The sequence below is a fragment of the Aegilops tauschii genome, chromosome 4, assembly GCF_002575655.3.
Source record: "Aegilops tauschii subsp. strangulata cultivar AL8/78 chromosome 4, Aet v6.0, whole genome shotgun sequence".
Taxonomy (NCBI): Eukaryota; Viridiplantae; Streptophyta; class Magnoliopsida; order Poales; family Poaceae; genus Aegilops; species Aegilops tauschii.
Genome location: NC_053038.3, coordinates 266,376,612 through 266,448,700, shown reverse-complemented (window position 1 = coordinate 266,448,700; position 72,089 = coordinate 266,376,612).

The window sequence follows — 72,089 nt, the reverse complement described above, 5'->3', positions numbered from 1 at the left end:
CATGCGTGCTGACTCTATAATAGTCTAATCATCATTCTCCTGTGACTGCACCCTAAATCCGGAGCATGGGAGACACGGATTGATGGGCGCCCATGCCATGCGTGATCCATCCGAATAGTCGGACGGAGAATCAAACTTTGGAAAGCAATCTGGCCACCACCTAGGACTCATGTTTTGGACAGCCATGCGCCTAGTTATTTTTTCATTAGGTAAAAAAGGTGGAAATGAAGCATATGCAGTTGAACATGTTTTGAGCAAGCAGAAAGAATTTAATCATGCAAAGATACAGGGATTGATGAAAGCATGTATAGAGACAGTACATTGATTAGAAAAATAAAGGACTTGGGTGGGGGCTACAAGCAGAATCATGGTGTTTGTTAACAATGGAATGGGATATGTATGAAACACACACATGCGGAATACAGAGAACTAGCCATTTGAAGCAATTTGAAGCACACACAAAGAAGAAGTTTGACCTATTTATAGAGCTCACGGTCAATCAGTTCAACCCAAAGAAGCAGTTTGAAGCACACATATTGGGCATACAGAGAACCAGAAACATCATTGTCGGTCTGCAGCATGGCCTAGCACAACAGGTTGATTCCCCAACCAAATATCGAACGACCGGCCCCTAAATATCCAGGTTCAGTGCGGATTTTGTACTTACGAAAAAGACTTGGGTTCATACTGAACTGATACTAATTTGGGCTTTCCACTAGCATCGGTCCATAAATCCAACATGCATAATGTCATTCCTGTTGAGCACCTACTGATTCGATTCATCAACTTTTACTGATTTCTATAATCCTACTATAGCAGTTCAGACTATGTCCAAGTCATAGATCCTAATTGAAACAGATTATCAAAAGTTTCAGACGACACCCGTTTCAGTAAACTGTTTTTCAAACTAGTGCAAATATCCAGAAAAGTTCCAGACGAGTGCAAGTATGAGTTTCTTGCCAAAGGAAAAGAGTAGGAAATTGAGGGCCTCTCACCAGGCGACCCGGCCATGACGACGATGACGATGGGGGCCTGCTAGTTGTAGGGCAGGTCTACGACGAGTGGAACGTGGCTGGCTGGATGTCGTGGATCGTGGGACTTGGAGGGGCGGGGCTGGCTCTCGTGGATCATGGGACTTGGAGCTCGCTGGAGGTCAATGGGGGGCAGCACATGTCCCGTCGCCCGAAGCAGAGGACGAGCGGGCGCCGTGGCAGAGGCGCAGGGGTGGTCTGCGGGGCGGCGACGCGGACGAACTACAGCGGCGGCAGGAGCTCCCGAAGGGGCCATGCATGGCGGGGCTGTTGTAGATGTACCTGAGAGAGAGGGAAGATGCGTGAGGGAGAGAGAGAAAGAGGAAAAGAGAAGGACGGGACGATAACACAAGAAAGGGCTGATGTCTGCTACACAACCTTCTTCTTGTAGACGTTTTTGGGCCTCCAAGTGCAGAGGTTTGTAGGACAGTAGCAAATTTCCCTCAAGTGGATGACCTAAGGATTATCAATCGGTTGGAGGCGTAGGATGAAGATGGCCTGTCTCAAACAACCCAGCAACCAAATAACAAACAGTCTCTTGTGTCCCCAACACACCCAATACAATGGTAAATTGTATAGGTGCACTAGTTCGGCGAAGAGATGGTGATACAAGTGCAATCTGGATAGTAGATATAGGTTTTTGTAATCTGAAAATATAAAAACATCAAGGTAACTAATGATAAAAGTGAGCGTAAACGGCATTGCAATGCTAGGAAACAGGGCCTAGGGTTCATACTTTCACCAGTGCAAATTCTCTTAATAACATAATTGGATCATATAACTATCCCTCAACATGCAACAAAGAGTCACTCCAAAGTCACTAATAGCAAAGAACAAACGAAGAGATTATGGTAGGGTACGAAACCACCTCAAAGTTATTCTTTCTGATCGATCTATTCAAGAGTCCTTAATAAAATAACATGAAGCTATTCTTTCCGTTCGATCTATCATAGAGTTCGTACTAGAATAACACCTTAAGATACAAATCAACCAAAACCCTAATGTCACCTAGATACTCCAATGTCGCCTCAAGTATCCGTGGGTATGATTATACCATATGCATCACACAATCTCAGATTCATCTATTCAACGAACACATAGAATCTCAAAGAGTGACCCAAAGTTTCTAGCGGAGAGTCAAGACAAAACGTGTGCCAACCCCTATGCATAAGTTCACAAGGTCACTGAACCCGCAAGTTGATCACCAAAACATACATCAAGTGGATCACGTGATATCCCATTGTCACCACAGATAAGCACATGCAAGACATACATCAAGCGTTCTCAAATCCTTAAAGACTTAGTCCGATAAGATAACTTCAAAGGGAAAACTCAATCCATTACAAGAGAGTAGAGGGGGAGAAACATCATAAGATCCAACTATAATAGCAAAGCTCGCGATACATGAAGATCGTGCCGAATCAAGAACACGAGAGAGAGAGAGATCAAACACATAGCTACTGGTACATACCCTCAGCCCCGAGGGTGAACTACTCCCTCCTCGTCATGGAGAGCGCTGGGATGATGAAGATGGGCACCGGTGACGGAGCCCCCCTCCGGCAGGGTGCCAGAACAGGGCCCCGATTGGTTTTTGGTGGCTACAGAGGCTTGCTGCGGCGGAACTCCCGATCCAGGTTATGTTCTGGAGGTTTGGGTATTTATAGGGATTTTTGGCGTCAGGAACAAGTCAGGGGGGTCTCCGAGTCATCCACGAGATAGGGCGGCGCGCCCAGGGGGTAGGGCGCGCTCCCTACCCTCGTGGACGGCCCGGAACTCTTCTGGCCCAACTCTTTCACTCTGGTGGCTTCTTTTGGTCCATAAAAAATCATCAAAAATTGGCACGTCAATTGGACTCCATTTGGTATTCCTTTTCTGTCAAACTCAAAAACAAGGAAAAAACAAAAACTGGCACTGGGCTCTAGGTTAATAGGTTAGTCCCCAAAATCATATAAAATAGCATATAAATGCATATAAAACATCCTAGATGGATAATATAATTGCATGGAACAATCAAAAATTATAGATACGTTGGAGACGTATCAAGCATCCCCAAGCTTAATTCCTGCTCGTCCTCGAGTAGGTAAATGATAAAAACAGAATTTTTGATGTGGAATGCTACCTAACATATTTATCAATGTAATCTTCTTTATTATGGCAATAATATTTAGATCCATAAGATTCAAAACAAAAGTTTAATATTGACATGAAAACAATAATACTTCAAGCATACTAACAGAGCAATCATGTCTTCTCAAAATAACATGGACAAAGCAAGCTATCCCTACAAAATCATATAGTCTGGCTATGCTCTATCTTCATCACACAAAATATTTAAATCATGCACAACCCCGATGACAAGCCAACCAATTGTTTCATACTTTAGTATTCTCAAACTTTTTCAACTTTCACGCAATACATGAGCGTGAGCCATGGACATAGCACTATAGGTGGAATAGAATGGTGGTTGTGGAGAAGACAAAAAGGAGAAGATAGTCTCACATCAACTAGGTGTATCAACGGGCTATGGAGATGCCCATCAATAGATATCAATGTGAGTGAGTATGGATTGCCATGCAACGGATGCACTACAGCTATAAGTGTATGAAAGCTCAAAAAAAGAAACTAAGTGGGTGTGCATCCAACTTGCTTGCTCACGAAGACCTAGGGCAGTTTGAGGAAGCCCATCATTGGAATATGCAAGCCAAGTTCTATAATGAAAGATTCCCACTAGTATATGAAAGTGACAACATAGGAGACTCTCTACCATGAAGATCATGGTGCTACTTTGAAGCACAAGTGTGGTAAAAGGATAGTAGCATTGCCCCTTCTCTCTTTTTCTCTCATCATTTTTTTGTTTTTTTGTGCCTTCTCTTTTTTTATGGCCTCTTTTTTTCTTTTCTTTTTTAATTTGGGCTTCTTTGGCCTCTTTTATTTATTTTTTTCGTTCGGAGTCTCATTCCGACTTGTGGGGTAATCATAGTCTCCATCATCCTTTCCTCACTTGGGACAATGCTCTAATAATGATGATAATCACACTTTTCTTTACTTACAACTCAAGAATTACAACACAATACTTAGAACAAAAGTATGAGTCTATGTGAATGCCTCCGGCCGCGTACCGGGATGTGCAATGAATCAAGAGTGACACATATGAAAATCATGAACGGTGGACTTGCCACAAATACGTTGTCAACTACATGATCATGCAAAGCAATATGACAATGATGGAGTGTGTCATAATAAACGGAACGGTGGAAAGTTGCATGGCAATATATCTCGGAATGCCCATGGAAATGCCATGATAGGTAGGTATGGTGGCTGTTTTGAGGAAGGTATATGGTGGGTATATGATACCGGCGAAATGTGCGCGGTATTAGAGAGGCTAGCAATGGTGGAAGGGTGAGAGTGTGTATAATCCATGGACTCAACATTAGTCATAAAGAACTCACATACTTATTGCAAAAATCTATTAGTTATCGAAACGAAGTACTACGCGCATGCTCCTAGGGGGATAGATTGGTAGAAAAAGACCATCGCTCATCCCCGACCGCCACTCATAAGGAAGACAATCAATAAATAAATCATGCTCCGACTTCATCACATAACGGTTCACCATACGTGCATGCTACGGGAATCAGAAACTTCAACACAAGTATCTCTCAAATTCACAACTACTCAACTAGCATGACTCTAATATCACCATCTTCATATCTCAAAACAATCATAAGGAATCAGACTTCTCATAGTATTCAATGCACTTTATATGAAAGTTTTTATTATATCCTTCTTGGATGCCCATCATATTAGGACTAAATTCATAACCAAAGCAAATTACCATGCTGTTTAAGACTCTCAAAATAATATAAGTGAAGCATGAGAGTTCATCTATTTCTTCAAAATAAAACCACCGTCTGCTCTAAAAAGATATAAGTGAAGCACTAGAGCAAATGACAAACTACTCCAAAAGATATAAGTGAAGATCAATGAGTAGTCGAATAATTATGTAACTATGTGAAGACTCCCTAACATTTAAGAATTTCAGATCTTGGGATATTATTCAAACAGCAAGCAAAATTAAATAAAATAAAATGACGCTCCAAGCAAAACACATATCATGTGGTGAATAAAAATATAGCCTCAAGTAAAGTTACCGATGAACGAAGACGAAAGAGGGGATACCTTCTGGAGCATCCCCAAGCTTAGGCTCTTGGTTGTCCTTGAATATTACCTTGGGGTGCCTTGGGCATGCCCAAGCTTAGGCTCCTGCCACTCCTTATTCCATAGTCCATCGACTCTTTACCCAAAACTTGAAAACTTCACAACACAAAACTCAATAGAAAACTCGTAAGCTCCGTTAGTATAAGAAAATAAAACCACCACTTAGGTACTGTTGTGAACTCATTCTAAATTCATATTGGTGTAATGTCTACTATATTCCAGCTTCTCTATGGTTCACACCCTCCGATACTACTCATAGATTCATCAAAATAAGCAAACAACACAATGAAAATAGAATCTGTCAAAAATAGAACAGTCTCTAGTAATCTGTATCATTCGAATACTTCTGTAACTCCAAAAATTCTGAAATAAATTTTGGAACTGAGGAATTTGTCTATTAGTCATCTGCCAAAATAATCAACCTAATAGAACTCTCCAGAAAAAAATGGCAGCTAATCTCGTGAGTGCAAAAGTTTCTGTTTTTTACAGCAAGATCGCAAAGACTTCACCCAAGTCTTCCCAAAGGTTCTACTTGGCACAAACACTAATTAAAACATAAAACCACATCTAAATAGAGGCTAGATGAATTACTTATTACAAAACAGGAGCAAAAGGCAAAGAACAAAAATAAAATTGGGTTGCCTCCCAACAAGGGCTATTGTTTAACGCCCCTAGCTAGGCATGATGATTTCAATGATGCTCACATAAAAGATAAGAATTGAAACATAAAGAGAGCATCATGAAGAATATGACTAGCACATTTAAGTCCAACCCACTTCCTATGCATAGGGATTTTGTGAGCAAACAACTTATGGGAACAATAATCAACTAGCATAGGAAGGCCAAACAAGCATAACTTCAAAACTTTAAGCACATAGAGAGGAAACTTGATATTATTGCAATTCTTACAAGCATATGTTCCTCCCTCATAATAATTTTAGTACCATCATGAATGAATTCAAGAATATAACCATCACATAAAGCATTCTTTTCATGATCTACAAGCATAGAAAATTTACTACTCTCCACATAAGCAAAATTCTTCTCATTAATAGTAGTGGGAGCAAACTCAACAAAATAACTATCATGTGAAGCATAATCCAATTGAAAAATCATGATGACAAGTTTCATGGTTATCTTTATTCTTTATAGCATACGTGTCATCACAATAATCATCATAAATAGGAGGCATGCTTTCATCATAATAAATTTGCTCATCAAAACATGGGGGACAAAAAATATCATCTTCATCAAACATAGCTTCCCCAAGCTTGTGGCTTTGCATATCATTAGCATCATGGATATTCAAGGAATTCATACTCACAACATTGCAATCATGCTCATCATTCAAAAATTTAGTGCCAAACATTTTAATGCATTCTTCTTCTAGCAATTGAGCACAATTATCGGAATCCTTATTTTCACGGAAGACATTAAAAAGATGAAGCATATGAGGCACCCTTAATTCCATTTTTTGTAGTTTTCTTTTATAAACTAAACTAGTGATAAAACAAGAAACTAAATGATTTGATTGCAAGATCTAAAGATATACCTTCAAGCACTCACCTCCGAAGCAACAGCGCCAGAAAATGCTTGATGTCTACTACACTACCTTCTTCTTGTAGACGTTGTGGGGCCTCCAAGTGCAGAGGTTTGTAGGACGGTAGCAAATTTCTCTCAAGTGGATGACCTAAGGTTTATCAACCCGTGGGAGGCGTAGGATGAAGATGGTCTCTCTCAAACAACCCTGCAACCAAATAACAAAGAGTCTCTTGTGTCCCCAACACACCCAATACAATGGTAAATTGTATAGGTGCACTAGTTCGGCGAAGAGATGGTGATACAAGTGCAATATGGATAGTAGATATAGGTTTTTGTAATCTGAAAATATAAAAACATCAAGGTAACTAATGATAAAAGTAAGTGTAAATGGTATTGCAATGCTAGGAAACAAGGCCTAGGGTTCATACTTTGACTAGTGCAAGTTCTCTCAACAATAATAACATAATTGGATCATATAAATATCCCTCAACATGCAACAACGAGTCACTCCAAAGTCACTAATAGCGGAGAACAAACGAAGAGATTATGGTAGGGTACGAAACCACCTCAAAGTTATTCTTTCTGATCGATCTATTCAAGAGTCCGTAGTAAAATAACATGAAGCTATTCTTTCTGTTCGATCTATCATAGAGTTCGTACTAGAATAACACCTTAAGATACAAATCAACCAAAACCCTAATGTCACCTAGATACTCCAATGTCACCTCAAGTATCCGTTGGTATGATTATTCGATATGCATCACACAATCTCAGATTCATCTATTCAACCAACACATAGAACCTCAAAGAGTGCCCCAAAGTTTCTACCGGAGAGTCAAGATGAAAACGTGTGCCAACCTCTATGCATAAGTTCACAAGGTCACTGAACCCGCAAGTTGATCACCAAAACATACATCAAGTGGATCACGTGATATCCCATTGTCACCACAGATAAGCACATGCAAAACATACATCAAGTGTTCTCAAATCCTTAAAGACTCAATCCTATAAGATAACTTCAAAGGGAAAACTCAACCCATTACAAGAGAGTAGAGGGGGAGAAACATCATAAGATCCAACTATACAGCAAAGCTCGCCATACATTAAGATCATGCCGAATCAAGAACACGAGAGAGAGAGAGAGAGATCAAACACATAGCTACTGGTACATACCCTCAGCCCCGAGGGTGAACTACTCCCTCCTCGTCATGGAGAGCACCGGGATGATGAAGATGGCCACCGGTGAGGGATCCCCCCTCTGGCAGGGTGCTGGAACAGGGCCCCAATTGGTTTTTGGTGGCTACAGAGGCTTGCAGCGCCGGAACTCCTGATCTAGGTTATGTTCTGGAGGTTTGGGTATTTATAGGAATTTTTGGCGTCGGGAACAAGTCAGGGGGGTCTCCGAGTCATCCACGAGATAGGGCGGCGCGCCCCCACCCTCGTGGACGGCCCGGGATTCTTCTGGCCCAACTCTTTCACTTTGAGGGCTTCTTTTGGTCCATGACAAATCATCAAAAATTGGCACGTCATTTGGACTCCGTTTGGTATTCCTTTTCTGTAGAACTCAAAAACAAGGAAAAAACAGAAACTGGCACTGGGCTCTAGGTTAATATGTTAGTCCCAAAAATCATATAAAATAGCATATAAATGCATATATAAAATCCTAGATGGATAATATAATAGCATGGAACAATAAAAAATTATAGTTACGTTGGAGACGTATCAAGGGCCTACTCCGCGGGGTGCCGCGTCGCCTTGTCAACGCTGAGCTAGCGAATTGGCGAGGACCGCGTTCATGGTCGGCACGTCGCCGGCGGAGAGGGCCACCGCCTCCATGGCCGGTGATGGGTGTAGGTGTGCTGGGCGCCGTAGAATCCTGCCTTAGGTCGCCGGGATTGGGCGCTGGAGGTGGCGGTGGGAAGTTGGATCCGGGAGTGGGGAGAGGGGAGAGGATCTGAGGTGGGGAGGGGAGGTGTGGCGGAGGTGGGTGGCGACGAGGGGACGGGTGGGTGGCGGCGGGGGACCGGTGGGTGGGGGTGGCGGCGAGGGGAGGAGAGGGGAGAGTTCCAGAGGGGTGGGCGGGTTGGTGGGAGAGGGACGCTGGATCGAGGGACTGAAGGAGAGTCTGGACGGCTCAGATCGACTACAGTGGGGGGTGATCCATGGGCTGCTTCCTGATTAGTTCAAACATGAGGTATTTATTAAAATTATCTCTTAGTGCTAAGAATAGGGGGTTTCGTGAAGTAGCTATCAAAATTATTTTGCAAAATGGCATCACTAAAATTTTCAATTAATTTAAACCACATTTTGTGGATGATCACCAATTTGTATGCATTTCCAATCCTACTAGCTACTTTTGGTCATTTAAACAAAATTGCGCCGATTTAGTTGGAACCGGGTCAAATTTGAACTGCAGCTGCGTCATAATTTTCTCTTTATTTTTTGCAAAAATCATTTTAGGTACATAAGTATCTATTTAATCAGAGAAACACCAAACAAATTGTAAGATTCAATCACTAGCTAGGAACGGTCATGCCCGCCGTTTTGACCGCATTTTGAAACGGGCATAAACAATTCAATAAAAAATCAAAAAAATTGAAAACCTTTGCATTGTGCCATTATATGTGACCAAGTTATCGGGAAATATAATAAACTTGTAATATGAAAATTATTTTAGAAAAGTGTTCTCATAAATGAGCTATCATGTGTGAAGATTCATGGCTTTCAACCCAAATGCTCAATCTTATGGCCACATTCATGTCATAGTTTGTTGAAATGATCTAATATTGTGCACAAGGGTGCGTATTGGAATGTCAAACAAGGAAGTTTTCATTTTCTTTGGACGAAAAAATCATTTTCCATTTTTCGAGTGCCCAAAGTTTTTTTATGAAGGACCTACCATATATTTGTTGCAAAATTGTACCAATTCAATTTTATAAAATAATAGGTCATATTTAATGTACAATTGACCAAATGGTTTGGTGTCAAAAGTTTTGATCAAACTCTCATGAAAAAGACAAATTTCTGCCGATTCAGTTGGAACCGGGTCAAATTTGAACTGCAGCTGCCTCATAGTTTGCTCTTTATTTTTTGCAAAAATCATTTTTAGGTACTTAAGTATCTATTTAATCAGAGAAACACCACAAAATTTCCAAGATTTAACCACTAGGTAGGAACGGTCAATCCCGCCGTTTTGACCGCAGCTTGAAACGTGCATAAAAAATTCAAAAAAAAAGAAAACCTTCGCATTGTGTCATTATATTTGACAAAGTTACCGGTAAAAATAATAAACTTGTAATATGACAATTATTTTAGAAAAGTGTAATCATAAATGAGCTATCATGTGTGAAGATTCATGGCTCTCAACCCAAATGCTCAATCTTATGGCCACATTCAAGGAATAGTTTGTTTAAATTATCTAATATTGTGCACAAGGGTGCGTATTGGAATTGCAAACAATGTTGCCTAAGGAAGTTTTCATTTTCTTCGGACGGAAAATTCATTTTCCATTTTTCGAGTGCCCAAAATGAGTTTTTTTTGTGAAGGACCTACCATATATTTGTTGCAAAATTGTACCATATCAATTTTATAAAATACTAGGACATATTTAATGCACAATATACCAAATAGTTGGGTGTCAAATGTTTTGATCCACCTCTTGTGAAAAAGACAAATTTCTGCCGATTCAGTTCGAACCGGGTCAAATTTGAACAGCAGCTGCCTCATAGTTTGCTCTTTATTTTTTGCAAAAATCATTTCTAGGTACTTAAGTATCTATTTAATCAGAGAAACACCAAAAAATTCCAATATTTAACCACTAGCTAGGAATGGTCATGCCCGCCGTTTTGACCGCATTTTCAAACAGGAATAAAAAATTCAAAAAAATCAAGAAATTGGCAAACCTTCGCATTGTGGCATTAGATGTGACCAAGTTACCAGGAAAAATAATAAACTTTAATACGACAATTCTTTTGAAAAAGTGTTCTTAGAAATGAGCTATCATGTGTGAAGATTCATGGCTATCAAGCCAAATGATCAATCTTATGGCCATATTCATGGCATAGTTTGTTCAAATGATCTCATATTGTTCACAAGGGTGCATCTTGGAATGGTAACCAATGTTGCCTAAGGGAGTTTTCATTTTCTTTTGACGAAAAATCAATTTTCCATTTTTCGAGTGGCCAAAATGAGTTTTTTTTGTGAAGGACCTACCATATATTTGTTGCAACATTGGACCAAATCATTTTTAAAATACTAGGCCATATTTAATGCACAATTGACAAAATGGTTGGGTGTCAAAAGTTTTGATCCACCTCTTGTGAAAAAGACAAATTTTCGCCGATTCAGCAGGAAGCGTTTGAACTGCAGTTACCTTATAGTTTGCTCTTTATTTTTTCCAAAAATAATTTGTAGATACATAAGTATATATTTGATCATAAATACATGGTTTGGTGGCGATACCTCGAGGTTTGGATGGTGGCAGAGGGCCCAAACTCCAGAGCGTGTAAACTCGCATGACCGCCGCGTGGTCACCGCGTGACCGTGGCATTGCCCTACATTCTGGACGACATAGGCATGTCTAGTGGGTTGGGAACTCCCCGGGTAGGTGCTAGGAAGAAAATGACAACAGAAGAATCTAACGAGGAGATCGAACTATGCTCAAACATGAATTGGCAGCCAAGTGTTTGATTAGCGGTACGGGAAATGCACATGGCCAATGGGTGTGAGTTTTGGCTGAGGATGATCATCTACTAAGAAAATTGTCTTCACAAATTTTCAGCTCAAATGGAGGAGCCTAGGTGTCACTTGCTTTGGAACGTACCACACTGGGCAAAAATATGAATGTTGAAGCTAGGATCAAATGAATTAATGGATTGATCTGAAATTTGGTGGAGGATGATAATTTGGGCATATGAAGGCACTTTAAAAATTTCATACCATTTGGATAAATAAAAATGGTACTTCCTTCATAGTGCTCTCCACTGAACAGAAAATTGGAAAAAATGCTGACGGAAATTGGCTAGAATAAATTAGCTAAAATTCGGTGGAGGGAGGTTCTATGCGCAGGGTCATGTCGTGGTAAATTTTTAGCAATTATAAATTAACATACAATATAGTTGCTTCACAAACTGAAAATATCACCAGAAACAAAGATTGGATGCTGAGCTCACATGTATTGTTAGATGGGGCTAAAATTTTGTGGAGAGCTATGATTTGGGAATATAGAAGGTGTGGCAAAAATTCACCTCATTAGGATATGCCTAACTAGTACTTCCTTCACAATAGTTCGAGCTGAACAAAAACTTTGGATATTTACCGAGGTAGATTTACCAGGCAAATGGAGTTGAATATTGTCATGAGGCAATGATTTGGATAGTAAGGAACGCCCAATTTTTTTTTTGGGAATTTTGGGAATGACAGAAATATAGGTTGCTTCACAACCTAGGGCAAAAATTGACACATGGACATGACACATAGGCAAAACTGAAGAGGTGGCACCTAGTCATAGCAATACACCACAATTTACAAGGTTATGACCATCTATAACGTGATCATCTAGATATAAGGCAGCGGACCAGTGCTGTCTGCTTTATGACCATTTCGTGTAAGGAAATTACGACCTTTCTCACCAAAATGATCGTTATAGTTTAGGGTTTGGAGCCCCCCGAACAGCTTTTGACCAATTGGTCTCAAATGGTCGTAGATTAATGACCAATTCTTTCAGGGTCACTGACAGAAGGTCACAGGTTGACATATTTCTGGTAGTGCTACATTATATTTATGAACTAGAGATAGTGTTGTATTGCCCTAGGTTATGACTGTCACATGATGAATATTATCCAACAAATTACCAATCCAATGCCTATGAATTTATCTTATATTGTTTCTACCAAGTTATTACTGCTATCGTTACTGTTGCACTTGCTACAAAATCACTGTTATCACTGTTACTGTTACTATTGTTGCTGTTACTATTATCAAAACTATCATACTACTTTGCCACTGATCACTTTGCTGCAGATAATTAATCTTCGGGTGTGGTTGAATTGACAACTCACCTGCTAATACTTGCAAATATTCTTTGGATCCCCTTGCATCGAATCTATAAATTTGGTTGAATACTCTACCCTCGAAAACGGTAGCGATCCCGTATACTTGTGGGTTATGAGCCAGCGTGAGTTCCGGGTCGAGAGATTACTACCAGGGAGAGATGAGCATGCAAGCGCAAGCACGAGAGATGTACCACCTCACCGCGAAAGCAGCCGACATGTCCCACCGTGTGGCCGTAGCAGCACAGAGGTCCCGCTGCACCGTCGAAGCAGCACAGAGGCCCCGCCACGCCGTCGATGCAGTAGACTGGTCCGGCCGCGCCGTGGGAAGCAGCAGAGATGTCCCTCCGGACTGCGAATGCAGCAGAGATGTCCTCCCGCATCGCGGCGGTCTGGGAAAATGTCTCGCTGGCAGGCGAGGACTCTCACAGGCGCATGCGCGCTATGCTCGATGACCTAATGGGTCGGATCTCCGACTGGATGAAGCAGCAGGACGAGATGAATGCTTCATTTAAAATTCCTACTAGTGTCCCGGGGACTAGGGGAGGATAAGGCGAAGCTCCGAACCTAGTGCGACCTGCTGATGGTGAAGATTGCCGGAACGCTGAAGCAGCACAAGGAGACCACTGCCTTGTTGCAGAGGACCGGCGTCATCGTTAAGAAACTTATGGACGAGATTGCCATGCTCCGCATCGAGCGCCAAAGGCTGGTGGAGGCATGTGTGGATGCTCTCAAGCAGCGTCTTGAGGACACAAAAGAGCTCATTGCTGTTCACCGCGAAAACTAGTCTCCGCGGCCTGCAGCAACGCATCAAGAAAGTAGAGATCAGCGAGCCAGATCGTTGTCTTCTTCTTTTGCCCTTGTGTATTTCGGGCGTTGCCGCATGTGGCTTTTTTAATTATCTTCCTAAATATGTAAGAAAATTAGTATCCACTGTCATCGTGCTTATATTCATCTGTCCTTCTATAAGCCGCAGCCGATGCTATATAGGTCCGTCGGATCTTACATCACGATCCGTGCAAAACTTTCTTTCCAAATTTTCTTTTTTCTGTCTTAAATCTCAGTCGAGTGAGACATAGCCACGCCATGAAACAGGGGCTCGGGCGCCATTAATGGAGATGTTGGGAGGGAGGTGGGCAGCGGATAGAGGTCAAAGGGCTCTCCCCCCGATGAGCACGCACACGGGTCTGATTGCATGCCTCCCGTACTCAAATAGCTTCCCCGCATGACACCTCATAGCCAATAAAAAGGGGACGTGTGGCGCCACGTAAATGGTAAGTAGAACGCCCACTGTTTCAATAATACTTGTGTTTTCGATTTGTAACGTGACATCACTTGTTCCAAAATGGCTTCGTTGATTGTTAATGTGTGCACCTTCGCAAATCGGACAAATTTTTTACCACAACATGTTGGTGCCATGTCATGACATCATGCCAAGTTTCATTATTTTCAGGCGAGTTTTGGATTTGCAGGAATTTTAAAACCAAGTTTCTCGATGTTTCCGGCCGAGCCAAGATGCCTAGATGTTTGAATTTCATCCCACTTCTGGCATGGGACCTAGAAATTCGTCCAAGTACACATGAATGATTTTTCAACTAATTTTGGCACACTAGAGCATGCGCTTGTAGTTCAAATTTGAATTATGTGCATTAAATGCCTATAAATTCAATTAATGTATAAAAAATGCCAGATGAACCCGGAGTAATTCCAAAGTTTAGCACAAAACTCCTATTCGCTCTAAGCTGCCAATGTAAAAAAATCAAGGCGGGAGAAGGCAATGTATGTTGTTTCGCACACGGAGGTGACACGTTCCCTCTCGGAACCATGAGCCTTCTTGAGAGAAGCACCGGTTTGCAAGAAGCTTATACAAAAGCTTGTCCCAATTCGGCCAAAAAATTTACCATAGCATGTTGGTGCCATGTTATGACACCATGCCAAGTTTCATGATTTTCAAGCGTGTTTTGGATTTACAGGAATTAAAAAACCAAGTTTCTCAATATTTCCGGCCGAGCCACGATGCCCAGATGTTTGCATTTCATTCCCATTTCTTGCATGGGACCTAGAAATTCACCCAAGGACACACAAGTGATTTTCAACCAACTTTGGTGCACTGGAGCATTTTCTTGTAGTTCAAATTTGAATTATGCACATTAAATGCCCAAAAACTCAATTAATGTATAAAAAAGGCCAAACGAACCCGGAGTAATTCCAAATTTTAACAAGGCACTCATACGGTTCTATGTTGCCTCTGTAAAAAATCAAGGGGGGGAGGCAGCGTATATTGTTTCGCACACAAAGGTGACACGTTCCCCCTCGGGGACCATGCGTCTTCTTGAGAGAAGCTCCAATTTGCAAGAAGCTTGTACCAAAACTTGTCCAAATTCGGCCAATATTTTTACCACAGCATGTTGGTGCCATGAAATGACACCATGCCAAGTTTCATGATTTTTAGGCGAGTTTTCAATTTACACGAATTAAAAAACCACGTTTCTCAATGTTATCGGCCGAGCCACGGTGCCTAGATATTTGAATTTCATTCCCATTTCTTGCATGGGACCTAGAAATTTACCCAAGGACACACATGTGATTTTTCAACCAACCTTGGTGCGCTGGAGCATGTGCTTGTAGTTCAAATTTGAATTATTCACATTAAATGCCCAGAAACTCAATTAATGCATAAAAAGGGCCAAACGAACCTGGAATAATTCCAAATTTAAACACGACACTCATATACTTCTATGTTTTCTTTGTAAAAAAATCAAGAGGGGGGGCAGCGTATGTCGTTTCACACACAAAGGTGACACGTTCCCTCTCGAAACCACAAGCCTTCTTCAGAGAAGCTACAATTTGCAAGAAAAAGCTTATGCCAAAACTTGTCCCAATTCGGCCAATTTTTTTACCACAGCATGCTGGTGCCATGAATTGACAACATGCCAAGTTTCATGATTTTCAGGCAAGTTTGGGATTTTTAGGAATTTGAAAACCAAGTTTCTCAATGTTTCCGGCCGAGCCACGATGCCCAGATGTTTGAATTTCATTTCCATTCTTGTATGGGACCTATAAATTCACCCAAAGAAACACATGTGATTTTTCAACAAACTTTGGTGCACTAGAGCATGTGCTTGTAGTTCAAATTTGAATTATGCGCATTAAATGCCTAGAAACTGAATTAATGCATAAAAATGCCAAACGAACCTGGAATAATTCCAAATTTTAACACGACACTCATGTAGTTGCATGTTCACTGTAGATAAATGTTCTAGCAATTCAAACACCACCCATTCCCTCAGTATCACCATTTTATCTTTCAAAACATAATGAAAAAATCAGGTATACCACAAATAGTTTACTAGCAAGAATCGTGTGGGATGCGATATAAAATATCTTGGCGCATCGTCTTGTCTAGCTTACGCAGGAAGCTTTGTCATCCACAGTCTGACGCCGCGCTTGAACCACACTTGTGCGCCAGTTTCTCGCGACAACGAGCAAAATTCTTCTGCCACCGCGAAATATCTATCTCCCCGCCCCTCCCTCCCACCAAAAGCCACATTTCGACTATTGTCCATACTTTCCAAGTTCAAACCTTCGTTGCTGCTTACTGGAAGCTTAGCCTCCTCGCCGGCGACCCTTCTTCTTGCAGCGCCGCCTTCTCGCCGGCGACCTTTCTTCTTACAGCGCCGCCTCCTCGCTGGTGACCCTTCTTCTTGAAGCGCCGCCTCCTTGCCGCCGACCCTTCTTCTTGCTACGCGGCCTCCTCACCTGCGACCACTGTTGCGCGTCGGTTCTAAACAAATGGTTTTTTACCCCTTTCCACGACGGCATTTGGCACCGTCGCCAAGTGAGTGTGGGCGACAGGGGGGTCCTTCCCACACGACCCAGAAACCATCAGGGATAGGGAGCCTTGATGCATACAGTTGTCCCTATATAACCGTTTTCGATATCTTGAATATCCCAAACGCTTCATCCTTGCTACTCGTTTGTGCTTGCATTGCCATCGCAGTTGGAGTTTTGTGGTTCTGCCTAAAACCGGGCAGATTCTAGGCACGGGAGCTTTCCAGGCAGATTCCAGGCACGGGAGATTTATGATGCCTGGCACATCACAAACAGTTCATGATTATAAACTGTGCACGATAGGTAGACAATCACACACATTTAGTTTTCCCACACCGTATTTGATAGTGTCTGACATCACACACGCTTTGCGAACAACAACTGTGTGCATGCTTGCACATGTTTCCTCTCTGTGAACCGTCTCGGATAATGGTGTATATCGCAAACGTTTGTCTTTTACCAACCGTGTGTGCCGTAATGACCTGCACAACGTAATTTCGCCCTAATTTAATTGCTGCTATTTAAAATTGTACCTAATTTAAACTTGAAAGTAGGCTATAGCTTTATTCATATCCATCAGGTTCAAACAACCAATGCATTATTTGATTCACATGTACATATGTTTAAGAATTACAGAAGCACCAAATAAAGAAGGATGTACTAGGGTTCTATACTTGTACTATTACAGATGGTAAAGAAAGAGGCGACAGACATTCCAGTTGCTGAACAAGGTGAAGCGGAATGGCCCTATTGTGCTCTCCTGGATGCAGAAGGCATGCAGGACTCTAGTCCAACCCCTTGTGATGGTCGGCCGCCAATCATGTAGTTTGAGACGTAATCTTGAGTAAACTGCTTCAGGATCCACTGCAAAAGAAAAAAGATTCAGATATTGTCATCCAACACAACTCATTACGGGCAGTAAAAAGAAGGCTACAGGGTTCTTACCTACCATCCTGCAGTTCACTATTGTGTTGCATAAAGTGTAAACAAATAGTTCGATTGACATCTTTTGACCCATTTTAGTAACGATCTTTATCAGTTTCCTCACATGATGCTGGTTCATGAATATCTCATTGCCCCATGCGCAGAAAGGGTTGGAGTGTGGATCTTCGGCAATGATATATGTACCTAAAAGCACCAAGTTAATATTAGAAGCTAAAAAACAATTGAAAAATGATTTAGTACAACATTCCTTCCATCCCATTATATAAGATTTTATTACATGTATATCTAGACATCATCAGAACATTAAGGTAACACTCTTGCTTGTTGCAATGTAGCCTGGGATTGCATATTTAGTCATTCAGTACACTGCATGTTGCTAAACAACAATTGAAAAACGAAAAGGCAAGTTAACTGCAATATCCTTAACATCAACCAAATATCGTAATTCATAGTGGTATTGTTGAAACTGTTATTGATGAAATTGAACTACACAACAAATAGTTGCACATATGGAGCATCACATTGTGAAGAACTGAAATAAACAAGTCATAAGGACATCTCTAGGTGATCCTTAAAAAGTAAAAGGACTAAAACCCTTAGTGGATATATATATACTCCAGCAATTTTTGGCCTTTTCTAGTCGATCCCCTAAACTTAAGGTTGTAAACTTCAATTTGATCAAGTTCAAAGCAGGTTCAACCGAAAGTAGTATGCATTCAAACATAAACATAGATAGTTTTGTATAACTGAACATAAAACATAAATTTAAACTAAGCTAAACTACTTTCGGTCGAAGTAAAGGTCGAGCCAATCCTTCCTCGTCATGTACGGTGTGCCGCGAGCCGGGTCCGGGCCAGTACCGTTGTCGGGGCCGTTGGGGAAGGCACTCCTCCACTTGTTAACATCGATCTCCTCGTCTTGGGGGACCACCTCGATGCCCTCCGCGCCGCCGCCGCCGCCTTCGACCTCGTCATCAGATGAGAGCGCGATAACCTCACTGCCCTCCGCGGCGCCGTCCTTGCCGCCTTCGACCTCCTCATCGGAGGAGAGCGCGATAACCTCACCTCCCTCCACACCGGCAAAGATCGCCCGCTCCGCCTCCACGAGCTCCGGAGGCGGCCGGCGGAGCTCTTGCATGTAGGCCTTGTCGGCGGCCTCGCCCTCCAGACGCTCCCACGCCTCGAGGTCCTCCCGCGCCATAGCCGAGCTCACCACCCCTGGCTCCGGTGGAACGAGGTGGACCGGACGTGTGCCGAAGGGGAAACTGAGCCTAGCCACCGCGCCGTGGTAGTGGACCTGCCAGCGGTCGTCCTCCATGGCCACGAACTCGGCCGTGTGGAAGCTACCAAGCCACCGGCGGGTGTGGGTCTCTCGATCTGTAATCTCGGCGACCCACGTCACCCACCACCGCTGCCGGACCCCGAGGTAGGACTTCGTCGGCTGCCGGGTCCGGGGGAGGACGGGGAAGTCCTCGAACCGGCATAGGGGCGCGGCGGCGGGCGGATCGGGGGACCGGCGACTTTGAATCGGGCCCGCGGAGGACGACGGGGACACCTCGGCGGCCACCTCGCTGGCGTCGGGCGAAAAGGCTGCGATAAACCTCTTTTTGGCCATTGGCTACTCGATCTCCCCGGCACACATGCACAGGTTGAGGATGGAGGCGCCGGCGATGGCGGCGACCTACCAATGGTTTTGAGGGTTGTGTGTGTCTATGTGAGCGGAGGTTGTGTTTGAGGAAATACCGCGGCAACTGAAAATTTTACTAGGCGGTAGTAACAAGGCGGGGCTACTGAAAATTTGGATCAAGGGCGAGAAGATATTTTTGAGATTGCGAGGGATGCAGAGTTGGGAGTAAAATGCCGGGGCTACTGAAAATTTGAATCAAGGGACTAAAGCAGAGAGGGATGCAGAGGCGGGAGTTTTGGGGGAGCGAGCTAGTGCACTTGACACGCCGGCTATGGACTATAGCCGACGCACCTTCTCGCCTAAGCCATAGGCGTACTATACACCGACGATGCTCCAATATATTTTGTACTACATCTCACACAGTTGGTGAGAATAAACTGTGTTTGTGCCAAGTAAAACCAATAGGATCTTCTTGGGTGATAGTTGTTTGATCTTGCTGAAAAAGACAGAAACTTTGCGCTGACGAAAATAATTGCTAAAATTCACCAGAACGTGATAAATTGCTTATTCTTTTTGCAGTAGATCAATATGCAAATTATCCAGGTTGTCCTAGTTTTTCAGAATTTTTGGAGTTCCATAAGTATTCAAACAAATCAGATTGCTACAGACTGTTCTGTTTTTGACAGATTCTGTTTTTTCGTGTGTTGTTTCCTTATTTTAATGAATCTATGGCTAGTATCGGGGGGTATGAACCATAGAGAAGTTTTAATACAGTAGGTTTAGCACCAATATAAATAAATAATGAGTTCATTACAGTACCTTAAAGTGGTGATTTGTTTTCTTATACTAATGGAGCTCATGAGATTTTCTGTTGAGTTTTGTGTTGTGAAGTTTTCATGTTTTGGGTAAAGATTTGATGGATTTTGGAATAAGGAGTGGCAAGAGCCTATGCTTGGGGATGCCCAAGGCACCCCAAGGTAAAATTCAATGACAACAAAATGCCTAAGCTTGGGGATGCCCCGGAAGGCATCCCCTCTTTCGTCTTCGTCCATCGGTAACTTTACTTGAGGCTATATTTTTATTCATCACATGATATGTGTTTTGCTTGGAGAGTCTTGTATGATTTGAGTCTTTGCGTTTTAGTTTACCAGAATCATCCTTGTTGTATACACCTTTTGGAGAGACACACATAAATCGGAATTTATTAGAATACCCTATGCGCTTCACTTATATCTTTTGAGCTAGATAATTTTGCTCTAGTGCTTCACTTATACCTTTTAGAGCACGGTGGTGATTTTATTTTATAGAAATTATTGATCTCGCATGCTTCACTTATATTATTATGAGAGTCCTTTAGAACATCATGGTAATTTTCTTTGGCTATAAAATTAGTCCTAATATGATAGGCATCCAAGACGGGTATAATAAAAACTTTCATAAAAAATGCATTGAATATTATGAGAAGTTTGATACTTTATGATTGTTTTGAGATATGAAGATGGTAATATTACAGTCGTGCTAGTTGAGAAACTGTGAATTTGAGAAATACTTGTGTTGAAGTTTGCAAGTCCCGTAGCATGCACGTATGGTAAACGTTGTGTGACAAATTTGAAGCATGAGGTGTTCTTTGATTGTCATCCTTATGATTGGCGCTCGGGGATGAGCGATGGTCTTTTCCTACCAATCTATCCCCCTAGGAGCATGCGCGTAATGCTTTGGTTTTGTTGACTTGTAGATTTTGCAATAAGTATGTGAGTTCTTTATGAATAATGTTGAGTCCATGGATTATACGCACTCTCACCTTCCATCATTGCTAGCCTCTTCGGTACTGTGCATTGCCCTTTCTCACCTTGAGAGTTGGTGCAAACTTCGCCGGTGCATGCAAACCCCGTGATACGATACGCTCTATCACACATAAACCTCCTTATATCTTCCTCAAAACAACCACCATACCTACCTATTATGGCATTTCCATAGCCATTTGCCATGCAACTCTCCACCGTTTCATTTATTACGACGCGCTTCATCATTGTCATATTGCCTTGCATGATCATGTATTTGACATCGTATTTGTGGCAAATCCACCATGCATAATTTCATACATGTCACTCTTGATTCATTGCCCGTCCCGGTACACTGCCGGAGGCACTCATATAGAGTCATATTTTGTTCTAGTATCGAGTTGTAATCATTGAGTTGTAAATAAATAGAAGTGTGATGATCATCATTAATAGAGCATTGTCCCAAATAAAAAAAGAGAAAAAAGCGAAAGGCCCAAAAAAAGAGAAAATAAATAAAAGGGACAATGCTACTATCCTTTTTTCCACACTTGTGCTTCAAAGTAGCACCATGATCTTTATGATAGAGAGTCTCTTATTTTGTCACTTTCATATACTAGTGGGAATTTTTCATTATAGAAGTTGGCTTGTATATTCTAACAATGGGCTTCCTCAAATTCCCTAGGTCTTCGTGAGCAAGTAAGTTGGATGCACACACACTTAGTTTCTTTTGTTGAGCTTTCATACATTTATAGCTCTAGTGCATCTGTTGCGTGGCAATCCCTACTCCTTGCATTAACATCAATTGATGGGCTTCTCCCTAGCCCGTTGATTAGCCGCGTCAATATGATACTTTCTCCTTTTTTGTCTTCTCCACACAACCCCCATAATTACATTCTATTCCACCCATAGTGCTATGTCCATGGCTCACGCTCATGTATTGCGTGAAAGTTGAAAAAAGTTTGAGATTACTAAAGTATGATACAATTGCTTCGCTTGTCATCGGGGTTGTGCATGATGATATCATTTTTGTGTGATGAAAATGAAGCATAGCCAAACTATATGATTTTGTTGGGATAAGCTTTCTTTGGCCATGTTATTTTGAGAAGACATAATTGCTTAGTTAGTATGCTTGAAGTATTATTATTTTTCTTTCAATATTAAACTTTTGTCTTGAATCTTTCGGATCTGAACATTCATGCCACAATAAAGAGAATTACTTAGAAAATTATGTTAGGTAGCATTCCACATCAAAATTTCTGTTTTATCATTTACCTACTCGAGGACGAGCGGGAATTATGCTTGGGGATGCTTGATACATCTCCAACGTATCTATAATTTTTTATTGTTTCATACTATTATATTATGTCTTTTGGATGTTTAATGGGCTTTATTACGCACTTTTATATTATTTTTGGGACTAACCTATTAACCGAAGGCCCAGTGCAAATTGCTATTTTTTTGCCTATTTCAGTGTTTCACAAAAAAGGAATATCAAACGGAATCCAAACGGAATGAAACGTTCGCGAGGATCGTTTTTGGAACAAACACAATACAGGAGACTTGGAGTGGACGTCAAGGAAGCGACGAGGCGACCACGAGGTAGGAGGGCGCGCCCCCACCCTCGTGGCTCCAGCAACCTACTTCTTTCGCCTATATATACTTATATACCTTGAAAACATCCAGGAGCACCACAAACCCTATTTCCACCGCCGCAACCTTCTGTACCCGTGAGATCCCATCATGGGGCCTTTTCCCGCGCTCCGCTGGAGGGGGAATCGATCACGGAGGGCTTCTACATCAACACCATAGCCTCTCCGATGATGTGTGAGTAGTTTACCACAGACCTTCGGGTCCATAGTTATTAGCTAGATGGCTTCTTCTCTCTCTTTGGATCTCAATACAAAGTTCTCCTCGATCTTCTGGGAGATCTATTCGATGTAATTCTTTTTGCGGTGTGTTTGTCGAGATTCGATGAATTGTGGGTGTATGATAGAGATTATCTATGAACAATATTTGATTCTTCTCTGAATTCTTATATGCACGATTTAATATCTTTGCAAGTCTCTTCGAATTTTCAGTTTGGTTTGGCCTACTAGATTGATCTTTCTTGCAATGGGAGAAGTGCTTAGCTTTGGGTTCGATCTTGCGGTGTCCTTTCCCAGTGAAACCAGGGGCAGCAAGGCACGTATTGTATTGTTGCCATCGAGGATAAAAAGATGCGGTTTATATCATATTGCTTGAGTTTATCCCTCTACATCATGTCATCTTGCCTAATGTGTTACTCTGTTCTTATGAACTTAATACTCTAGATGCATGCTGGATAGCGGTCGATGTGTGGAGTAATAGTAGTAGATGCAGAATCGTTTCGGTCTACTTGTCACGGACGTGATGCATGTATACATGATCATGCCTAGATATTCTCATAACTATGCGCTTTTCTATCAATTGCTCGACAGTAATTTGTTCAACCACCATAGAATTTGCTATCTTGATAGAAGCCACTAGTGAAACCTATGGCCCCCGGGTCTATTTGCCATCATATTAATCTCCCGTCAACTAGCTATTTCTGTCATTGTTTATTTTGCAATCTTTACTTTCCAATCTATACAACAAAAATACCAAAAATATTTATCTTACTATCTCTATCAGATCTCACTTTTGCAAGTGGCCATGAAGGGATTGACAACCCCTTTATCGCATTGGTTGCAAGGTTCTTGATTGTTTGTGCGGGTACTAGGGACTTGCGTGTAGTCTCCTACTGGATTGATATCTTGGTTCTGAAAAACTAAGGGAAATACTTACGCTACTTTGCTGCATCACCCTTTCCTCTTCAAGGGAAAACCAACGCATGCTCAAGAGGTAGCAAGAAGGATTTCGGGCGCCGTTGCCGGGGAGATCTACGCACAAGTCAAGACGTACCAAGTACCCATCACCAACTCTTCTCCCTCACATGACATTATTTGCCATTTTCCTCTCGTTTTCCTCTCCCCCACTTCACCTTTGCCGTTTTATTCGCCCTTTTTCCGCCTGCCTCTTTCCGCTTGCTTCTTATTTGCTTGTGTGTTGGATTGATTGTTTGTCACGATGGCTCAAGACAATACTAAATTATGTGATTTTTCTAATACCAACAACAATGATTTTATTAGCACTCTGATTGCTCCTATTACCGATGCTGAATCTTGTGAAATTAATGCTGCTTTGTTGAATCTTGTCATGAAAGATCAATTTTCTGGCCTTCCTAGTAAAGATGTCGCTACCCATCTAAACAACTTTATTGATTTGTGTGATATGCAAAAGAAGAAAGATGTGGACAATGATATTGTTAAATTGAAGCTATTTCCGTTTTCGCTTAGAGATCTGCTAAAACTTGGTTTTCTTCTTTGCCTAAAAATAGTATTGATTCATGGAATAAGTGCAAAGATGCTTTTATCTCTATGTATTTTCCTCCCGCTACGATCATCTCTCTTAGAAATGATATTATGAATTTTAAGCAACTTGATCATGAGCATGTTGCACAATCTTGGGAGAGGATGATATTAATGATACGTAATTGCCCTACACATGGTTTGAATTTATGGATGATTATACAAATTTTTTATGTTGGATTGAATTTTGCTTCTAGAAATCTTTTAGATTCAGCCGCGGGTGGCACTTTTAAGGAAATCACGTTAGCAAAAGCTTCTAAACTCGTAGATAATATTATGGTTAATTATTCTCAATGGCACACCAAAGGATCTACTAGTATAGAGATTCATGCGATAGAAGAGATTAATGTTTTGAGTGGAAAGATGGATGAACTTATGAAATTGTTTGCTAATAAGAGTGTTTCTTCTGACCCTAATGATATGCCTTTGTCTACTTTGATTGAGAATAATAATGAATCTATGGATGTGAATTTTGGTGGTACGAACAATTTTGCTAACAAAGGATATAAAGGAAACTTTAATTCTAGGCCGTTCCCTAGTAATTCCTCTAATAATTATGGTAATTCCTACAACAACTCTTACGAAAATTTTAAAAAGATGCCCTTTGATTTTGAGACTAGTGTTAAAGAATTTACGATTTCGCAGAAGAATTTCAATGCTTTGCTTGAAGAAAAATTTCCTAAGATTGATGAGTTGGCTAGGAACGTGGATAGAATTTCTCTTGATGTTGATTCTTTGAAACTTAGATCTATCACAAATGGTGCAGGAGCCCCTTCGCACACATACAAGTGTTGCAGACCGTTTGTGATTTGTTAGGTATCACCGACGGTTGCCGCAAGAGTGACGTGTGCTTTTCGTTTGGGATCCCAAACGTTTCCTGAAAATAATACGACTGGGATTGTATTTTGCATCGGGCATGGTTCACTCCCAGTTCTCGTGTGCGATAACGCGACATCACAAACGGTTCCGGAGAACCTATGCACACGTAGTAGCTCTGCGAACCGTTTGCGATCTGCTGTGTATCACCGACGGTTCCAATACGATTGACGTATGCTTTCCGGTGCGGATCGCACACACTCATTTAGTTGAACCGTGTGCGGAGCAATTGCCAGGTTAAAACAAAAATATCCCATTTTGAATCGGCACGCAAAAAGCAAATTGGCCACAATATTCAATTGAACAAATAAACAAAAATATCCCATTTTGAATCGGCACACAAAAAGCAAATTTGCTACAATATTCAATTGAACAAATAGTGTCCACAGGAAGAACATTCATCAGATTTCGCAACAATTGCAATTGAACATATGGTAGCTAAATTCCAATGATTTTTCCACACATATATGCATTACATAATTAATCATAGTGTACGAAATACAAAGACCTCATCAGATGGAAAAGAATGGATCCATGCGTTATATGTTTAGCGGCTAACTCTTACTCAATGTTTTAGGAGAAACCATGCTGAAATCTTCATCATCACCAGTGGGATTGATGTAGTGATCCAGGAAGAAGTCGCTGGTAAATCTCCGAACCATCAGCAATTCACCAGCCGGGAGCGGTTCAGGGGTCCTTGGTTTTAGGATGAGCTGCAGTATTTTTAAGATCAGAATGTGCCATATGAGTGGAGTAGAAGATATTAATTAAGATATACTTACTGGTACTAATTCGCGAGGATCGTCACAACTATCAGCAGATTTGCAGATGGAGATCATGTGTACGCAAACATAGTATCCACAAAGGTTGGTCCCTGCTTCTTGCTGAGGATACTGAAATTTTTTGTACAAAATTAGTCATGTATTTGTCCTGTTAGGAACAACCTAACTGGTGTTAGATGTATTATTTTTTCTTTGGATAAAATAGAAAGAGGTTTATTTAGAAGCTTGAACACTTGACTAGCGTAAGGAAAGGTATTTGTAGACTGTTGGATAAATTTCCCGAAAATAATGGATTTCGGTGTGTTACCGGAGAAATGATCTCGTGCTGCAGAGGTAGTTTCCTCTTGAACAGGTTCCGTGTTTTAGTTTCCCTCAATGCGAGCACACTGCAAATGATGATGAATTTTGAAAACATCAATTATTGAACCAGATATGAATGCAAATTAATTTCAACATCATAGAATTCAATACCTATCCAAGAATTGTTGCAGATGCGTTAGATCCTGAGCGTTTGTTGACTCTCTAAGAGAATCGATGTAGTAAACTGTGTTCTTGTTTGGAACAATGAATACCAATATCCAGTGATTGCTACATATTAAGAAAGCCATGAACTTACGAATGATGTCGAAATCTGAAAGACAATCAGTGTATGTGTGGTTGTTTACTTGACTTACCCTTCATGATATGGCCAGAGAAATGATTCTGCATGGGACGTGTTTTCAAAGATACGGATGACCGTGTTAATGGCCCAGTCCTGTCGGTCCTTCATGTAATGTTGTGCCATTTGCTAATGCAGGATCTATGAAATACACACTCTCTCTTTGTCTTCTCTGCGCGTTCAATCCCCTGAGAGGAATAAAATGCAGTAAGCTGTTTATCATTTACAACCTTGTATGAGAAGTTGATCAGAGTTTGTTAAGTACTTACAAAATCACGCATCTAACAAGAGTGGCATCGAGCACGTTGAAGTTGAAGAAGAGATGTAAGTCATCGAAACTCACAATGATGGAACCAGCATCGTGTCGGAAATGATCTCTGTTGTAGTGGACTAGCAAATGGTGATGACCTTTTGACATTTGATCCATGCAATATTCATGTAACTCGCGGCAACTGGAGCTGCACTCATCAAAGTATTCACCAGCAAGAAATGGCTGACCATGGACGTAATTGTGTGCTTCATGTACGTCTGCTTTTCTTTTGGCAAGCAACAATTCTACTTGTTCATCATCCATGGCGTCAGAACTAATATTACTCCTCGATTCGAACAAGCTGCTGTTAATTTGGTTCTGGGCGATGAGTGCTTTAAGTAAGAGGCAATCGTTCTCTTTCCTCTTCACTTTCCCGCTGCACTTCCTTGTGGTCGTGGGTGTAGACTTTTTTGCCACTTCCTTCTTGGTATTGAGGCATTTCTGGCAGAACGTCTGGTTGCCTGCATGCTAGATTGCCGAGCAGACGGTGAAGCTTGGACGGACTTCTTAGCAGACTATTTATCTATGCCGGACCGCTGAGCTGGCGGTGCTGCAATGACGGACTGCTGGGCTGTAGGAGCAGAGGCATCGGACTATTGACCATGCGTTGAAGCTATGTCGAGTTTCTACACAGGTGGTGCCAACTTCTCGGTGTGCTGAGGAGGCCGTGCCAACGCGTTGGTTTGCTGAGCAGGAAGTGCTGACGGATTGGTATGCTGATCACGCGCCTGTGGACCGATGGACTGATGAGCAGTCGGTTCTGGACCTACAGACTGCTTAGCAGGCGGTTCCGAGGCGTCAGACTGCTTAGCAGTCTGTTCCACCAGGTTGGTCTGCTGAGCATGTGCTGCAGCTGGGTCTCCCCCCGCTGCTTCAACGGCCGGCAACTGAACCGGTGGTGCGCCATCAGCAGTTGTAGGCCTTGCCACTGGCTGCTTTGGGGCGGAGGATGACATGGCATGTATGCCACAAAGTCAGTCCAGCTGATCACAGGTTTATGCATCAGCTCGTGAGAGCTGCGGTCGCAAGGAGAGCGTCACCGGTTGAGGGGTGACAGTGGTTGCTCTTGGCGGGGCTTCAGGAATCTCATTGATGAACTCTATTTCCTTTCATGGCCACTAGATGTGATGTAACAGTGTTTCTCCCAAGGTCCTTTGCTCATCGAAGCCTCCTAGGACATTGTCCAATAAGAGGCCATCTTGATTGGCACATTGTCCAATAAGAGGCCATCTTCCAAGAAGGGTGGGCAAACCCAGGCTGTTGCACATTTTAATGTACCTTCATAATGTGTAAGCACTTCCTTTAGTCTGTCTTTCATTCCAGATAGATCAGATATAGCATCATCACGAGCAGCTGCAGTCTTAGTGTCGCTGGGGTTAGCTGATGCACAGCTACTCTTGTGCAGTGTTGTGGCACAATAAGCAGCATCATCCATGCCCGCCTCCCCTCCCATCTGCTGGCTATCTGTCAGTGTTAGAGTCTTCTGCATCATCATCATTGACTCCTCAACATCCTTTCGAACAGCCGGATAAATCTCCTTCTTCAACTTTTCAAACTATGCATTCTCCTTCATTTCACTCCTCGCTTTTTTCATGATGAGCATCTCTTCTTTGCTGAGTGTGAAAGCCCTCTTGTGCGGGACATTAACGCCTATACCGCTTGCACGGCCAAGGGGCTCTTTTGTGTCTAGAGCAATGGACACAATGTCACATGGCCCTGAGTTCCTGTAGAGCCTTCCAGGGATCTTGGAAGCCTCTACCATCACTTCATACAGTTTGGCGTCACGTGCGTTTTCAAAGTAATAAGTTCCGTCATCACGCCTCTTTGCACGTGCCCGCAAGTAGTCTCTGGCGCGTTCGCCCTTGATTTCACTAAAGGTCGGATTCCCACCCGCCGCTACTTCTTCTTTGTCGTCCTGTTCCCATATCAATTTCATGCTGTAGTATCCTGCCACACCCATACGGTGGGGGTGTATGTTCTTCTTCTGAAGTTCTGATTGCTTGAAACTCTTCGCAGCAAACTCTGGAGTTGAGCTGACCCTTTTGAATTCTGCCCAGTCTGCCTTTGTAATTTGGGGGCACGCAAGGATTGGGTCCTTGCTTTCACTCAAGTACTTCTTGTACAACACGTGCTTCCAGTTTCTCCAAGCATCCCTAGCCTTCTTCAGTGCAGCGTGTTCCACCTGCATTCTCCACTGCTCTGTAATGTTGAAGTGATCCATGACCTCCCGGACTATCCTTCACTGTGTTTCCGTGTCAGCCTTCCGAAACCCCGGCAGATTAATGTTGAGCCTTGCCCTGGCAAAAAATCCACACACACTCCTAGACCTCATGCGTGCTTTATCTGGCTTAGTTGGAGCCCAGGACTTTAAATCAATTTCGGTTATTTCATATACACCTTTAGGCTGGTGTGTGTGGGCTTGCTTGGAGCGTTCCTCCGCGTCCTGACCGGAAGGGTAATTGCTGCAGCTCTATCCCGTTCAAGACTACTTGATCCCTCACAATCTGCTGAAGACATAGGTTTGTCCGAATCAGATGAAGATACATGGCCTGAATGAGTGCTGTCGCTGCTACTCGGCATCTATAGAGAACACATGCGAAACTCAGGAAAGGAGGATAAGCATAAAACTAACAACTTGGTATCAAGCTTTCTAAACATGCCATGCAATAATTTAGAAAATGTACGGCTAATTTGTTAAGTTTGTGTGACTCGGGTGCCCACGATCTGTAAATAGGCAGTAACTTATTGGAACAAATACAGCTTATATGTAGTAAGGAAGGTAGATAATGAACATATATACGCTCTCCGTTATTTTATAGTCAAGTTGGGAACATACGGAACGAAATTGGAAGAAGGATTGCGAGGAAATATGCCTCACCGTGATGGAGAGGAGTAACTAACAGGCTTCTTAATGCAAACCCGGCCGGACCACAGGAGAGGCGAGGGTTACTGCATCGATATACTCGAGGGTGGCTGGCGAGCAAATGAAGACGGCGAGGCGCGGGCCGCCGCGTGTTGGGAACGGCAGTGGAGGTAGGCTTGACGCCGAAGAGCGGGCACACAGCCGGGGTGAGCACGGCGGTGCTGGAGAGGGTTCTGCTGTGGATCTGGGGGAGGGGGGAGGGGGGAGCTGGCGAAGGAGATTGGGTGGACTAGTTGAGTGAAACGCGGGCGGACGGTGGCGGGGTGTTGGCGGCCTAGGTGAAAAGGGTGAGAAATATCCCCGGTCAACGCGCGCGCGGAAAGCCTATGCAAACGGTTGCCTCTAAGCACTCATGTGCACAAACAGAATAATTTCATTTGAAATGAAGACGTGAGTTCATCGTTTGTCATCTAAATTTTTCGCACGTAAACCAATCACAATTTTACCACGGGTTTGATTTGCGGGCGCATTTCAGGTCTCATGTGCTATATGTAAGACATTTTTTGGCATTTACCGTGCATGTTTGCATATAAATCAATTCCTAGCCAGACTGCATTTCCTGTCGAAAGGAATGAGGATTGCCGTTCGATCCGGGAGCATCCAACGGTGCAGACGTACAATCCGTGGGGTTTGGGTTCTGGCCAATCAGAACGCACGACTCACATCGCACGCGCAGCGAGGGGGGGCATCGGCCACGGTTTGATAGGCACACGGCTTTCGTGTGTGAACCGTGTGCTATTTGAAAACATTTTTTTGGAGGAGCTATTAGAAAACATGTACATGTCTTGTCGAAAGGGATGAGGATCGTCATTCGATCAAGGAGAATCCAACGGTGCAGACGTACGATCCATGGGGTTTGGGTTCTGGCCAATCAGAACGCACGACTCAGATCGCGCGCGTGGTAGAGGGGTGGGGGGGGGGGGGTACATCGGCCATGGTTTAGTGGACACACGACTTTCGTGAGTGAACCGTGTGCTCTTTGAAAACATTTACATTACCTAACATCATATTTTTGTTTGAATGAAAACATGATTTCATCGTTTCGCCTCCAATATTTTTCCACGGTTAGAAATCATGAGTATAGTGGAGAGTGTCATCTACTAGTATCATGAATATACAGTACATATGATACTACCTTCAATTAATTATAGCGCATAGCTAGTATATAATACATAGAGTATAGTATATCATATATATATATATATCATATTTATTGCCATGCATGACACAAATTAGAACCGCATTTAACATGATACGGTATCTACCTAATATATATTACTCTAACCCTCTTTATATATATTTAATTCTTTGCCACATCAGCATATACTTGCTATTTCCAAGTGCATGACATCATCGGCTATGATACCACCACTATGGCCAACCTTATATAGGGAGTATCATATAGTACTATATATATATTATCATGCATATGATACTAGTGTATGATACTACATACGTACATTCATAGTGCATATATAGTATCATAGAGTAGTACTAGCTCCCTCTGTAAACTAATATAAGAGCGTTTAGATTACTAAATAGTGACCTAAACGCTCTTATATTAGTTTACGGAGGGAGTATATATCATAGATGACCATATTTATGGCCATGCATGACACAAAGTAGTATAGCATTTATTATTATATATATGTTACGGTATCTACCTATGTTACTGCTTCTTTTCCACACCATCATATTTTCTATTCCCGGATGCATGATATCGGCTATGATACCCCCACTATGGCCACCCTAATAAGGCTTGTCGTAATATGGGAGTATCAAGCGGATGAGGTGGATGAGGGGGCACACAGTTAAATGATGAAAGAGAGGGTGTGTGGTATCATATCATGATACCGTATCATATTAAATGTTGTACTACTTTGTGTCATGCATGGTAATTAATAAGGAACCTAAGATACTAACTCATGATACTATGCATGCGCGCATTACGGAGGTATTGCCGATTATATACTAGTACCATGCATATATACTCCCTCCTTTCCGGTTTATAGGCTTATCTCAAAATTTTAGTTTTTCCATTTTATAAGGCTCAATTTGGTTGTTCCCCATCACATGTCCAGATTCCAAGGTGCATTAAATCATTGCATGCAAGTATTAAGAGAAAGTTGACCAATGCATGTACTTTATATATGCATGCATGTATTGCAATTAATACATTAGAAAACATAAATTTTTGAGGAAAACAAAAGCATTAATTGGGTGTTCTTGCAAACTACAAAAGGTATTCCACCACTCACCATCTACCTTGGTTGGTGAGGTTTTTGAATTGAGCCCTATAAGGCTGGTTGTAATGGGGAGTATCATATATATATATATATATATATATATATATATATATACTAGTAGTGTCATGCATATATATGACAGTGTAGCTAGGATACTAGCTACTTCCGTAATGCATAGTATCATAAGTTAACATCTTAGGTTGCCTTACTAATCACACAAAGTAGTAGTACAACATTTAATATGACACGGTATCATGATATGATACCACATCCTCTCTTGTCTGCCACATCATCTAGAAAGTCTAGTTGGCATGCATGCTACCGCTTATGATAATACCATTACAACTAGCCTAGCTAAACCGGAAAGGAGGGAGTATGAGACTAGCTAGCCACAATGGAGAGTAGTACACTGGTAAGATACACATATCCCTAGACTATATATGTTACTAACTTCATAGTGGGTAGTAACATAAGTGTAGTGTCATGCAGAGCTTCATTTCTTAGGTTACAGACTCATATTGCATTGGGACATGTGATGCTACAATAATTATCAGTTACTGAAACTATCTCTCTCCTCATTAACTTATTGCCACATAAGCAAGTTTGCTGAGTAGGAGTCGGTGTTACTACTGAAGTTACTCCCACCATGGCTAGTCTGATACTAGCTAGTCATCTATGATATACTAGCTACCTCACTAAGAGCATAGTTAATAATACCTTTGTTACTCCCACTATGGGTACGGTATATAGTCTTACTATAGTATGAGACTACCCACAATGGGAGTAACATAGGTAGTAACATCACACATATCTAGATAAAGTAGATAATGTGGCAAGCAATAAGTGAAGAAAGAGAGGAAAGTAGTAACATAGCTAGTTACTAGTAGTATGAGTAACATCACATGTACATATCAAGGCAAGATGTGTCTATAGCCTAATAAATGAAGTGTTGCATGTTCCACACATATATGTTACTCCCCACTATAGAGGTAGTAACGTAGACTAGTGTAACACATGGGCATGTTACTAGTCTATGTTACTACCCTTTGTGCCTAGTCTGAGTAACATCACACATCTCAAGGCAAGATGAGTCTATAGCCTACTATATGAAGTGTTGAAGTTACTACACATATGTTACTCCCCACTATAGAGGTAGTAACATAGACTAGTAACATTCTATGTTACTACCCATTGTGGCTAGCTAGTCTTATGTCACTCTATTGTGCACTTACTTGCTCTAATAATGCATAGTATCATAGAGTAGCTAGTATCATATGTAGTACTTTATTTATATTGTCATGCATGACACATAGTAGCATAACATTTATTATGATACGGTTTCATGATATGATACTTAACCCTCTCTTTCTTCGTTTAATTAATTCTATGACAACTCATCAAAATTGCATAGTTGGCATGCATGATACTAGCTATGATACCCCTCTCTTTCTTCGTTTAATTAATTCTATGACAACTCATCAAAATTGCATAGTTGGCATGCATGATACTAGCTATGATACCCCCTTACTATGAGCCTAGCAAAGGTGTACAGATCATTTGTGCGTCACTTTGTTAGTTTTCATCCATTTGTTTGAGAAGCGGGGAGAAGTTTCAAACATTTCGGCCGCGAGGTGCGGCCACTTGCGTAGGCCTAGTTGGTATTTTAATTATAGAAAATTCAGATGGAGTTTGGACATCATCAAAATCGATGTGTGTGCCTGTGGCGTGCTCTCACGACCCCGTGGAAAAAAATTGGTAAAGTTTGGCACAAGTTTTGACGACCGCTCCTTCCAAACCGGAGCATCTCACATGAAGGATCATGGTTTTCCAAAAGGAGACACGTCAGTTGAAACTCCTGTGGCCGGTGACTTCATCGTTTGGCCTCATAAAAATTTCCATGGTACGCAATCACCATTATACCACGGGTTTGATTTTCTGGCACATTTCAGGTATCGTTAGCTATATTTTAGACATTTTTTGATATTAACGTGCATTTTGTGCATAAAAATAAAATTACAACCGGAACTGCATGTGCTGTCGAAAGGGATGAGGATCGCCGTTCGATCTGGGAGCATCCAACGGTGTAGACGTATGATCCGTGGGGTTTGGGTTCTGGCCAATCAGAAAGCACGACTCAGATCGTGGGTGGGGTGGTGGCGGGGTTTGGTCGGCACACGGCTTTCATCAACAAACCGTGTGCTATTCGCAAACCAGATTGCATATTTTTGTTCACACATACTGTAGTGAGATCGATTGGGTGTGCTACCTCTATGATATAATAATAATAATAATAATAATAATAATAAACATTTCATATTCATTGCCTGAGCTGACAGCATATCAAGGTCAACATATTAACGGTTCTTACATCAACAGAAAACCGGGCATAACTCACAAATTCAGTACACGCGACAGTTCTAAATTAAACGAATTAAGTTACAGGGTAGGCATAAAGACTAGTCTTATAGCTTAATTCCCATGTACATGTGGGAACTGGGATCATTAAGTTGACCCCAAATGAACTTGGGGGTTGTGATGATTTTAAACTTCTCTGTTGCATTGGTGCGTGATCCCTTGGCTGGCAACTCATCAAATTCATCATACTCGTCCTGATCGGCAGCATCGTCGACACCCAGCACCCTTCTCTTCACATGCATCACTAAATGGTCGTTCTTATGCAAGGGGTCTTCCACAAAGAAAATCTGGGTAGCATCGCTGGCAAGAATGAATGGGTCCCCGTGATATGCCATCGTTGTCCTGTTAACACAGGTCTTCCTGTACTCATCAATCCTTACCTGACCAAGAGGGATCCATGCGCACCTGAATAATGCCACCTTAACTTTCACATAGTCAAGCTCCCAAATCTCTTTGATGGTTCCACAGTATACCCTTTTATCAGCTTCATTTACAGTCATGCATTCTATTCGAACAGAGCCCCTTCTGATATGAGGTATTCTTATCATGTTCCTTAGTGTAGAATGTGTATCCATTTATGTCATATGCTTGGTACGTTAGCACCGTAGGTGATGGCTTTTGTGCCAACCACATAGCAATGTCATTGATGGATCCTTGTGCCAAACGATTCTTCAGCCATTCGGCATAGTTCTTAGTGTGCTCCTTCATCTCCACCTCTGATGAAGGCACCATTGGTAAGAATCTTTGGCGTATCTCCACCTCGAGAAAACAACACGAGGTCGCTATGGCTTCCATGCGTGCCAACTGCCAGATCATGGAGGAGCACCTCGTCTTCGAGGACACCTCGACACTGCTATGCGGTTGCCTACTTTAAAATACAGTTCGTGTTGTTTTCTCGAGGACACCACCAGTGCCTTCTAGTGATTTGTCCTTTGTAATGTTAATATGCAATATGATTTTCTGAAATGTAATGTTCAGTTAACAGTTTGGTCCAACAATTGCTACATTTTGTAGTACTAGTCTCAAGCATTCTTTGTTTTGTTAACTGTCTTATCTTCTAGTACATGTTTCTGTTTTGCAATGTCGAGCTCAATTAGTTGTTTTGGTTCATTTCGTCTGCTGTCCATTTAACTGTTTGGTTCAATTCGGCACTTTGATTTTAATTTGTTGTGGGTACAATTTTGTGTTGTTATGCATGTGAGAAATAAATCGAATTTGGCTGTAGTCAATACATATTCTACTGATAGTATGGCAACTCTTAGTTAACCTGATCAAGATCTTCCTTATATGTGTTGCAGGGAAACAATGGGAGACACTGCGGTTTACCATCGAGGTGTGCTCATGCATGGTCCTTTCGCTAATAGCACATTATTGTGCAATTGTAGGAATCATGCAATATTTAGGTTTCTTACAATTTGTTCTTGCACATGTAGGTCCTGCTGTCACAGGCTTAGACCCACCATTCGACCCATTTTGCATATGGGGAAATGAGATGTCCATGAATATCAGTCAAGTCAAGAAACTCAGAAAGATTGTAAGGATGAAGAAACTTGCGATGAATAAAAACAAGATCTTTGTTTGCACAACGAAGAAGACACATGTCAACTATAGGATGGTACTAACTCTTTTACCTTGTTTTTATCCCTTGCGCCATTTCAAAATTTATAACGGCGATGTATGCATATCTTTGTTTTCAGTACTTTTCAAAGCAGTTCACCGATGATTACCACTCAAATCACCTGCATGGTCTAGAGGCGAGGAAGGTATTCATTCAACACCCACGGTACAATATTGAAGTCTTCCTGGAGAGGATGAAGGTTGGGCGGGCAATTATCCATAGCCACTGGCCTAAAGTTGCAAGGACGTTCAACATCACTGAAGGCTCAATATTCGCCTTCCGCTTCTGCAGTTACCAAGATGAGATTCATCCCTCTATTTACCGTGTATGTTGCTACTTTTCCAAAGGTTTTCGATGTTGCATGTGAAACTTGGTGCTGTTGTGTAATGGCGTAGCTAGCTATATCCCTCTTTGGTGTAACTGAGTGCTGAAGCTATTTGATGTAACTCGATTATGAAATCCTAGTTGCCGTTATACGGATATGAAATATCTGGTGTGTTTTATAAGAAATGTCAATTTGATTACTACATTGATTATGAATAATAGGCTAATTACCCTACTTATTGGGGTTTTCTATTGCAGACGGTTACTCAGACAACACCGTGGGTGATGAACACAAACAACCCACACGGTTTCTAGAAAGTAGGCGTGTCGGATCAACTAACAATCACACACGGCTTCTGGCAGAGAACTGTTTCCGTTAGGCCACCTTGCACAAACCTTTCCACACAAAAAACCGTGTGTGATATACATACGAGCGGAAACGTTTTTCTGGGATTCACTGTGTGGGATGTACATACGAACGAAAACAATTGGGCTTCGATGCCTCGCACGATCGCACACGACCTCATTTTGCCCCCTCCTGTGTGGCCGAAGGGCCTATCCCCAATGGTTTCTGGGTCGTGTAGGAAGGACCCCCCTATCGCACACTCACTAGGCGACGGTTTATAACTCCGTCGCGGAAAGGGGGTAAAAACCATTTGTATAGCACGTCTCTGCACCAGTGTAACATGCAAGGGGATATGTTTCACATGTGTCACTTATACGTCTCCAATGTATCTACTTTTCCTAACAATTTTCCTCTTGTTTGGGACTCTAATTTGCATGATTTGAATGAAACTAACCCCAGACTGACGCTGCTTTCAGCAGAACTACAATGGTGTTGTTTTTGTGCAGAAATAAAAGTTCTCGGAATGGTAAGAAACTTTGGGAGGAATTTTTATATAATAAACAAGAATTCTAGAGCCAAGACCCACCAGAGGGGGGGCACCTGGGTGGGCACAACCCACTAGGGCGCGCCCCCACCTGGCGCGCCCAGGTGGATTGTTCCCACCTGGTGGCCTCGCAGACCCTGAAACCTACGATATAAAATCCTATTTTTCCAGAAAAAACTAGGGAGCAAGAATTATCACGATTCACAAGATGGAGCCACCGCAACCTCCTATTCTTCATCGGGAGGCCAAATCTGGAGTTTGTTTGGGGCTCCGGAAAGGGGGATCTTCGTTCTTCATCATCACCAACCCCTCTCCATCGCCAATTCCATGATGCTCCCCACCGGGAGTGAGTAATTCCTTCGTAGGCTTGCTGGTCGGTGAGGAGTTGGATGAGATTCATCATGTAATCAAGTTAGTTTTGTTAGGGCTTGATCCCTAGTATCCAGTTTGTTATAAGATTGATGTTGCTATGACTTTGCTATGCTTAATGGTTGTCACTTTGGGCCCGGGTGCCATGATTTCAGATCTGAACCGTTTATGTTATCACCGTCATATCCATGTTCTAGATCCGATCTTGCAAGTTATAGTCACCTACTACGTGTTATGATCCGGCAACCCCGGAGTGACAATAGTCGGGACCACTCCCGGTGATGACCGTAGTTTGAGGAGTTCATGTATTAACCGTGTGTTAATGCTTTGTTCTTGTTCTCTATTAAAAGGAGGCCTTAATATCCCTTAGTTTCCAATATGGACCCCGCTGCCACGGGAGGGTAGAACAAAAGATGTCATGCAAGTTCTTTCCATAAGCACGTATGACTATTTATGGAATACATGCCTACATTATATTGACGAACTGGAGCTAGTGCCGTATCTCCCTAGGTTATAACTGTCTCATGATGAATATCATCCCAAAAGTCACCGATCCAATACCTACGAATTTATCTTACATTGTTCTTGCTAAGTTACTACTGCTATCGTTACTATTGCACTTGCTACAAAATTACTGCTATCACTGTTACTGTTACCGTTGCTACTGTTACTACTATTAAAACTATCAAACTACTTTGCTAATGATCACTTTGCTCCAGATAATTAATCTCCAGGTGTGGTTGAATTGACAACTCAGGTGCTAATACCTTCAAATATTCTTTGGCTCCCCTTGTGTCGAATCTATAAATTTGGGTTGAATACTCTACCCTGGAAAATTGTTACAATCCCCTATACTTGTGGCTTATCAAGACCTTTTTCTGGCGCCGTTGCCGGGGAGCATAGCTATATTCGTTGAGTCACTTGGGATTATTATCAATTTATCACTATGAAGAATCTGAGGGATGCTAAGACTAAGATTTTTTCCTCAAAGACGAGGGGAGGTAAGGAACTGCCATCTGGTTCTACTTTAGATTCACCTTCTATTATAAGTAAACTTGCAACACCACCACATGCTATCAATTCTGATATATCGCAAGTTAGTGATGATGCTACTTCTGCTATGGATAATGCTTATGATGATGCTAGTACCTTGCTTGATAATGATGATGTGCCACTTGGTGATTTTCTTGATGAACAAATTGCTAGAGTAATACAGCATGATGTTGTTGAATCTGATGATGAGCTTGAAACTGAAACTCCTGAAACAACTGCTAGAACTAGCCTTCCTAGATATGAATTGCCTAAGGTACCGTAAGGTTATGTTATGAACGAGGAGACAACTAGAGATATACTTGCTTGTAAGGATAGAGGTGATCTAGAGAAATTATTATGCAAGTATAAAGAAAAATCTCTCAATGCAAGAATGAAATGTGATCCTAAGTTTGCTACTTGACCTATCTTTATTGATGATAAGGATTATGAATTCTCTATCGACCCATAGTTAATTACTTTGGTTGAATCTGGTCCTTTCCATGGTTATGAAACTGAAACTGTTGTAGCACATCTTACTAAGTTGAGTGACATAGCCACCCTTTTTTACTCATGATGAGAAGACTCGCTATTACTTTATTCTCAAATTATTTCTGTTCTAATTAAAGGGTGATGCTGAAACTTGGTACAATATTATTGGTCCTGGTTGTGTGTGTAGTCCCGAGGATATGATTTATTACTTCTATGAAAATATTCCCCTGTTCATAAGAAACAAGCTGCTTTACAGCAAATATTGAACTTTCTACAAACTAAAGAAGAGAGTCTCCCACAAGCTTGGGGGAAGCTTTGCCAGTTACTTAATGCTTTGCCTGATCATCCTCTTAAGAAAAATGAAATACTTGATATCTTCTATAATGGACTAACCGATGCTTCTAGGGACTTCCTAGATAGTTGTGCTAGTTGTGTTTTCATGCAACGAACTATTGGACAAGCTGAAGAATTATTGAATAACATATTGAAAAATTATGATGATTGGACTCTTCCTGAACCACCGCCTAAACCCACTATGAAGAAGAGGGGTATATTATATCTCGGTCCTGAAGATATGCAAGAGGCAAATAAAATCTATGAAGGAAAAAGGTATTAAAGCTGAGGATGTTAAAAATTTACCTCATATAGAAGAAATACATGGGCACACCACCACTGCCTAAGGTGGTAGAGGTAAATTATTTAATGAAGTTCAATGATAATGACAATCCTCACAATATGCATCCTAGCCAATACCTTTATGAGTTTGAAAACTACATTAGAAAACAAGATCACTTCAATGCAAATGTTATGAAACAATTGAAATATAATTCTGATATGATTGCTCGGTTGAGTGACTTGTTATTTAGAATCTCAAATTATGTTAGAGGTGTTGGAAAACATGATTCTATGGTTCAAACTCAGTTAGAATAAGTTGCTAAATCTCAAAGAGAATTACTTGATGAAATGAATAATAATAAACATGACTTTGCTATTAGAGTTGCCACTAGAGGAGGTAAAATGACTCAGGAACCACTTTATCCTGAGGGACACCCAAAAAGAATAGAACAAGATTCACAAAGAATTAACACTGACGCACCTAGTCCTTCCAGAAAGAAAAAGAAGAAGAAAAATGATAGCACTTTGCATGCTTCTAGTGAACCTGAAATATAAAAACCTCCTGATAATGATAATGAAACTTCTATCTCTGATGCTGAAACTCAATCTGGTAATGAACATTCACCTAGTGACAATGAAAAAGATAATGATGAGGTTCATGAAGAAACTCGAACAAATAATAAAGAACCAGACAATGATGCTGAGATAGAACCACCTGTTGATCTTGATAACCCACTACCTAAGAATAAAAGATACGATAAAAGTGACTTTGTGGCTAGAAAACACGGTAAAGAAAGAGAACCGTGGGTTCAAAACCTATGCCTTTTCCACCCAAGTCAACTAAAAAGAAAGATGATGAAGTATTTGAACGCTTTGCTGAAATGCCGAGGCCAGTATTTTTGCGTACTCACTTGACTGATATCTTGAAAATGCCTCCTTATGCAAAGTATATGAAAGACATCATCACTAATAAGAGGAAAAAACCAGAAGCTGAAATCTCCACTATGCTTGCTAATATACTTTTAAGGATGGAGTACCTAAAAAACTTGGAGATCCGGGAATACCAACTATACCTTGCTCCATTAAAAAGAATTATGTGAAAACTGCTTTATGTGATTTAGGAGCTGGTGTTAGTGTTATTCCTTTCTCTTTATATAAAAGACTTGATTTGAATAAACTCACACCTACTGAAATATCTTTGCAAATGGCTGACAAATCAACTGCCATACCTATCGGTATTTGTGAGGATTTGCCCATTGATGTTGCTAATGTTACTATTTTGACTGACTTTGTTATACTTGAGATGCCTGAGGACGGCAACATGTCGATTATACTTGGTAGACCCTTCTTCAATATTGCAGGGGCTGTTATTGATTGCAATTAAAGCAATGTCACTTTTCATATCAATGGTAATGAGCATACGGTGCACTTTCCAAAGAAAAATTTTCAAGTGAATGGTATTAATGTTATTGAAAAATCTCCGACAATCACTATTGAAAGTTTTCAAATACCTCTACCTACTGTTAAAAGGAAATATGAAATGCTTATTGTTGGGGATATTCACATCCCCGTTGAGGTAACTTACTGATTTACGGAAGTTCTTCAGTTTCATGCTAATCGAAAGTGGTTGTTAATAAGACCTGATCAACTTTATTAATGAATCATTTTTTAGAGGTATGAAGTTGATGAATTTAGTAAGCACTACCTTCTGTCCCTACTTTTTGTTTTCTATTTTTATTAGTTAAATAAAATAAAATGCCATGTTTTGTCTGCTTTCTGAATTTCCCGTGCAATAAAAAAAGACCTAAAAATAAAAGTTCTCAGAATGCTCTGAAAATTTAATACGATTTTTTTCTGAATTTTTAAGAATTTCTGGTGCAAATAATATCAGAGGGAGGTGCACCAGGTTAGCAGAACCCACCTGGGCGCGCCAGGACCTCGAGGCGCGCCCTGGTGGGTTGTGGTCCCCACGTTGGCCCCCTCACGTATCCCTTCACACCACATCATCACTTACCTCCAGAAAAAATTCTCCATTGCTCTCTCTCTCTCTCTCTCTCTCTCGTGTTCTTGCTCTCAAACCCGCGGATTTAGATCTCTTTTCTCAAAGCTCCATTTCCGAAATTGTTTCGGGGGATTGTTGCTTGGTATGTGACTCCACCATTTGTCCAATTAGTTTTTGTTCTAGTGGTTTATATTTTGAATAATTAGCTACTCTTGGTGCTGTTGTAGATGAGCTTGCTTGTTGAATTCTTAGAGTTCTAAGTAGTTTGAATGCTTGCTATGGCCTTTATGCATCCATATGAGTACTTGCTATCAATTTTGTGAAGTTTTGTTGAGAAAAATTTGTGGACTAAAAATTTCAGAATTTTTTTTCATAGGAAAAAGTTGAATATCTTTATAAAGTTTGCTTCTAAGAAGAACTCCAAGGGTGTTATTGGGGAGTCGTCTGACAATGACCTCCATCCTCGGAGGTTGGCAGAGGCGCGGCCGTGTGAATGGCCGCATACCCAGTTCATCGAAGAGGCTGGAATCCTTCAAGAGTTCACACAAAATGCTGCTAATGCCGGCCTCACTGACTTCATCGCAGATGAGTGTGAACAACATCAAATCCTCACAAGCATCTTTGTTCAAAGTTTTACTCTCCTTTCTAGGAATAATCCTCCCGAAGTGCGGTTTGATTTATATGCTGAAACCCATCAGATACCACTTACTGAAATTTGTAACATATGCATGATCCCTTCTGATGGGAGCTTAGCTGAGCCTAGGCCGGCGGAGTTTGAGGCCTTTTATCGCACCTTGACAGTGGGAGATGAGAGAGGGGTGTCAGCTATCAATGCCGCTGGCTTGCATTTTCTTGTTGTTCATTACTTTGCTCTTTTCATTGCAAAATGCTTGCTTGCTAGAGAGAAGGTGGGTGCACTCAGTTCACGAGACCTTGCTATTTTACGTCATGCACTAGAGGGCGACAACACTTATAGCTTGGGAGCTATTGTGGCTCGTCGCCTCCACATTAATAAGTCCAAGGGTAAAATACATGGTGGGATTTTTGCTACTCATTTGGCGGCTCACTTTAATGTTGAGATACGCCCTAATGACTACCCCCTGACCAAGGTTTACCTAGACCGCACAACCATGGATCACCACCATTTCGCTGATAGCAATTCTCCCGGCATCCCTATTCCTTATAACCTGGTCTTTAGCATTGAAACTCGTGATATTATTCCATTGCCTGCCCCTGCTTTGTTTGATCATGTTGCCAGGGGCGGATATAGGATTATGCCTGCAGATATCATCGCCTACCGGAACAACCAGGCTGCAGCAGTGGAGGAGCCTCGACAGTGGGATGAGTGGATGCCCGCTCCTCAGTACCCCAACAACCATCCAAGCTACTGACTGTTTACCAAGTTAGGCCAAAAGCCTAAGCTTGGGGGAGTACGTGTTTCTCACCGACATTACATTCATGTTCACACATTTCATTCCAGTTGTTGGTGTTCACGCTTTTTCATTCTATCATCCATGCTTAGATTTATTTTCTTGCTTTCTTCTTGTGTGTTTGAAAAACCTTAGAAAAACCAAAAAATTAGTTGTAGTTAGTTTACTTTCTATGCATGCTTAGTTGTAATACTAAAAAGAAAATCCAAAAAGATTTCCTTGTTCTTCTTTTGCTTGTTGGGAGCTTTCCCGTGTAAATAGTTTTTCTCATTTTTGCTTTTCCCTTTTATTTGCTTGTTCAAGAAAAGAAAAAAAACTCCAAAAATATTTCAGTGTGTTTCTCTGAATTTCTTTTCTTTTTATTCGAGTCTTACCGAGGAGAAGACCACGATGAAAATGTTGAATGGCTCTCATATGAATAATTGTTGATCTAATAAAGAGCCCATTTTACCATGTCTTCTCATGTCGAATAAAATGTTTGCAGATTCTAGCTTAGCCCACGGCACTCTTGCACTATTATTATTTTCATATCATTCAGTCGTGCAATTGAAAGGCAATAATGACGATATTCGATGAACTGGCCGTGCAGAGAGAAACTGGTATGCACTCGACTTGTTCTGTTTGTGTAAATATGTTTAACCTAGTATCCATGATTCAGCCCATTATGATTAAAAATGTTTTCAATGACAATTAGAGATTATAGTTTCTCATGCCATGCATAATGAGCTAGGAGTGGATCAACATTGCGTTAAAATGATTGCGATGTAGTATGATGATAAGGTATCCTCCTGTGAATGTGTGAGTGACTTGACTTGGCACATGTTCATGCATGTAGTTGAATCAAACCAACATAGCGTCTATGATATTTATGTTCATGGTGCTCATATCCTATGCATGCTAGTGTCCAAAGTTACTTATGCATAATGCATGTTCATGACGGTTGTTGCTCTCTAGCTGGCCGCTTCTCAGTCACTACTGTAGGATGCTGCTAACGCGACACTACGATCAGATACCCTTCGACGAAACTTTGTGCGATGCCATAATCGCAAACGGTTGTGTAAAAAACCGTCAAAAAAGGTGCAAAGCGTTTGCGATGGAGGATGCATCAAACACGGTTCAGATTTTAGTTGCGTGTGTGATTCAGGGCATACGGTTCAGTTAAATTAACCATTTTCAATGAGGAGGAACAAAAGAAACGGGCAGCTAGATGAAGGTGTGTGCGATTAATTCCTGCTCGTCCTCGAGCAGGTAAATGATAAAACAAATAATTTATGAAGTGTGAATGCTAGCAGGTGCACAAGTTTGATCAATGAAAATTTCAGTCACCTTTTCTAGCATCATTATATGTCATAACAGTAGCTCATCTAATAAAACTTCTCATGATAAAGTAACATGCTATTCACATGTTAAAGTATAGATCATAAACTTTCTTGAAAACTAACAAACCGTGTTATCAGTCATCAAACAATTACAATTCATCTTATTTTCAGGAAGAGTCTATGTCAGAGCTTTGATTTAGCAAACTCCACATACTCAACTATCATTTAGTCTTTCACAATTGCTAACACTCACGCGATATTTATGGGTTCAAAGTTTTAATCAGACACAGAGAAAGATAGGGGCTTATAGATTCGCCTCCCAACCTTTTACCTCAAGGGTAATGTCAACAATAATAGTTCATGATGCCTTACATCCAATTGGATATATATATATATATATATCAGAATCTTTCCAACACAATGTGCTTGCCAAAGGATAAAATGTAAAAGAGGAAAGGTGAAAATCACCATGACTCTTGCATAAGGGTAAGAGATAAAAGTAAAAGATAGGCCCTTCGCAGAGGGAAGCAGAGGTTGCCATGCGCTTTCAGGGTTGGATGCACAAAATCTTAATGCGAAAGAACGTCACTTTATATTGCCACTTGTGATATGGACCTTTATTATGCAGTCTGTTGCTTTTATTTCTTCCACATCACAAGATCGTATAAAGCTTATTTCCTCCACACTAATCAATCATACATATTTAGAGAGCAATTTTTATTGCTTGCACCGATGACAACTTACTTAAAGGATCTTTCTCAATCCATAGGTAGGTATGGTGGACTCTTATGGCAAAACCGGGTTTAAGGGTATTTGGAAGCACAAGTAGTATCTCTACTTAGTACAAAGAATTTGGCTAGCATGAGGGGGAAAGGCAAGCTCAACGTGTTGGGCGATCCATGAAAATATACTTTATTTCAGATATAAGAAAACATAACCCATTACGTTGTCTTCCATGTCCAATATCAACCTTTTAGCATGGCATATTTTAATGAGTGCTCACAATTACAAAAGATGTCCAAGATAGTATATTTATATGTGAAATCCCTCTTCCTTCAATATTTTTTCATGAATTGTTCAAGTGACCAATTCTACGTTTGCTAACTTTCAATAAGTTTACTACCTATACTTATTATGTGTGAAGTCATTACTTCCCATGTTATAAGCATACGAAACATATATAAATTCAGATTTATCACATTCAATTTATCCGACCGTTTACTCATAGGATATACGTGAAGCACATGAGTAAATGACAAACTACTCCAAAAGATATGAGTGAAGAACACTGAGTAGTCAAATAATTAACTAGCCATGGGAGGATTCTTTTTCATTCAATATTTCAGATCCAATGATTTTATTCAAACAGCAAGTAAATTTGAAAATACACTCCAAGCAAAACACATATCATGTGACGAATAAAAATATAGCTCCGAGTAAGGTATACCGATAGTTTTGAAGACGAAAGAGGGGAGAGTACTTGAGTCTTCCTTGAATATTACCTTGGGGTGCCTTGGGCATCCCCAAGATTAGGGTCTTTCCACTCCTTATTCTCCTCATATCGATATCTCACCCAAAGCTTGAAAACTTCAATCACACAAAACTTAACCAAACTTCATGAGATAGGTTAGTATGATAAAGAGTAAACCATTCACTTTGGTAATGTTAAGGACAAGTTTCATAATTGTTCTCACCCAATGCCTACAGTACCATATCATTTCTACAATTTATATTGAGAAATATAAGTCATAGAAACTAGAAAATAAGCAAAGTATGCAATGAAAACAGAATATGTCAGAAACAGAACAGTCTGTAATGATCTGAACATAAACCATACTTCTGCTACTCCAAAAACTATGAAATAAATTGGTGGACGTGAGGAATTTGTCTATTAATCTTCTGCCAAAATAATAAACTAAAAATCACTCTTCTGTAAAAAATGACAGCTAATCTCGTGAGCGCAAAGTTTCTGTTTTTTACAGCAAGATCACATTGACTTTCTCCCAAGTCTTCCCAAAGGTCTTACTTGGCACTTTATTGAAACAAAAGCTATAAAACATGATTAATACAGTAGCTTAATCAAGTAAACACACAAAAACAGTAATGGTAAATATTGAGTTGTCGCCAACAAGCGCTTTTCTTTAATGCCTTTTAGCTAGGCATGATGATTTCAATGATGTTCACATAATAGACAAGAATCGAAACACAAAGAGAGCATCTTGAAGAATATGACTAGCACATTTAAATCTAACCCACTTCCTATGCCTAGGGATTTTGTGAGAACACAACTTATGGGAACAAGAATCAACTAGCATAGGAAGGCAAAACAAGTATAACTTCAAAACTTTAAGCACATAGAGAGGAAACTTGATATTATTGCAACTCCTACAAGCATGTATTCCTCCCTCATAATAATTTTCAGTAGAATCATGGATAGAAACTTTGTTCTCATACTCAATTGGAACCTCTTCCGAAATACTGGAATCATTACTAGCTAAAGTTGACACTCTTCCAAATCCACTTTCATAAATATCACACTAAGATTCAACACCCTCCAAAATAGTGGGATCACTAATTCCTAAAGTTGACACTCTTCCAAACCCACTTTAAATTATAGTATTATTCATACTCCAAAATATATAAGTGAAGTTCATGGAGCATTCTACAATTAATATAGACTAACCAATATCCAAGCTCAAAATGTATAAGTGAAGCACATGAAGCATTCTATAAAACCATACTCAAAAGATTTAAGTGAAGCACAAAGAGCAATTCTATAAGATCATACTTAAAAGATTTAAGTGAAGCACATGAAGTATTCTATAAATCAATGAAGGGCTATCTCATGCTAGCATGGTTCTTAAAGGAAAAACAAAAACACAAAAGACACAAATCATGTGAACAAAGCAAAAACCGAGGTATACCGATATTTGTTGAAGATGAAAGATGGGATGCCAACCGGGGCATCCCCAAGCTTAGATGCTTGAGTATCCTTTGAAATATTTACTTGGGGTGCCTTGGGCATCCCCAAGCTTGAACTCTTGCCTCTCTTTATTCTTCTCATATTGATAGCTCCTCGACCTTCGGACACTTCATCCACACAAAACTTTAACAAAAACTTGTGAGATCCGTTAGTGTAATAAAGCAAATCACTACCTTTTAGGTACTCTAATGAACTAATTATTTATTTATATTTGTGTTAAACCTACTGTATTACAACTTCTCTATGGTTCATACCCCCCGATACTAGCCATAGATTCATCGAAATAAGCAAACAACACACGCAAAACAGAATCTGTCAAAAACAGGACAGTCTGTAGTAATCTGGAAGTTTAGTAAACTTCTGTAACTCCTAAAATTATGAAATAAATTTGAAAATTTGAAAACTTTGTACATAAGTAATTTGCAAAAAGTTTCAGACCCATTTGACCTTCCAGTAAAAAATGTAAATTCATGCACTACAGCCAAAGTTTCTGTTTTTGTTCTGCACATAGTAAACAAGCAATCTAATCATCCTAAAACCAAAGCTTGGAACATTATTTTTATAATACAATGGATATATACAAGGGGATAATTATTTACAGAGAAACTTCCATGAAAAATTCTACATTTTTTCCGTGAGCATGAACACAAGTGCTCAAGGTCGACCCTCACTTCTTCAATGCATAACTTTCCAATCACTTCTCTTTTTGAAAAACTTTTTAGGCATGAGAGGCAAGTAAATTTTTTTGTATTTTCATTCATTTTTTTGTATGTTTCACCCACAACTAAACAGAAACAAAAAGGAAAAACAAAATCTACTTAGTGAAGAAAGCAAACAAGCACACACGAGAATATCAACCCCACGCATTCGCTCCCCGGCAACGGCGCCAGAAAAGAGCTTGATAATCCCCAAGTGCAGGGAATCATCGTAGCAATTTCCAAAGGTGGAAGTGATAAGTATGAAGTGTCGAACACACAAGGAGCTAAAGGTAAGATCAATATTCTCTCAAGCCCTATCTGCCACTGATATGACTCTACGTACACCCGATGTTTGCTTCCAACTAGAAATGAGAAATAAAACTACGTTGTGGGTATGAAGAGGATAACTTTGCATGATATCGGAGACCTAAAATATAAAAGTAGGTGCTGTTATCATAAAATTAGAATATATTACTAAATATTATAAATAGCGAGTGTGGAATAATGATGGGTCGGTGTGCGGAATTGTCCTAGGCAATTGTTAACAAGACCGATAGTCGTCATTGCAATTTCATATGAGGGAGAGGCATAAGCTAACATACTTTCTCTACTTGGATCATATGCACTTATGATTGGAACTCTAGCAAGCATCCGCAACTACTAAAGATCATTAAGGTAAAACCCAACCATAGCATTAAAGCATCAAGTCCTCTTTTATCCCATACGCAACAACTCCCTTACTCGGGTTTAAGCTTATGTCACTCTAGCAACCCACTATAAGTGAATCATGAACGTATTGCAACACCCTACAGCGGGAATCCCTCACGCTTGCGCGACACGGAGGGCACCATAGGACAGCACCAAAATAAAACATACAACTCGTACAAATCTAGATCATCAATCAACCCAAGGACAAAGGATATCTACTCAAAACATCATAGGATGGCAACACATCATTGGATCATAATATGTGGCATAAAGCACCATGTTGAAGTAGGGATTACAGCGGGGTGCGGGAGAGTGGACCGTGTAAAAGAGATGAGGATGGTGATGATGATGGTGATGTTGATGAAGATAATCACCGTGGCGATGATTCCCCTCCCGATGGCACTCCGGCACCACCGGAAGAGAGGAGGAGAGGTTCTCCCCCTTGTGCTTCCTCCTCCATTGCCTCCCCCTAGATGGGGAAAGGTTCTCCCTCTGGTCCTTAGCCGCCATGGAGATGATGGCCTCTCCGGGATACTCCTCCATTGCCACCGGTGATGATGGCCCCCTCCGGCAGGGTGCTAGAGAGGGCCTAGATTGATTTGTCGTGACTACAGAGGCTTGCGGCGGCGGAACTTCCGATCTAGGTTAATTTTCCGAGGTTTCTGTATTTATAGGAATTTTTGGCGTCGGTATCACGTCAAGGAGGTGCCCGAGCTGTCCACGAGGCAGGCCCACGCGCCTAGGGGGTGGGCGCGCCCCCCACCCTCGTGGGCAGCTCGGGACTCTTCTGGCCCAACTCCGATGCTCCGTGGTCTTCTTTTGGTCCATAAAAAATCATAAAAAATTGGCACGTCAATTGGACTCCGTTTGGTATTCCTTTTCTGCAAAACTCAAAAACAAGGAGAAAACAAAAACTGGCACTGGGCTCTAGGTTAATAGGTTAGTCCCAACAATCATATAAAATAGCATGTAAATGCATATAAAACATCTAAGATGGATAATATAATAGCATGAATACTTCATAAATTATAGATACATTGGAGACGTATCAGCGATGTACAGCATACGGTTCACTCGGATGAACTGTTTGTGATTAGGCAACACAAAAGAAACGGTCAGCCAGATGAAGGTGTGTGCGATATACGGCATGCGGTTCACTCGGACGAACTGTTTGCGTTGACACAAGAGAACAGAAATGGTTCAACTTAACAAGACGTGTGTGTTGTGCGATGGGATTGCATATAGAACACCAACATATATATACACACTTATAAGGACATGCTTGCATAACCAAATTAAACATCCACTTACATACGTGGCTACTACAACCATGGCATTTGCACACACCAAAGTAAACTATTACATGCATAATTACATAGGTGGCTACTACACACATGACATTTCCACACACCAATAAAGTAAATTATATATTACATGCATGATTAACTAGCATAAACGATCATCTGATCATCATCTACTTCTTGTGACACTTGCTCTGCTTGTCACTCGATCCGGGCTCGTCGATTTGGGTAACGAGGCACTTCCTCATGTCAACGATCCGCCTGTGCATCTCATAGCATGTGTACACGCTCTTGGCCGCAAACCTGAGGTGAGGTTCATCCAGTTGCCGCATCCAGGCCCCGTGCCAGGATATGGGACTTGTTCTCTGGGCATCCTGCTTCATCTTTTTGTAGTAGGGGTCGATGATGGCCGAGGCGAGTTCGACCAGGGAGTCCTTCTTCGTGCTACCCCAGACCGTGTAGTGGTCATGAATTTCGACAAGGTTCTTGCAGGCCAAGCTCGTAACACTGAGCGCTTTTACATCGTTGGTAGTATCCATTGTGGCGAACTTGTAGTTAGTGTTGTTGACAAACCTGTTGAAACGGTCGCAAGGCTCTGTGGCCATGCAGTAGTGGTAGATGAGGACATGATGACGCATGCACAACTGGGCGACGGCAACCTTCTGATCTATGCCGGGACGACCGGCGGTGTACTGGAGGTCAATGCCGACCACCTTGTACTTGTCTCCAGCAAGCAACTACTCAATGTTGTTGATGTAGTCGTCCACCATGACCGGGTCGATGGTGCAGACCACCGAGAGATCCGTCTCCCTCGCGTGGGTCTCCACTCTATGCTCGCCGAACTCCATTGGAGCGCCGCCAGACATCCCCTTTCTATGTGTCGTCGTGGTTGTGCTTGTTGTGTTGTGGGGCGCGATTGAAAGGTTGAAGAGACTAAGGTTATAATGGCCGCGGGAATTAAAGGGGAAGCCGGACAGCCAGGAATATCGGCAGGCTCTGATGGCAGTTCTAATTTGCATTGCGTAAGTCCAGCGTGCCGCACGTAACGGCATCGCGTGGCAACACGCACAGCGCAACCGCATGCATACGGCCCCCCCGACATGATAGTGCGAACGCCCAACCGTTGGCAGAGCGCGCGCGGTGGGACGCGAGCAGAACGCTACGCGGTTGCCTCAACAGCAAGCAACCATATATATATATGCATATAGCAGTTGAACACGCAAGGAAAAGCTGTCCACAAGTCGAGCGTGCCGATGGACGTGAGCAGGGCGCGCCAACGGACGCGAGTAGAGCACACCAGCAGACACGAGCAGAGCGCGCCGCGACGCCTAACGGGGGGATAGACCTTCATTCAAGCCAATCAAAATAAGACCGGAACAGACATGTCTGTATTGAGCAAAGGGATGGAACATGTGTGTATTGAGTGGAATGAGAATGCAATAGCAAAATAAGAACTAAGGCTACGATGATGCCATTGCAGTGGTGGTTAAAGGAGGCAAGAAGAAATATGCATCCATCAACGTACGACCTCCTCCTCCTCAATTCAGTGCGCCAGCCGGGCCACCGACCGGCGGCTTAGGAGCGGCGACTTGTGTGGCGAGGTCAAGGTGCTTCACAACTAAGGCATCCAAGGCTTCCAGCCGGTTGAAGAAGGCCAACGTGGTAGCGTCCTCACTGGCCTTGTAGATACCTATGTACACGATTTGTTCGTACATATGGATGTATAGGTCGACGGTTTCTTGTAGGGCGAGGCGCCTCGCGGCGAGCGCGAACTCCAGGTGGACATTCTTCGTGGCATCGGCGGGCAGCCGGTTGAAAACACACTTAATGCATAAAAATGTCCAAATGAACCCTGAAAAAAGACAAAAAATAACACAACACTCCTGTTGTTCTATGTTGACACGAGAAAAAATTGAAAGCAATAAGAGGCAATGGATATCGTTTCGCCCCCAAAGTTGGGGCGTTCCCTACCGAAACCATCATGCTTGTTGTGAGAAGCTCTGGTTTGTGAGAAGCATATACCCAAACCTGCCCCAAATGGGACAAAAACTATACCATGCCAAGTTGATGCCGCTCCATGATAGCATGCCAAGTTTCATGAATTTCAGACGAGTTTTGGATTTACTAGAATTTAAAAACTAGGTATCTCAATGTTTGCGGCCGAGTGACGGTGGCACGGTGCTTGACAGTCATTCCCATTTCTTGCATGGGACCTAAGCATTTACCGAAGGACCAAAGATTTGATTTTTCAACCAATTTATATGCACCGGAGCATGTGCATGTAGTTCAAATTTGAATTATGCACATAAATGCATTGAAAACTCACTTAATGCATCAAAATGTCCAAACGAACCCCAAAAAATCACAAATCTCCTGTTGTTATATGTTGACACGAGAAAAAATTGAAAGCAATAAGAGGCAATGGATAATGTTTCGCCCCCAAAGTTGGGGCGTTCCCTACCAAAACCATCATGCTTGTTGTGAGAAGCTCTGGTTTGTGAGAAGCATATACCCAGACCTGTCCCAAATGGGACAAAAACTTTACCATGCCATGTTGATGCCGCTCCCTGATAGCATGCCAAGTTTCATGAATTTCAGACGAGTTTTGGATTTACTATAATTTAAAAACCAGGTATCTCAATGTTTGCGGCCGAGTGACGGTGGCACGGTGCTTGACATTCATTCCCATTTCTTGCATGGGACCTAAGCATGCACCCAAGGACCAAAGATTTGATTTTTCAACCAATTTATATGCACCGGAGCATGCGCATGTAGTTCAAATTTCAACTATGCACATAAATGCATTGAAAACTCACTTAATGCATCAAAATGTCCAAACGAACCCCGAAAAATCACTCAAATAGCACAACACTCCTGTTGTTATATGCTGACACGAGAAAAAATTGAAAGCAATAAGAGGCAATGGATATCGTTTCGCCCCCAAAGTTGGGGTGTTCCCTACCGAAACCGTCATGCTTGTTGTGAGAAGCTATGGTTTGTGAGAAGCATATACCCAGACCTGTCCCAAATGGGACAAAAACTTTACCACGCCATGTTGATGCCGCTCCATGATAGCATGCCAAGTTTCATGAATTTCAGACGAGTTTTTGATTTACTAGAATTGTAAAACCAGGTATCTCAATGTTTGCGGCCGAGTGACAGTGGCACGGTGCTTGACATTCATTCCCATTTCTTGCATGGGACCTAAGCATGCACCCAAGGACAAAAGATTTGATTTTTCAACCAATTTATATGCACCAGACCATGTGCATGTAGTTCAAATTTGAATTATGCAGATAAATGCATTGAAAACTCACTTAATGCATAAAAATGTCCAAACGAACCCCGAAAAATCACAAAAAATAACACAACACTCCTGTTGTTCTATGTTGACATGAGAAAAAAATATGAAAGCAATTAGAGTCAATGGATATCGTTTCGTCCCCAAAGTTGGGGCATTCCCTACCGAAACCATCATGCTTCTTGTGAGAAGCACTGGTTTGTGAGAAGCATATACCCAAACCTGCCGCAAATGGGACAAAAACTTTACCACGCCATGTTGATGCCGCTCCATGATAGCATGCCAAGTTTCATGAATTTCAGACGAGTTTTGGATTTACTAGAATTTAAAAACTAGGTATCTCAATGTTTGCGGCCGAGTGACGGTGGCAGGGTGTTTGACATTCATTCCCATTTCTTGCATGGGACCTAAGCATGCACCCAAGGACAAAGATTTGATTTTTCAACCAATTTATATGCAATGGAGCATGTGCATGTAGTTCAAAATTCAATTATGCACATAAATGCATTGAAAACTCACTTAATGCATAAAAATGTCCAAACAAACCCTTAATAATTCCAATTCTTTTATGATCACTGCAGATAAAAGGTCAGGCAATTCAAACACCGTCCATGGCCGCTGTGACCCCATTATGTAATTCAAATCAAGACGAAAAATCAAGTAGACCCCACACAGTTTATTATAACCAACCGTGTGAGATGCAGCACAAAATATCTTCGAACAGTGTCTGAATAAGGGACCGTGTCTGATGACACTTTGCGCGCCAGTTTTTTGGCTGAAGCGATTCCAAATTTTCGGCTTCTGCGGAAATATCTACCTCCCCCCCTTACCAAAAGCCACATTTCCCCCTTTCAGCCTTCCTTTGCAAGTTGAAACCTTCACTCCTTGCTTGCAGCGCCGCCGCCTCACGCTGCTCGGCCTCGCCTATCCAGGCAGGTAATCCACACCCGACCCCCATCCTCCTCCTCCTTCCACATCCCACATGCCCCGACCGCCGGCGCGAGCGCGACACCTTCCACCCAAATCACCGACCCCTCCACCAAATAAGCGCCAGCCTAATCCATGGTGCACGCAGTATAGCCAGGACCTCAAGGAGCATTTGGCAGCTGAGAAGGAAATCGCGGCTGCACGCGCGGATGAGGTCGTGATGGATTCCATTCGTGCCGACCCCCGGATCTTGGAGGAGCACCTCGCTGTCGACGACACCTTTGACACCTCGCGCGCCGACGCCGCGACGCGGTGGGATGCTTTAAATGACAATTTGTGGCATTTTCTCGAGGCCACCGTCGGTGCCTTCGACGAAGACTATGAGGTGTTTTCTCAGCGTGCACGTGCTTACCTCATCTCGAGGGCCAGCAGGTTGGTGCCCGGTGCGGCTTAGGCAACTCACCACTACAATGAGGGCACCCACGATGCGGAGGCCTCGCCCTCTTGCATGTCCAAGGAGCCAATCGTCATCGATATCTCCGACAATGAGGAGTAGCTTGTCTTATTAGCTCACTATAAGGACCCATGTTCAGTTTGCTAGCTACTGCATTTCCTTAACAAATTCTAGTGAATTGTGCTATCTACTTTCACCATGCAATCTTCTGCTATAGTGTATATGTTCTATATGCCATGCAATGTGGTGTTCAATTAACTGCTTGGTTCAATTCTGCAAATGTGATGTTCAATTCTTCAGGGTGCAATATTTCCAAGTTGTTAAGCATGCTTGGTTTGGTTAACTGTCTGATATTCTATTAGGAGTATGTTATATTGTTCAATTGGTGTTTAGTTAACTGCTTGGTTCATTTGTTGTGGCTTGGTTCACTTGTTGTGGTGTTTAGTTAACTGCTTGGTTCAATTCTGCAATGCGATGTTCAATTGTTGTGGTTGCATTCTGTTATTGTATACCATGTGAGGAATAAATCGAATTTGGTTGTACTAAATACATGAGAAACAAATATCATTGCTATATTTCCAAGTTGTTAAGCGTGCTTGGTTTGGTTAACTGTCTGATCTTCTATTAGGAGTATGTTATATTGTGCAATGTGGTGCTCAGTTAACGTTTGGTTCATTTGTTGTGGTGTTTAGTTAACTGCTTGGTTCAATTCTGCAATGCGATGTTCAATTGCTGTGGCTGCATTCTCTTATTGTATACCATGTGAGGAATAAATCGAATTTGGTTGTACTAAATACATGAGAAACAAATACAATTGCTATATTTCCAAGTTGTTAAGCATGCTTGGTTTGGTTAAATGTCTGATCTTCTATTAGGAGTATCTTATATTGTGCAATGTGGTGCTCAGTTGACGTTTGGTTCATTTGTTGTGGTGTTTACTTAACTGCTTGGTTCAATTCTGCAATGCGATGTTCAATTGATGTGGCTGCATTCTCTTATTGTATACCATGTGAGGAATAAATCGACTTTGGCTGAACTAAATACATGAGAAACATATACAAGTGCTATATTTCCTAGTTCTTAATCATGCTTGGTTTGGATAAATGGGTTTTCCATGTGGCTAGAATTAATCTGACGAATCTGCAATGTGCTTATTTTTCATCAACATATTTTACTGATAGCATGCGAACCCTTACTTAAACTGATGACTAACTACCTTATATGTGTTGCAACGAAACAATGGGAAGCATTGATGTTTACAAGATGGTACTAACTATTATACCTTGCCTTTTTTATTCCTTTGTCCCATTTCCAATATAGAGAAGATATTTATGCACATCCTTGTTTTCAGGGTTCACTGATGATTACCTCTCAAACCACCTCTGTGGTCAGGAGGTGATGAAAGTTTTCATACAACACCCACGGTTCAATATTGAAGTGTTCCTGAAGAGGTCGAAGGATGGACGGTCCATCATCCACATGCAATAGCCTAAACATGCAAAGACCTTCAACATGAATGAAGGCTCAATATTCGCCTTCTGCTTCAGCAGTTTTCCAAATGAGATGCATCTCTCTATGTACCGTCTATGATGCTAATTTCGAAAGGTTCTAGATGTTGCATGTGAAACTTGCTGCTGGTGCAGTTGTGTAATGGGGAAGCTGAGTGCTGAAGCTATATGATGTTGTACTCCGATGCATTTCAATTATGAAATCCTACTTCCTTAATAAGGAAATGGAATATATTATGTGCTTAATATGAATGTCAATTAGATTAGTAAATGGATTATTAATAATAGGCCAATTAGCTTGCTAATTGGGTTTTCCTATTGCAAACGGTTAATGAGAAAACACCATGGGCGATGACCTAAGGCAACGCACACAGTTTCTAGAAATAAACCGTGTTGTATCAATGAACAATCACACACGACATTCTCTTCAAAAAAATTTGCGTTATGCCACCTTGCGCAAACGTTTTCCTTGTAGTGACTGTGTGGGATGTATATACGAACGGAAACGTTTAGTGGTGACTGACTGTGTGAGATGTAGTTACGACCATAAATGATTTTGCCTGTATAATTGTATTTTTTTAGCACTACTGTACGTATTTTTGTATTTAAGTGCTCGCCTGTCGCACACGACCTCATTTTGCCGAGCGTGTGTGCCAGGAGGGCATATCCCCAACGGTTTCTGGGTCGTGTGGGAAGGACCACCCTATCGCCCACACTCACTTGGCGACGGTTCCAAATGCCATCGCGGAAAGGGGTAAAAAACCGTTTGGTTAGGACCGACACGCACCAGTGAATCTAATTGCTAGCCTTCGCCTGTACTAAGTGGGAATTCTGCTTGTACATCAAAAACCTTGAACCCAAAGTTATTCCATATGAGTCCACCATACCTACCTATATGCAGTATTACCCTGCCGTCCTATGTAAATTTGCATGTGCCACCTCTAAAAACTTCAAATAAATATCCTTTTTGTGTGCCTGAATCGTTCATGGAACGACAGGAGGTGTTCGGTATCTTCCATGCTAAGCGGGTTATTCTCAGGTCAAGTGTTTATTCGCTCGCCATCGCACGAGAAAATGGCGGTAATAGGGATGCCCAGTCTCAAACTGCAAATAGAAAAAGCTTACAAATAATCAAACAAAAACTCCCAATGGATTCAAAACCATTACATTTATTGCTTGGGAACCGCCACTAGCGTGCTTAGCATGGAAGATATTGATAACTGATGGTCGTGAAGTAAATGAGAAGGGTGCATGTCTCAAAATATCATTTACCCTTGTTTTAAAAACTTGAGCTCTGACACCTCTACAAATCACTGCTTCCCTCTATGAAGGGACTATCTATTTACTTTTATGTTGTGTCATCGCCTTCTAAAACAAGCGCCAAAACCTAAGAGCACTGCTGTCATGGTTATGCATTGTGTGTAGCTAATGTTGGGTGCATCATGACTAGATCTTTTCTACCATGAATTACAATGTTTAGTCGCTGCTTGAACTTTGGAGGTGCTCTGCATTTATGTTTTGCGGTCTCAGAAAGGGCTAGCGAGATACCACTATTATCATATTATATCATGGTTGTCTTGACGACATATTGCCGTTTCAGATATCTTATTATTGCTTGCTAGCTGATTATGTCATTGACTGAAAACCTAGGTGTTGGCTAATAATCTTTAAGAGTTATTGTCGGCATGGTTAGTTATAATGTTGGCTGAAAACCTAGGTCTTGTTTAAGCTTATTTATGCAAACAAGAGCAAAAGAATTTGTAAAAGTTTTTCTTTTTCACTTTCAGTTTATCAACTGAATTGCTTGATGACAAGCAAAGGTTTAAGCTTGGGGGAGTTGATACATCTCCAACGTGTCTACTTTTCCTAACGCGTTTCCTCCTGTTTTGGACACTAATTTGCACGATTTGAATGAAGCTAACCCCGAACTAACAATGTTTTTAGCAGAACTACCATGGTGTTGTTTTTGTGCAGAAATAAATTTCTCGGAATGGAACGAAACTTTGCGAGGAATTTTTATACAATAAACAAGAATTTCTGGAGCCAAGACCCACCAGAGGGAGGCGCCTGGGGGCACAACCCACCAGGGCGCGCCCAGGTGGGTTGTCCCCACCTGGTGGCCCCGCAGACTCTGAAACCTTTGCTATAAAATCCTATTTTTCTGGAAAAAAATCAGGGAGAAAGAATTATTGCGATCCATGAGACAGAGCCGCCATCACCTCCTATTCTTCATCGGGAGGCCAGATCTGAGTCTGTTTGGGTCTCCGGTGAGGGGGATCTTAGTTCTTCATCATCACCAAGCCCTCTCCATCGCCAATTCCATGATGCTCCCCACCGGGAGTGAGTAATTCCTTCGTAGGCTCGCTGGTCGGTGAGGAGTTGGATGAGATTCATCATGTAATCGAGTTAGTTTTGTTAGGGCTTGATCATTAGTATCGACTACGCTTAATGCTTGTCACTTTGGGCCCGATTGCCATGAACTCAGATTTGAACCGTTTATGTTATCATCATTGTATCCATGTTTTACATCCGATCTTGCAAGTTATAGTCGTCTACTGCGTGTTATGATCCGGCAACCCCGGAGTGAGAATAGTCGGGACCACTCCCGGTGATGACCATAGTTTGAGGAGTTCATGTATTCAGTATGTGTTAATGCTTTGTTCTGGTTCTTTATTAAAAGGAGGCCTTAATATCCCTTAGTTTCCAATATGGACCCCGCTGCCACGGGAGGATAGGACAAAAGATGTCATGCAAGTTCTTTCCATAAGCACGTATGACTATTTACGGAATACATGCCTACATTATATTGACAAACTGGAGCTAGTGCCGTATCGCCCTAGGTTATAACTGTCTCATTATGAATATCATCCCACAAGTCACCGATCCAATGCCTATGAACTTATCTTATATTGTTCTTGCTAAGTTGCTACTGCTATCGTTACTATTGCACTTGCTACAAAATTACTGCTATCACTGTTACCGTTACCATTGCTACTATTACTACTATCAAAACTATCAAACTACTATGCTACTGATCACTTTGATGCAGATAATTAATCTCAAGTGTGGTTGAATTGACAACTCAGCTGCTAATACCTTCAAATATTCTTTGGCTCCCCTTGTGTCGAATCTATAAATTTGGGTTGAATACTCTACCCTCGAAAACTGTTGCGATCCCCTATACTTGTTGGTTATCAGTCACAGAGTAGAACTGCATCATAGCCGAATCTGCAAGAAACATCCAAGTAGGCCTTCGCGTTCGCTATGCCTTCCTGTGTGTTGTCCCATGTGAAAGGTACTCCTGTATACCACAAATCTTGGAAACTGTAGTAATCCACTGTTCTCCCCGAAAACCCTCCATTTGCCACTTAGCTCTTTCATTACTGACATAGCCCTTCAAGCCTTTGAGAATTTCGTTGAAATTCCCACCACATAACCAAGGGAGATCAGTTTGTCTTCTATGCCATTTCCACATGTCCCGACTGAGATATCTCTCACTCCATTTGGATTTTGCATAGAACCCTATAAAGGACCAAGTCCTTGTATCTCCTCCAACAATCTTAATCTCTACATCAATGTGTTGGTCTGAAACATTATTCAAACTTCCACCTCTCATGACCAAAAGAAAGCCAAGACGCCACTTAGGCTATCATTGCATACGGGCAGACTGCAAACCTAACCTAGAAGTCAGACTAGCTACTCTCTTCCCATCAATATTGGTCTCACAAAGAATGACCAAGGTAGCCGCTTCCATCCTCACTATATTGTAAAGCTCATGAACCGTCTTTGGGTTCCTAAGCCTACGATAGTTCCAGATCAGGCAACTCATTACTCTAGGTAGGCTTGTGATACGTCTCCAACGTATCTATAATTTATGAACTATTCATGCTGTTATATTATCATTCTTGGATGTTTTACAATCATTTTATAGCAACTTTATATCATTTTTGGGACTAACCTATTGACCCAGTGCCGGTGCCACTAGCTGCTTTTTGCTTGTTTTTTACAACGCGGGAAATCAATATCAAACGGAGTCCAAACACCGCGAAACTTTTTGTGGATTTTTTGTGGGACAGAAGACATCCAGTGGGCCAGAGAAGCACATGGGGGTGCCCCGAGAGTGGCAGAACCCACCAGGGAGCGCCTGGGGGCCCAAGCGCGCCCAGGTGGGTTGTGCCCACATCGATGGCCTCCCGCTCCCCCTCTTTGGACAATAAATTCCCAAATATTCCAAAAACCCTCGGGGTAACCCTAGATCAGAAGTTCCACCGCCGCAAGGCTCTGTAGCCACGAGAAACCAATCTAGACCCCATTCTGGCACTCCGTCGGAGGGGGGAATCATCATCGGTGGCCATCTTCATCATCCCGACGGCCACCACGATGAGGTGGGAGTAGTCCACCCTCGGGGTTGAGGGGTTGTACCAGTAGCTATGTGTTTAATCTCTCTCTCTCTCGTGTTCTTGAGATGTCACGATCTTGATGTATCGCGGGCTTTGTTAATATAGTTGGATCATATGGTGCTTTCCCCTCCCTATCTTGTTGTGATGAATTGAGTTTTCCCGTTGAGATTTTGTTTTATCGGATTGAATAATTATATGGATTTGAGAACATTTTATGTAAGCCTTGCTATGAATACCCGTGGTGATAATGGGGTATCATTTCGATTCACTTGATATATGTCATGGCACTCAACTCGCGGATTCCCGAGGTGACATTGGGGTAATCTATGCATAGGGGTTGATGCACGTTCTTGTCTTTGTTTCTCCGGTACAAATCTTGGGGCACTCTTTGAAGTTCTTCGTGTTGGATTGAGTATTATGAATCTGAAATTAGTTGGTGTTATTTTAGTACGAACTCTTGGATATATCGATCGGAAAGAATAGCTTCGAGGTGGTTTCGTACCCTACAAACAATTTCTTCTTATGTTCTCCGCTATATAGGAACTTTGGAGTGATTCTTCATCGCACTTTGAGGGATGTTATATGATCCAATTATATTAGCATTGTTGAGAGGTTGCACTAGTGAAAGTACGGACCCTAGGCCTCATTTTCAAGCATTGCAATAGCGTTTATGCTCTGTTTTATCAATTGCTACCTTGCTTTTTTTTATTGCACCTATTACAAAAATAAATATCTGCAATCATTACTATGCTTTTATCACCATCTCTTCGCCGAACTAGTGCACCTATGCAAATTACCATTGTATTTGGTTTGTTGGGGACACAAGAGACTTTTTATTATTTGGTTACAGGGTTGTTTGAGAGAGACTATCTTCATCCTACGCCTCCCACGGATTGATAAACCTTAGGTCATCTGCTTGAGGGAAAATTGCTACTGTCCTACAAAACTCTGCGCTTGGAGGCCCAACACGTGTCTGCAAGAATAAAGTTGCGTAGTAGACATCAAGCTCTTTTCTGGTGCCGTTGCCGGGGAGCTGAGTGCTTGAAGTTATACTTTAGATATTGCAATTGAATCTTTTAGTTTCTTGTTTTATCACTAGTTTGGTTTATAAAAGAAAACTACAAAAAATGGAATTGAGGTTGCATCATATTATTGATCATCTTTATAATATCTTTCTTGAAAATGATGGATCGGAAAATTGTGCTCAATTGTTAGAAGAAGAAGTCAATAAAATGTTTGGCACAAAATATTTGAATGATGAACATGATTGCAATATTGTTAGTATGAATTCTTTGAATATACAAAATGCTAATGATTATTGCACTAGTCATGAGAAAAATGTTTCTTATAAGCATGTCAATTTTTGTGGAGTGGAAAAACTTTGTGAAGACGTGCCTTATAGGGAAGAGAGATTTTGTAAGAAGCATAACCATGATAGAACCAATTATTTGCTCAAAGTGATAGATGAATTTTCCACAAAATTATGCTCTCTTTGTCCTATTACTTGTGAACTTTGCAATAAAGTCGGTCACCTTCATTTCAAATGCATGCTTTTTCATGAGCGAATCGTGTCCAAATATTGCAATAACTTTATGACCCTTGAACTTTATAACGAGCTTTGTCTATTTTTGGGGAGTGAAGAATTGACACATAAAAATAGTTGGTTTTAAATATTCATTGTCACGGACGACATTGAAGCTAATCTAAAGAATATCTATATGTTTTGCATGGCAAATTGCAATGAGAATGCTTATATTGCCAACTATAGGAAGATGGGAAAACCAATAGAATATAAAAGGAATACTAATGAAAGGGTAAAGTTTCCACTTTCCCTCCTATTGTCTCTCATGATGAAATTGGTGACGAGGAGGAGCTTCCTATCCAATTAATATCTTCAACAAGAAGCTTGAAAAAATTGATTAAACCCTTACGTGAGGTGGTGAAGAAGAAAAAGAAAAGAAGAAAGAATAGAGGTAAAAAGGTATATCTCTCAAATAATGTTGCTCCTATTATTGTTGTGCCTCATGAAAATGAATGAAAAATAATTGTGGAAGATGATTCACTTGATGACGATATTGCTTCTATGTCTTATGGCACAATGTCCGAGAGCACTATTGATGATGATCTTGTTATGCCTATTGCTTGTTGCGATGATTATGATTGGGAAGATAATGATACTTCTTATGATCTTGCAAATCTTTTTGGCACCAACTTTGGAAATTACGATGATAGCAATTGTTATATCATTTAATGATGAGAGTGATTATGCTTATGGTATGCCAAGACAGAAGCTTGGGGATGCTATGTTTAATGCAGATGATCTTTTTCGTCCCCCTAATTTGAATGATCAAATTTGCTATGATGATTGCATGCCTCCTATCTATAATGAGAACAAAGTTGCTACTTATGATGATTATTGTGATGATACTTATGTTATAAAAAGTAGTGATAATTATATTTATTGTCATAGTTATGATTACCCTTTTTCTGAACAGTACTCTTTTGATGTGGAAACAATTTATAGTATTCGATTTTCATATGATACTCCCACCATTGTGAATAAGAAGAAATTTTCTTATGTGGAGAGCAACAAAATTTCTATGCTTGTGGATCATGAAAAGAATGCTTTAAGTGATGGTTATATTAATGAATCTATTCATGATGCTACTGAAAATTATTATGAGAGAGGAACTTATGATTCATGATGCTCTCTTTATGTTTCAATCCTTATCTTTTATGCGAGCATCATTGCACTCATCATTCCTAGCTAAAAGACATTAAAGAGAAGCGCTTGTTGGGAGACAACCCAACACTTTAGCCTACTGTTTTTGTGTGTTCACGTGATTTTGCTACTGTAGTAATCATGTTTTAGTGCTTTTGTTTCAATAAAGTGCCAAGTAAAGCCTTTGGGATAGTGTGGATGATAGTTGACTTGAATCTGTGCAAAAACAGAAACTTTTGCTTCGAGAAAGAGAATTGTTTAAATTCACTGGAACGTGATAAAATTCTGAATTTTTTATAGATGATTGATATGCAAATTCTCTACGTTGTCCCATTTGTTCAGAATTTTTGGAGTAGTAGAAGTATGGTTATTCTGCAGATCATTACATATTGTTCTCTTTTTGACAGATTCTGTTTTCGATGCATACTTTGCTTATTTTCTAGTTTCTATGGCTTATATTGCTCAATATAAATTGTGGAAACGATATGCTATAGTAGGCATTGTGTGGAAACAATTATGAATCTTGTCTTTGACAGTACCAAAGTGAAATGGTTTGCTCTTTATCATACTAACCCATCTCACGAAAGTTTCGTTAAGTTTTGTGTGATTGAACTTTTCAAGTTTTGGGTGAGATATCGATATGAGGAGAATAAGGAGTGACAAGACCCTAAGCTTGGGGATGCCCAGGGCACCCTCATGGTAATATTCAAGGAAGATCCAAGCAACTAAGCTTGGGGATGCCCCGGAAGGCATCCCCTCTTTCGTCTCTGAGAATATCGGTAATCTTACTTGAAGCTATATTTTCATTCGTCACATGATATGAGTTTTGCTTGGAGCGTCATCTGATTTTATTAGTATTTTCTTGCTGTTATTTATAATAATTTTTTGCATCTTTCTTTTCAATAAAAATATCGAGGATAGCCTTTACCATGCTTATTTTGCAAGTCTACATGTTGTTGTTTCAAAAGAGAAAGTTTATCGCTGTTGCAAAAATTCCCGAGAAAAGTCAGAATGTGATAAAATGATGAAAGTTCCTGCACAGTAAGCTTTGATAAAGTTTCTACAGTGTGGTAAATTTTCATAATTTTTGGAGTTAAAGAAGTATTGATACTCTTGCATTCTTTATAGACTGTACTGTTTTGCACTACAAAAAAAGACACATCCCTGACATTTTGGGCCGAACGAAATTTTTTTCTGTCATGCTTATGACACTTCTATGATGATAATTGTGACAAAAACCGGTATCATCATACATGTGGTGGGCTCCTACTTCTATGACAAAAAATCATGACAGAAAATGGGCTCTTCATCCTGGGCGGGCGGGAGACGCAGCTGCATGACATTATTTGGGCCGTCCATGACGGAAAAAACCGTGGTAGAAGCGAGGGCGCGGGAAATATCGGGGAGTTCCTGGTTACGGTGGGTGGTCGGGGCCGAGCGATGCGCGTTTCTCTCATACGTATGCGCGTGTGTGCGAGGCGTTGGGCTCTAACTGAGCCCGAGCGGGCGAGTGGGGGGTTGGATGAACAGGACCCCGTGGTAGTAAAGGCCATTGCCGCTTGATGAACAGGACCCCGATCGATCGAGCTGGTGCATGAACAGGACCCCGTGGAGGGTTGGATGAACAGGTCCCCGTGGAGGGCTAGTTGAACAGTAGCCGGTGGAGGGCTGGTTGAACAGTAGTCGGTGGAGGGCTGGTTGAATAGTAGCCAGTGGAGGGCTGGTTGAACAGTAGCCGGTGGAGGGCTGGATGAACAGTAGCCCGTGGAGGGGTGGTTGAACAGGACCCCGTGGAGAGGGCTGCTTGAATAGTAGCCGGTGGAGGAGCGGTGGAGGCTGGATGAACAGGAGCCCGTGGATGAACAGTCGCAGGTGGAGGCTGGAGGAGGTCAACGGTGGATGAACAGTAGCCCCTGGAGGCAGTCGACGGTGGAGATGAACAGTACCACATGGAGTCCTGTTTTGCGGTACGCCACAACCCTCCCGATGAATAGGACCCCACTTTCGAACATAGCGCTCCAACACAAGTCCGTTTCCTCCGTTTTGCGGTATGCCACACCCCTCTCGATCAACAGGACCCTTTCGACTATTTTGCGGTACGCCAGACCCCTCCCGATGAACAGGATCCCGTTTCGACCATTGTCGGTCGAACACAAGGCCATTTCCTTCGTTCCCATCGGCTGTTCCGTCTAAGCCAGCTGGCTCCCGATGAACAACATGCGTTCTGTTGCCTCCCGATGAACCCGACGCATTTTGTTGCCTCCCCATGAACACGACGACGACGCAGTTTCTCCGTTCTGACCAAGCCATGTACACGAGCCCTGGCCATACGTATGCGCGAGTAGGCGTTCGAGACCCTGCCCGTATGTACGTACGTGGCCGTATTTACTTTATTGCACCCTGGCCGCTGTACGTACGTGTACATGCTACGTGCGGGCCTCTACTACGACACACGTGCGCGCCTCTACTACGACAAACGTGCGCGCCTCTGCTACGACACATGCCCTTCCTTAAACGGCCACGGTTCATCACTGCAGCCTGCAGATAGACTGATCGTATGTACGTACACGTTCGTGATCAGAATGACAACGCTACGTATGCTTCGACCAGGTGGGTCCCGACTGTCAGCCACTTCCTTGCGTGCGAAGATGTAGCCGGTGGGTCCCAGCAGTCAGGGGGGCGAATCATATTTTCCCTGTAATATGGACGCACTTCCTTGCGTGCGAAGATGTAGCTGGTGAGTCCCACCAGTCAGGGGGAAACATTTTTTTTGCGCAATACGGTGGCCTGTCCGGTGAGTCCCTGCTGTCATGTGGAGGAATAATTATTTTACGCGTAATAAGGAGGCACTTCGTTGCTGCGGCTGTGGACCCAGCTGTCAGCCTCTCCACATAAAGTACTCTTCCGACGGAAGTTGTTCGTTGACCACATTGACCACGCCGCGCCGAGAGCACCAGGACGGTGGACGACGGCGAGGCCTAGGAAGGGGACGACGCGGAGCCGGGGAAGACGCGGCAGTGGATGCCCACGCGGAGGGGAGTACGTGGGTTGACTACTTCGGCTGCGATGTGAGGCTGCCGTTGCCAGAGAATAACGGGAGGTGTGGGTGAGTATAGAGGGATGGCACGGCCAGCGGTGGCAGCACAGCCGGACACGGGAGGTAGGAGCAGGCGGCACGGCTGACGCTTTTTTGGGCGGCTGGAGCAAGAAGAACAGAGGTTGAAGAAGCAATACGGCTTTTGGATGGACATCGTACGGTCACTGGAGCTAGAATCGTTCATATTGACTAAGTTGACAAAGCCCTTCGTCTGCGTCAACTTAGTAGGCCCACAAGTCAGCCTCCCACTATGGTGGGTCCCAGCTAGTAGGGGGTATTCATTTTATTATGCGTATTAAGGAGGCACTTCCTTGCGTGCGAAGATATAGCTGGTGGGTCCGAGCTGTCAGCAGTAGTATTCATTCTTTTTGGCGTAATAAGGACGCACTTCCTTGCGTGCGAAGATGTAGCTGGTGGGTCCCAGCAGTGAGGGGGAGAAAACATTATTTTTCAGGGTCAAAAGGACACAGTTGCATGCATGCGTCCATGGGTGTGGTGCGTCCCCACTGTCAGCCTCTCACGTACAGTCATCTTCCGATGACTCTCGTTTGTTGACCACATTGACCACACCATGCCGAGCGCACCAAGGCCAGTGGACGACGGTGAGGCCCTAGACTGGAATGACCCAGAGATGCGGAAGACGCGGCAGTGGAGTCGCAGATGGAGAGGAGTGGGAAACTTGACTGGTTCGGCTGCGCGGCAGCACTGCCGCCCACGGGAGACAGGAGCAAGAACAGAGGTTGAAGAAGGAGCACGGCTGTTGGATTAACATGCAACGGTCCAGCTGCTAGAATCATTTGTTGATTAGTTGACAAAGCCCTGCGTACACGTCCGCTTAGTAGGCCCACAAGTCAGCCACCAAATCTGACGGGTCCCAGCTGTCAACGGGAGGAATTTTTTTTCGCATAACAAGGAGGTACTTCCTTTCGTGCGAAGACACAACCTGTGGGGGAGGAAACAATTTTTTCAGCTTAATAAGGAGGAACTTTCCTTGTGTGCAACCATGGACCTCGTGGGTCTCGGCCGTCAGGCTCTCCAGTCCTCATCCGATGACTCTCGTTTGTTGACCACGCCGCACCGAGCGCAGCGAGGCGTTGGATGACGGCGAGGCCCCGGTCGGGAACGACCCGGAGATGGGAAGACGCGGAAGTGGAGTCGCAGATTGAGAGGAGTACAAGGGTTATAACTGGTTTTGGTGCGGCGTGGGGCTGCAGTCGGTGGAGAATAACAGGAGGTGTGTAGGGGTGGAGGGATAGCCTGGCCGGCGGTGTGGTAGCGCTTCACGGTGATGCGTGCTAAGCAGAGCCGCTAGCCGCTGGACGCCGGACCGGGCGGTCCCGGCGACGCTGGAGGAAGAAAACGAGAGATTGAAGGTGCATTCTGGCCGTTGGATATAAATCCAATGGCTGGGGATGTCATAATCATTTGTTGACCAAGTTGACAACGCCCTGCGTAGGCTTCGACCTATTGTCCCACATGTCAGCCTGCAAAAATGTGGCATATATTTAACCCATGTTTTCTAGAATGTACAGACCATTTGCTGGGCTGGGTGAACAAATAATTTCGCGTCAATGTGGCCCATTTAATATTTTCTAAGATATCCCAGCCCATTTACACTTTCTTGTAATACACGAATTAGTTGGGCTCGTTCTATATATAATGTTAGGTTAGAAGGAGCAATTAATATCAAAAAATAAACTGTTGCGACACATTTTATATATATATATAAAATTATCAAATTAGCGAGTTATTGCTCAAAATAAAAATGAGCGTGTTATTATTACATTGGTCCTTAAAATCTTCACAAGCTTTTGTACGCAATCACCAGAATTTTCCTACCTGTGAGTCAAAAACAACCAGGATTTTCCATGCCAACTTCTGTTAAACATTTACTTTTATAAGTTAATCACACATGGGATGTTTTATAATGTATATATAAGTCTCTATAAAATATACAATAATATAATAATATAAATATACATAATGTGCTTAGAAGGGAAAAGATAAATTGGACACAACATTATTATTCTTATATATAGATAAATAGAACAGAGATCTGCATTTTATTATGAAAATATATTGGGCTGCCGATCTTTAAGCAAAAGTAAAACCTACGCTGGGAGGCCCATAGGTCGGTATGGACCTCAAAAAATAAGTTGAAACCATTGTCTCCGTATGTCGTTGGCTATGCATACCTAGGCCTAGCTGATACTTGTTCGCCCTCTAGAAAAAAATGATAGTACCAGCTAGATCCCCAAGCGAACTGGATTAAAGAGGGGGCCGGCGGCCCGACTGAAGAAGCACATCAGACGCGATTTTTTTTCTTCAGTGGATGGCTCTCGATGGCGTTTTTTACTTTCCTCTGCACCATACAACTTGTATTTTTAGCCTCCCAGTCCGTGGTGGACCAGCAGCCCATTTGCTGGGCGGGCCAACCTACAGAAACCAGCACTCGATTTTTCATCAAGCACAAAAAACAACGCAACCCATTATGCTTGTTTTGAGGCCGAAAACATAACACTAACAAAGTAGGTGCTACCCTAACAAAGCAGGTGCAATTTTTCTCGGGAAGAAGGTGTGCCGTTGACACCCACACGTCACAAATCCCACAGTAGACATACTAACAAGTTCACACACAAGTACAACAAAACAGGTAAACATTTGTATGAAACTCAGGTTCATAGGACACGTTCATATTCATAGCCAACATTTACAATCAACAACTCAAAAGATTCATATATACACAAGTTCAGCATGTCTATGCATCCAAATGATTGATAGATCACACGACAATAGTCATAGATAATTCACAAAAAGATTTATATAGACATGTTCAGTATGTTTATGCAACCAAATGATTGACATCACAACAAATATCATCCATGGACGAACTTTAATTCCCTAGGGTACAGACTGGTAAATGGTGTTCGGTCGGAGGTACTTCTTGCTAAAATTAATGGTTGTATGAGCAAACTTTCGAGTACATAAGAGACAGCACAGACAATCTGAACTTTGCTTGTAGGTTTATCCTCAAATAGTGTCCTCGTGCCGAGGGAGGTTTGAGCAACTTGGCCACTACTTTCATCCAAGTAGTTTATTGGCTCATCTTGGTCCTGTAGCTCGCCAAAATTCTACATTGCAGACAAGAAAGGAGGCGGTTATGAAAATGAACCACCCAAATTTTTTGTGCAGTTCGACTGAAATGGAGGATCCCTGGCGTGCAGACTGATTAAGTTCCAGATGAATATACGCGTCAACCAACTTGTTTGGAATCTTTAGACTCCATGCCATATAGTTCGCTACCATATGTGCCGATAACCAAAAGGCACAAGTTGGGACCAAAGACTGGACTGCGTTTTTCTGAGCTATGCGCCAAGCAATATTTTTGGCGTTCACTCTCCTAATACTTGGAGTTTGACAACTGGTGTACGCCGGTTGATACTCGAATGAATATAGGCACTTCTTCTTGTCAACATTGATGCTTGTTTGAGTGAACTTTGGAGTACATAGCAGCAGCATAAGTACCTGTCCATCTGATCTTTTTGTGCAGTTCTACTGAAATCACCCAATGTAATGATTTGCTTGCGAGTTCAGGCTCCAAGTTACTCCATTATGAAATCGGCAAAAAATAGCACAATACCAAGTTACCAATACATATGACAAGCACAATAATCAGGATAAAGACCAGTACCAACCTGTGTGAGGTAGCATATCAATTACTATTTCCTTTGACTGGAAGCCGAGATAACCCAAGTGGCTGACAGCAAAGGAAGGAAGGAAGCCGAGATTAGCGACTGACAAGAAAGGACGGAAGTTGTCGAAGCAATGAAGCACCCAAAGTTTTTGTGCAGTTCCACCAAAATCGAGCATCCCTGTTGGCACATATATTGAGAGAGTGAGATTACTGTAATAGTGGGACTAGTTGATGAAACATACACTAACAAATAGAAGCACCCTAATTATCTTAATTGGTAAAGTTAGCAACATAGTAGTCTTGCTTAAAGAGAGGTATTAGTTTATTTAATAAGTGCCAATTAGCTCAACACTCAAAGCATTGCCATGTATCATAGGTTGTAAAACTTTAACGTGCAAAGATAAAGGAGTTTCTCATGACAGTAGCACGATACAAATAGAGATGCCAACACACTAATATGGATGAAGGCCTTAGGCCGGTACCAACCTGAGAAAAAAAGCTTATTCATGTAGTCCCAGAAGAGATGATAAAGCACTCACTGGAATCACTCGATAGTATATATTTTTGTGCACTTCAAATGTATGGTTGAAATCACTCTTGTTTACCAGTGCTGAGATTATATCGAAACATTATCAAGAACTTCCAGCCGAGTTAAAGCACTGGCTGGGATACAGTTCATTGTATTGTCTTGTGTAGTTCCACTAAAATGTATGATCGGCACAACATGATCCCTGTTTGCACAAGTAGGAACAAGGTGAAACCTTCACTAGCTTAGTGAGAAAGGATAGAAAGACATTAGCATATTACTCTAACAGTAGCATCAAATTCATCATGGACAATACGCAGAAGTGGAAGGGCTCCCTGGAGGATCATCTCACATGTAAGGTAGACATTGCCAGAGCCCTTGAATGTCCTCGACTGAGGCCTCGGCTTCAGCAATATCACCTTGGCACTGTTTATTCTTCTTCTTACTCTTCATGCTTTGTTTCTCTTTCTCCTCACTAGTTGGTGAAACCAAGTACATGATTGGCCTTCCATTTCAGAATTGGTTTTGTCAGCGAGGGAGTACAAGTGTACTACTAAATAATAGCATTATTTTCTCATGGCAATCGCAAAATAGAGATGAAAACATGCATTAAATATCATTCTTACCTAAAGGAAGGTTATGGTGCCAAAATGGATGATGAGGATTGGAACACAGATCTCCCTTTGTGCAGTTACACCGAAATGAAGCAACTGTTCCATTCTGACATTCCAGTTAAACAGCACAAAAGTCGCTTCTTTTAAGAAGTGTTTTGTGTAGTGCATCAAAAGGTCACAACAGCAACCAGGTGAAATGGATATCCCTGCTTGCACAAATAGCTACAGAGGAAACAGTCAGAGTCTCAAACAATTACAGGCAAAAACATTTGGCTAAACTTGTCATGGCTTCATTTTACCAGGGGCATTAGATTAACAACAGCTAAATATTTGGTATAAGGGCATGGGATAGTGGGTGCACCAGCAGTCCAGCACCATGTACCTAAACCGGGGCATAAAGTGGTGATTC